At 48.1% G+C, this 64,217-nt stretch overlaps 1 non-coding gene and 1 pseudogene across 1 annotated transcript; one reads left to right on the forward strand and one right to left on the reverse strand.

Moving 5' to 3' along the window:
* The first annotated feature begins 48,456 nt into the window (after positions 1-48,456).
* On the forward strand, positions 48,457-48,529 carry TRNAF-GAA (transfer RNA phenylalanine (anticodon GAA)). Its single transcript has one exon. It is a non-coding gene; the product is annotated as a tRNA-Phe (tRNA).
* A 2,071-nt stretch (positions 48,530-50,600) lies between these two features.
* Positions 50,601-54,311, reverse strand: LOC147959184 (uncharacterized; annotated as a pseudogene).
* Positions 54,312-64,217: the final 9,906 nt, after the last annotated feature.

Here is a 64,217-nt window from a genome sequence, read left to right on the forward strand (position 1 = left end):
AAAAAAAAGATGGAGTGGTCTGACTTGTGGGTCTGTTTATTTGACGCGTATGCAAGATTTTTTTAGTTATTATATACGTCAACAAACGATAGCAGACGTAACCGTTGGATGTCAATCCAATGGCCGTCGTGTTTCTTCAATCTCTGATCTTCTTGCTCCAGCCGCCAAAGTAGCGCCGGCAGGACCGCCTACTCCTGCCTCCCGTGGCCGGCTGTGCTGCCGCGCAGGCCTCAGCGCCCCCTACTACTCCCACCGCTGGCCAGGGCATCCCTCTACTCACCCACACCCCCTGTTATTCTGCGGCGACGGCAGCCTCACACCGCAACCGAACCAGTGAACCCTCGTACTCCTCTCTGTGCGGGCTTCCACTGTCGTGTCTTCCCCGGCTCTGCGTCGTCCCCTTCCTAGGCCTCGCCGTCGTCAACCGCCGTGGTGCTCTCGGCGTGGTGTGGTCAATGTGGTCAACGACCGACTTCCTTCGGAAGAGTACTGTACGTGGAAAGGCTGACAGCTGGGTCCACGGCAGCCGCAAGGAAGTGCCTCCTTATTACACGGAAAATAATTATTCCTCCACTTGACAGCAGGGACCCACCGGGCGGGCCACCAGTATTTCGCGAAAAAAAACATTTCCCCCTGACTGCTGGGACCCACAGGACGGGCCACCGTATTTCGCAAAAAAAACGTTCCCCCCGCTGTCAGCTCGGACCCACCGGAAGTGCCTCCTTATTACACACAAAAAGAATGAATACCCCCTGCTAGCTGGGCCCCACCTTGGTGGGAGGCTGACTTGTGGGCCTACTAAGTTGACTGGGATAGAGGCCTTTGTCAACTTTAGTCAATATATGAACGATTCTAGCTCCAGTGACCGTACGATGTCCATCCAACGGCCGTAGTGCTTCTTCAACCTCTGGTCTTCTTGCTCCAGCCACCCAAAGCAGCGCCGGTCGTGCCGCCTGCTCCTGCCGCCCATGGCCGGCTGTGATGCCGCGGAGGCCTCACCGCCCCCTACTACTCCCACCGCTGGCCAGGCCATCCCTCTACGCACCCACACCCCCTGTTATTCTGCGGTGACGGCAGCCTCACACCATAGTCGAACGAGTGAACCCTCATACTCCTCTACACATGGGCATCCACTGCTGCGTCTTCCACGGCACCGCGTCGTCCCCTTCCTAGGCCTCGCCGTCATCCACCGCCCTGGTGCTCTCGGCGCGGCGTGGTCAACGTGGTCAAGGAAGGGCTTCCATCGGACGTGGACTGTACGTGGAGAGGCTGACAGCTGGGTCCACGGCCGCAGCAAGGAAGTGCCTCCTTATTATGCGCAGAATAATTATTCCTCCACCTGACAGCGGGGACCCACCGGACGGGCCACCATATTTCGCGAAAAAAATGTTTCCCCCTGACTGCTGGGACCCACCAGCTACATCTTCGCATGCAAGGAAGTGCGTGCGAAAAAAACGATTCGCCCCCTGACTACTGGGATCCACCAACTACATCTTCGCACGCAAGGAAGTGCGTCCAAAAAAATGATTCGCCCCCCTGACTGCTGGGACCCACCAGCTACATCTTCACACGCAATGAAGTGCGTCCGGGCAAAAAAAATACAAAACGATTTCCCCCAGACTGCTAGGACCCAGCAGGTACACCTTCGCACGCAAGGAAGTGCGTCCGGCAAAAAAATAAAACAAAAACAAAACGATTCGCCCCCCCTAACTGCTGGGACCCACCAGCTACATCTTCTCAGGCAAGGAAGTGCCTGACAGTCGGGACCCACCTGGTCGAAGCGTACGTAGCGTTGTCATTCTGGTCGCGAACGTGTACGTACATATATACTGGTCAATGTAGAGACGCGCACGTGTCGTAGTAGAGGCGCATATGTGTCGTAGTAGAGGCGCGCACGTAGGATGTACACGTACGTACAGCGGCCAGGGTGCAAGAAAGAAAACACGGCCACGTACGTACATACGGGCAGGGTCTCGAACGCCTACTCGCACATACGTACGGCCAGGGCTCGTGTACATGGCTGGGTCGGAACAGAGAAATAGTATCGTCATCGTGTTCATGGGGAGGCAACGGAATGCGTCGTGTTCATGGGGAGGCAACGAAATGCTCGTGTTCATCGGGAGGCAACGGAACGCATGGGAGCCAACCTGCTGGGTCGGAACGAAATGTGTGGTCGTGTTCATCGGGAGGGCTTGGACGGAATAGGCGATGGAAACGAGGCCTGGCATACCGCAAAACGGAGGAAACGACCTTGTGTTCGACCGGCCACATTCGAAACGGGATCATGTTCAACGGGAGGGGTCTGGCGTACCGCAAAACGGAGGAAACAGACCTCTTACGGTCGAAACGGGGGTCCAGTTGATCGGGAGGGGTGTGGTGTACCACAAAACAGGACTCCACGGGATACTGTTCATCTCCACCGTCGACCTCCTCCAGCCTCCACGGGCTCCTGTTCATCCAGCCTCCACCGCGTGCTACTCCACCGGCTACTGTTCAACCACCCCTCCACGGGCACCCCTCCATCGTCTACTGTTCATCCAGTCCTCCACACCACGGGGTCATGTTCAACCACCCCTCCACGGGCACCCCTCCACCGTATACTGTTCATCCAGCCCTCCACACCACGGGGTCATGTTCATCCAGAGGCAACGCCACCGCTCACTATTAATCCAACGCCCCCCCTCCCCCGCGCGCAACGCTCACTGTTCATCCAATCGATCGGCTTCAGTTAGCAGCAGTAGCGAAGGAATCGCTCGATCGGGTTCAGTTAACAGCCATCGATCGATCGCTCGGGTTCAGTAACGTGTAGCCTGCAGTGCAATCACTCGGGTTCAGTTAGATCCCAACGCCTCGCTCGGGTTCAGTTAGAGCCAACGCCTCGCACACACGTGCGTACGTGTACGAGAGAAACGTGCATCGCTCGGCCCCCGACCTCCCACCGTAACCGGGAACTCCCCGAAATTTTCCTCCCCCTCACTTCTACCATGGTTTTTTCCGTCATGGATGGCCCAAAGAATGTCATGTAGCTGCGTCTCCGGCCCGCCCAAGACGAAAGGCCCATTTTCTGTCATGATTTTTTGTCATAGAAGTAGGAGCCCACCACATCTATGATGATATCGGGTTTTGTCACAATTATCGTCATAGAAGTGTCATATGTATGACAGAAAAAAATTCGTTTGGCCCAAAATGTCACGGATGTGTCTTTTTTTTTGTAGTGCCCTATAAGGCCACTTACGAGAGTGAGATCTGATAGCTATGATAAGATAATATTTTGGTATTTTTATGATAAAGATGCAAAGTAAAATAAAGGCAAAGTAAATAGCAAAGGAAATAACTAAGTAGTAGGAGATTGATATGATGAAGATAGACCCGGGGGCCATAGGTTTCACTAGTGGCTTCTCTCGAGAGCATAAGTATTCTACGGTGGGTGAACAAATTACTGTTGAGCAATTGACAGAATTGAGCATAGTTATGAGAATATCTAGGTATGATCATGTATACAGCCATCACGTCTGAGACAAGTAGACCGACTCCTGCCTGCATCTACTACTATTACTCCACTCATTGACCGCTATCCAGCATGCATCTAGAGTATTAAGTTAAAAACAGAGTAACGCCTTAAGCAAGATGACATGATGTAGAGGGATAGACTCATGCAATAAGAAGAAAACCCCATCTTGTTATCCTCGATGGCGACAATACAATACGTGCCTTGCTGCCGCTACTGTCACTGGGAAAGGACACTGCAAGATTGAACCCAAAGCTAAGCACTTCTCCCATTACAAGAAAGATCAATCTAGTAGGCTAAACCAAACTAATAATTCGAAGAGACTTGCAAAGATAACCAATCATACATAAAAGGATTCAGAGAAGATTCAAATATTATTCATAGATAGACTTCATCATAAACCCACAATTCACCAGTCTCAACAAACACACCGCAAAAAGAAGATTACATCGAATAGTTCTCCACAAGAGAGGGGGAGAACATTGTATTGAGATCCAAAACGAGAGAAGAAGCCATCTAGCTACTAACTATGGACCCGTAGGTTTGAGGTAAACTACTCACACTTCATCGGAGGGGCTATGGTGTTGATGTAGAAGCCCTCCGTGACCGATGCCCCCTCCGGCGGAGCTCCGGAACAGGTCCCAAGATGGGTTCTCGTGGATATAGAAAGTTGTGGCGGTGGAATTAGGTTTTTGGCTCCGTATCTGATCATATGGGGGTACGTAGGTATATATATAGGAGGAAGGAGTACGTCGGTGGAGCAACAGGGGGCCCACGAAGGTGGAGGGCGCGCCTGGGGGGGGGGGGTGTAACACCGCGGATATGATTTACCCAATATGTAATCCAACTCTGGCCGTTTCCGGCGTTAAGTTATTTTATTTTCTCGGGTTCGGGTTTTTGTCTCCGTGTGTTGTTGTCATTTTCATGCATCTCATATCATGTCATCATGTGCATTGCATTTGCAAACGTGTTCATCTCATGCATTCGAGCATTTTCCCCGTTGTCCGTTTTGCATTCCGGCGCTTCGTTCTCCTCCGGTGGTCATTTCTACCTTTCTTTCGTGTGTGGGGATTAAACATTTCCGGATTGGACCGAGACTTGCCAAGCGGCCTTGGTTTACTACCGGTAGACTGCCTGTCAAGTTTCGTACCATTTGGACTTCGTTTGATACTCCAACGGTTAACCGAGGGCCAAAAAGGCCTCGTGTGTGTTGCAGCCCAACACCCCTCCATTTTGGCCCAAAACCCACCTAAACCCTCTCCATCATCTAGAGCGTTCGATCACAATCGCGTGGCCGCAAACCGCACCTCATTTGGACACTCCTAGCTCCCTCTACCTCTATATAAAGGTCACCCCCTCGAAATTTCGGATCTCCCTCGTCCAAACCCTAAAAAAATCACCCCTGCCGTCGCCGGACGCGTCCGCCACCCGCCGCCGCCAATCCTACGCCGCCATGTCAGCTCCCACGCGCCCCACATCACCGCCGCCATCCGCCGGCCCGCGAGACCCATACGGGGCACCCGAGGCCCGCGCGCCCCGCCGCCTCCCGGCTCGCCTCGCCGCCGCCATCCGCCGCCTCTTCCCGAGCTGCGCCGCCGCGCCGGCCACTGCCACCATCGTCGGTGAGCTCCGCCGGAGCTTCCCAACGCCGGCGCGCCGCCCCGTCCCTCGAACGTCGCGGTCACCGCCTCCACCGTGGTCTCCGGCCTCCCTCGTCGTCTCCGGCCACCGCCCCAACTGTCTCCGGCGATCCCCGTCGACATTTCCGGCCAACCTCGATCCGCGTGCCACCGGATCCAGATCTGGAAATTGGATCAGTTGACTTTTTGCCTAAAACCCTAAATATTTTGCCCCTGTTCATCGCATCGTAACTTTGCATCCGTAGCTCCGTTTTGGGCATATAGCATATCAAAATGTTCGTCTCAGAGAGCACATCATTTAATCTCATTGTATTATTTTCATTTGAGTTCATCTTGATGCCCGAAATGCTGTTAGAAGAATGCTATTTGAGATAATTGTCAGATCTGCTGCTCCAATTAGATATTTGTCATTTTTGCCATGATTATTGTGTGCATGATATGCCCCTGAGCTCTACATGAGTTTTGTTATATGTTTTGCCATCTATCCAAAGGTGCAACCCATGTATTTTTGTGATGTGTGTGGTGATTAGCACAAGCTTGCCAAGTGGTGCATTCGTTAATGCTTATTTCAGGGACTTAGCATTTCCACTAAGTCCTTGATCTGCTTATCTCAATATGCCATATGTTCATGTTGTTTCCTAGTGATCTGTGCCTCTTTTGAGGATGATCAGTAAGGATGTTTTGTTAATCTTGTAGTGCTCTATCCATCCATGTCTTTGTTTGCAATTATGGAGCACCCTAGCTTGAGTCAATCGAGCTCTACTTTTGTCATTTCGTGAATCTGGGCAGATTGTCTACTTGTTAGTGATTTTGCCGAGGATGTTGTAGTTGATCCATGCACGCTATGTTATAGTTCTTGCCATGTATAGCTTGTATGATGTGTATTCTTGATGGGTGTATGCTTAGATTGTCATGACTTGCTCTGTAGTGAGTGCATCGAGCTCGTAAACATGCCTACTTGATATCTGATTTTGCATGCTCCAGTTTTCACTAAGTCTGAGAACTGATTATGTTTCTTGCCATGTTCACATGCTTGCAAATGTATGTTCTGATCCCTTTTGGCTCAAGGTCACTAAGGGACTTTTGTTAAGCTCTTTGAGTAGCTCCATGCCATGCTTTACTTTGCCATGTTCAGGTCCTGTAGCATATAGTTTTCATGCTCCAAAATGTGCTACCTGATCTGAAATTCCAGACAAGTGTTAATTTCACTAAGTCTGAAATCTGTTTACCAAATACATTTTTGCCATGCTTGTTCGAACCTGTTAATGAATGAATTGGCCGTAGCTCAGTGCTAGTTTTTTGTTAACACTCATGAATGGATCCCTGTCATGTATTTTGTTGTCATGTTTGAGTGCTGTAGCATGTTCATTTTATTGCATTTAGATGGCTACTTGATGTATATCGCAGACCGGTGCCATATTTGAATTGCTTGCCATTTCCAAACCGTAACTCCGATTCCGGCGTTCTTTATATCGTTTTCAAGCGATTTCATCTCACCTTTCCAGTGGCACACTTGGATTTCCAAGTTGAGGCCAGGTTCATTCATTCCTTGTCAAATCTTGCATATGCATCACATATCGCATCCCGCATAGCATACCATGTTTGCATCATGTTGTTTGAGTTTGCACGTGGTTGATTGTGTCCTTGTTGCTTGTTTGTCTTGTTTGGGTAGAGACGGGAGACGAGTTCGCTAACGAGGAGCCCGTTGAGTTTGCTTTCAAGGATCCAGTCAACTCTGACAACTTTGCAGGCAAGATGATCATACCCTCGAAATCACTACTATCTTTGCTTTGCTAGATGCTCGCTCTTTTGCTATGCCTATGCTATGATGCCTACCACTTGCTTATCATGCCTCCCAAATTGCCATGTCAAACCTCTAACCCACCATGTCCTAGCAAACCGTTGATTGGCTATGTTACCGCTTTGCTCAGCCCCTCTTATAGCGTTGCTAGCTGCAGGTGAAGATTCGAGACCGTTCCTTGTTGCAACATTATTTTACTTGTTGGGATATCATTATATTGCCTTGTTATCTTAATGCATCTATATACTTGGTAAAGGGTGGAAGGCTTTGCCTCTCGCCTAGTGTTTTGTTCCACTCTTGCCGCCCTAGATTCCGTCATATCGGTGTTATGTTCCCGGATTTTGCGTTCCTTACGCGGTTGGGTGATAATGGGAACCCCTTGATAGTTCGCCTTGATTAAAGCTTTTCCAGCAATGCCCAACCTTGGTTTTACCATTTGCCACCTAGCCTCTTTTCCCTTGGGTTTCCGGAGCCCGAGGGTCATCTTATTTACACCCCCCCGGGCCAGTGCTCCTCTGAGTGTTGGTCCACCTCGTCAGCCGCCGGTGGCCACCAGGGGCAACTCTGGGCTGGCCTACCGGAAGTTTGGACAATCTGAGTGTGCCCTAAGAATGAGATATGTGCAGCTCCAATCGAGATTTGTCGGCACATTCGGGCGGTGTTGCTGGATTTGTTTTAACTTGTTGAAGTGTCTTGTAGAACCGAGATACCGAGTCTGATCGGAATGTCTCGGGGGGAGGTATATTCCTTCGTTGACCGTGAGAGCTTGTCATGGGCTAAGTTGGGACTCCCCTGCAGGGATTTGAACTTTCTAAAGCCGTGCCCGCGGTTATGGGCAGATGGGAATTTATTAATGTCCGGTTGTAGATAACTTGAACCTTAACTTAATTAAAATGAATCAACTATGTGAGTTACCGTGATGGTCTCTTCTCGGCGGAGTCCGGGAAGTGAACACGGTGTTGGAGTAATGCTTGCCGCAGGATGCCCTCTAGTTGCTCGATCGCGCTTTGCTATCTCTCCTCGCTCTCTTTTGCGAATAGGTTAGCCACCATATATGCTAGTTGCTTGCTGCAGCTCCACATATTTACCCTGCCTTACCTATAAGCTTAAATAGTCTTGATCGCGAGGGTGCGAGATTGCCGAGTCCCTGTGGCTCACAGATTACTTCCAAACCAGGTGCAGGGCCTGATGACTCCGTTCCAGATGACGCGCTTGAGCTCAAGTGGGAGTTCGACGAGGACTCACGCCGACACTACGTGTCTTTCCCTGATGATCAGTAGTGGTGCCCAGTTGGGGTGATCGGGACCGTGTCACATGTTGGGTTATCTTTTATTATGGCGCCGTAGTCGGGCCTTGAGTGTTTGAATGTTGTAATGCTATTTATGTACTTTGATTGATGTGGCGAGTGTAAGCCAACTATGTAACTCCCCTTTTATTATCTATTACATGGGATGTTGTGAAGATTGCCTAACTTGCGACATTGCTTTCAATGCGGTTATGCCTCTAAGTCATGCCTCGACACGTGGAAGCTATAGCCGCATCGAGGGCGTTACAAGTTGGTATCAGAGCCTTCCCCGACCTTAGGAGCCCCCATTGCTTGATCGTTTTTAGCGGCCGAGTTGAGTCTAGAAAAATGTTTTGAGTCATTTAGGAATTATATATTGGAGAGTTTAGGAATTCTTTTACTTCCCAGTCTCCTCATCGCTCTGGTAAGGCATCCTGACGTAGAGTTTTGACTATTCTCTTCTAAAATTTCACTAAAAAAATTTAGGATCACACGGGTATCTTGGAATCGTTCCGATGGTTTTGTGACGAGAACATTGTTCTTGGTGCCTCCTGTCTTTAGGGGTTGTGGCAGTGTCCCGGGGAGTCGAGCTCCGAGGTGTTGTCGTCACAATTTTATCGTTGCAGTTCTGGAATACCTGAGTTTAGTACGCCGACATCGAAAATCTCTTTTATGCAGTTCGTTGGTGAGATAACCTCGACACCACCCAGTACTGGGGCGGGAGTTCGGGAGTATCGCCATAACTTGTATAATGGATGCTTTTCGAAGGTTGAGGTAGATGGTTTCCGAAGTTTTTCTCGGTTATGTGTTGAAGGATGGATACAGCTGGATGTAGGATTTGCTAGATTTGGGTGGGATATTATGCTTCCCCTGTATCCCCAACACCTGATTGCATAACCGGAAAGGTTCGGGAGTTTCATAGGTGGGAATTCTTGTAGCTCTAGTTCTTCTTCCACGGATATTTGGTTTGAGATTGGGATTTCTTACCGAGTATTCGTTCTTGATCCGTACCTTGTTGATTTATTCCTCTACCTAAATTCTAAGTGGCTTCTCAATTTATGGATATGTGACCATTTCAAGTGGAATACATTCGTTCATTTTGTTCGGATGTGAAGACTATATGTTGCAATTTCAACCCATTTGATTCAGCTTCATTTTATCTGTCAATGTGCTAACGGTTGTCACCCTCTTCAGGATGGCTCCCGCTAAGAGCACCAACCAGAATCAGAATCAGGATCCGCCACCACCTCCTCCTCCTCCGGAGGCATGGCAAGCTGTGATGGCCGCAACCAATGCAAACACACAGTTGATCATGCAAATTCTTCAAGAGCGCAATCAAGCAAACCAAGGCAACCAAGGCAACAATCAAAATCACTTTGCTACACTCAACCAGTTCCTTGCTAACGGGCCAAAGACTTTCAGCAATTGTGTTGAGGCAACTAATGCTGACGATTGGCTCGTGGATCTGTGCAAGCATTTCGAGTGCAGTAACATCAGGCCTGAGGACTTCGTCAAGTTCGCTTCCTTCCAACTCAAAGACCAAGCTGCAGAATGGTTCCAGCAGTACAAGGATTCCAGAAGAGGCCCTGTGATTACCTGGGATGAATTCCATCAAGACTTCAAAGCTCATCATATCCCTCAAAGCGTGGTTGAGAGCAAGCGTGAGGAATTCCGCAACCTAAAGCAAGGCTCTTTGTCTGTCTATGACTACAACAAGTTGTTTTAGAAGCTCGCCCGCTTTGCTAAGCAGGACGTCCCCGATGAGAAGAGCTTGATATACCAGTTTAGGGGTGGTCTCAGAGAAGAAATCCAGCTAGCTCTTGTTCTCTTTGAGCCCTTGAGGTACGATGAGTTCTACAACATGGCATTGAAGCAAGAGGCCGCTCAACTGAGGTGTGATGCTTCCAAGAAGCGAGTCAGAGACACTACTCCTTCTTCCTCTACTCAAGTGGCCAACCAGCAGAAGTATTGGCTTCCTCCTCCTCCGTTCCGTCAGCCGTATCAGCAGAAGAGCAAAGGTGGCAGTGATCTTCCCACCCACCCAACCTTGGCTTTCAGAACAAGACTTCGTCTCAAGCTCCAAGATCAAGTGCTCCGTATCACCGTCCGCTTTCAGAGGTCACATGCAACAAGTGCCAACAGAAGGGTCACTATGCCAACAAGTGCTTCAATCAGAGGCGTCTCCCTCCTCCTCCTCCTATGAGATCGGCAAGTACAGCTGTGGTCAAGCATAACCCCAAGCACGCCAAGGTCAACTTGATGAACGCAGATCAGGCAGAGGACTCGTCAGATGTCATCATGGGTAACCTTCCTGTTAACGATGTTCCTGCAAAAGTTCTTTTTAACACTGGTGCATCGCATTGTTTCATCTCGAAACCTTTTGCATCTAAGCATGAGTTGATTTCCCAAGTTATGCATACACCGTTAGCAGTTGTCTCTCCGGGTAGATGTTTGCTCGCTAACCACGAGATCCCGGATATTTCTATCATGTTGGGTGATTTCAAGTTTCTGGCTTCTCCAATGGTTCTTGGTAACTCAGATATTGATCTTATTCTCGGGATGGATTGGCTTTCTAAGCACAAGGCTCAGCTTGATTGTGCAGCCAGGCAGATTCAATTGACTCATTCGTCTGAGGATGTAATTGTCTTTGCCGCTCGGGATAATACTATCCGTCTGTTTTCTCTCAATGACAAGGGTGAACTGGAAGCCATCTTGCAAATTCCAGTTGTTTGCGAATATCAACACGTCTTTCCAGAAGAGCTTCCACGAATGCCTCCGCACCGGTCAGTCGAATTCGTCATTGATCTTGAGCCTGGCACGGAACCAGTGTGCAAGCATCCTTACAAGCTCGGACCTGAAGAGTTGAAGGAGCTGAAGAAACAACTCGATGTTCAAGAGAGAATGGGTCTCATCCGGCCTAGTTCTTCTCCGTGGGGTTGTGGTGTTCTTTTTGTGACGAAGAAGGATGGAACGGACCAACTTTGTGTTGATTACCGTCCATTGAACAAGAAGACTATCAAGAACAAATACCCACTTCCCAACATCAACGAGATGTTCGAACAAATCAAAGGTGCCCAAGTATTCTCCAAGCTTGATCTCCGCATGGGTTATCATCAGATTCGTATCCGTGAGCAAGATATTCCCAAGACGGCTTTCAGGACAAGCTATGGTTCATATGAATACATTGTCATGTCTTTTGGCCTCGTCAACGCTCCTCCGACTTTCTCTCGCATGATGAACTTCATCTTCAACGCCTACACCAATGACTTTGTTTTGGTCTATCTCGACGACATTCTGGTCTTTTCGAAGAACAAGGAAGATCACGCCAAGCACTTGCGTTTGGTGCTCGATAAGCTCAGGGAACATCCATTCTACGCCAAGTTCTCAAAGTGCGAGTTTTGGCTCGATGAGGTTCTTTATCTTGGGCATATCATCTCTGCCAAGGGCATTGCGGTGAATCCTGAGAAGGTGTCTGCAATTGTGAATTGGGAACCACCTCAGAACGTGAAGCAACTCCGTAGCTTCCTCGGTCTCGCAAGCTACCGTCGAAGGTTCGTTGAGAACTTTTCAAAGATCGCGAAGCCTCTCTCAAATCTTCTCCAGAAGCACGTCAAGTACGTTTGGTCTCCGGAATGTGACATCGCTTTCAACACTTTGAAAGAGAAATTGGTCACTACTCCCGTTCTAACTCCTCCTGATGAATCCAAACCGTTCGAGGTCTTCTGCGATGCCTCTCTCCAAGGTCTCGGTGCAGTGTTGATGCAAGAGCAGAAAGTTGTGGCTTATACCTCTCGCCAGTTGAAGCCCAACGAGAAGAACTACCCCACTCATGACCTCGAGTTGGCGGTAGTTGTGCATGCTCTTTTGACTTGGAGACATCTCTTATTGGGAAGAAAAGTGGACATCTTCACTGACCACAAGAGTCTCAAGTACATCTTCACTCAGCCTAATCTCAACCTTAGGCAGACTCGATGGGTCGAAATGATTCAAGAGTATAATCCAAGTATCAAGTATACTCTAGGCAAGGCCAATGTGATTGCTGACGCATTGAGCAGGAAGGCTTATTGCAACAGTCTGATTCTCAAGCCTTATCAACCCGAGCTTTGTGAAGCTTTCCGCAAACTTAATCTACAAGTTGTTCCTCAAGGTTTCCTCGCCAACCTTCAAGTCTCTCCTACCTTGGAAGACCAGATTCGCCAAGCCCGACTTCTTGATGCTATGGTGAAAAAGGTGAAGATTGGGATTGCCAAGAGTCAACCCAAGTACAAGTGCTACCGCCTTGATGACAAGGATACTCTCTTCTTCGAGGATCGTATTGTTGTGCCCAAAGGTGACCTTCGTAAAGTGATCATGAACGAGGCTCACAATTCTCTCCTTTCCATCCACCCTGGGAGCACGAAGATGTATCAGGACCTCAAGCAGGCTTATTGGTGGACTCGAATGAAGCGCATATGATGTCTGTAGAAGAGTGAAGGCAGAACACCAAAGGCCAGCTGGCCTCCTCCAACCTCTTGCCATTCCAGAATGGAAGTTTGACCGCATTGAGATGGACTTCGTGACTGGGTTTCCAAAGTCCAAGCGTGGCAATGATGCTATATTCGTTGTCATCGACAAACTCACTAAAGTGGCTCACTTTCTGCCTATCAAAGAGTCTATCACTGCAGCTCAATTGGAGGAGCTCTATACCTCTCGAATTGTCTCTCTGCACGGTATTCCACAAGTGATGTCTTCGGACCGTGGCAGCATCTTTACATCCAAGTTTTGGGATTCTTTTCAGAAGGCCATGGGCACCAACATCCGCTTCAGCACAGCTTTCCATCCTCAAACTAGCGGTCAAGTCGAGCGTGTCAACCAGATTCTTGAAGATATGCTCAGGGCTTGTGTGATCTCCTTCAGCATGAAGTGGGAGGATTGTCTTCCATATGCTGAATTCTCCGACAACAACAATTTTTAAGCAAGTTCCGGCAAGGCCCCATTTGAAATTCTGTATGGCAGGAAGTGCTCTACCCCTCTCAACTAGTCCGAAACCGGTGAACGTCAACTTCTGGGAAATGACTTAATCACAGAGGCAGAGGAAATGTGCAAACTCATTCGAGATAACCTCAAAGCAGCCCAATCCCGCCAGAAGAGCTACTATGATAGTAAGCACCGTGATTTGGCTTTCGAGATCGGAGATCATGTTTACCTCCGCGTCTCTCCAATGAAAGGTACTCATCGCTTCAGTATCAAAGGGAAGCTTGCCCCTAGATATGTGGGACCTTTCAAGATTGTCAGCAAGAGAGGCGATCTCGCCTATCAACTAGAGCTTCCTTCAAACTTTGCAAATGTGCATGACGTGTTCCATGTCTCTCAGCTCCGCAAGTGCTTCAAGACTCCTGACCGCACCATCAACTTCGAGGACATTCAGCTCCAAGAAGATCTCTCTTATCGTGAGCACCCCGTGGCTATTCTTGAAGAGACTAAACGCAAGACTCGCAACAAGTCAATCAAATTCCTCAAAGTCAAGTGGTCACACCATTCCGACCGTGAAGCTACCTGGGAACACGAGGATCACCTCCGTTCTGAATACCCAGCGTTCTTTCAGTCCTAGATCTCGGGACGAGATCCTTTCGTAGTGGTGGAGTGTTGTAACACCCCGGATATGATTTACCCAATATGTAATCCAACTCTTGTCATTTCCGGCGTTAAGTTATTTTATTTTCTCGGGTTTGGGTTTTTGTCTCCGTGTGTTGTTGTCGTTGTCATGCATCTCATATCATGTCATCATGTGCATTGCATTTGCATACGTGTTCATCTCATGCATTCGAGCATTTTCCCCGTTGTCCGTTTTGCATTCCGGTGCTTCGTTCTCCTCCGGTGGTCATTTCTACCTTTCTTTCGTGTGTGGGGATTAAACATTTCCGAATTGGACCGAGACTTGCCAAGCGGCCTTGGTTTACTACCGTAGACCGCCTGTCAAGTTTCGTACCATTTGGACTTCGTTTGATACTCCAACGGTTAACCGAGGGACCGAAAAGGCCTCCTCTTTGTTGCAGCCCAACACCCCTCCATTTTGGCCCAGAACCCACCTAAACCCTCTCCATCATCTAGAGCGTTCGATCACAATCGCGTGGCCGCAAACCACACCTCATTTGGACACTCCTAGCTCCCTCGAAATTCCGGATCTCCCTCGTCCAAACCCTAAAAAAATCACCCCCGCCGTCGCCGGACACGTCCGGACGGCGCCGGACGCGTCCGCCACCCGCCGCCGCCAATCCTACGCTGCCACGTCAGCTCCCGCGCGCCCCACATCACCGCCGCCATCCGCCGGCCTGCGAGGCCCGTACGGGGCCCCCGAGGCCCGCGCGCCCCGCCGCCTCCCGGCTCGCCTCGCCGCCGCCATCCGCCGCCTCTCCCCGAGCTGCGCCGCCACGCCGGAGCCGCGCCGGCCACCGCGACCATCGTCGGCGAGCTCCGCCGGAGCTTCCCAATGCCGGCGCGCCGCCCCGTCCCTCGAACGCCGCGGTCGCCGCCTCCACCGTCGTCTCCAGCCTCCCTCGTCGTCTCCGGCCACCGCCCCAACTCTCTCCGGCGATCCCCGTCAACATTTCCGGCCAACCTCGATCCGCGTGCCACCGGATCCAGATCTGGAAATTGGATCGGTTGACTTTTTGCCCGAAACCCTAAATATTTTGCCCATGTTCATCGCATCGTAACTTTGCATCCGTAGCTCCGTTTTGGGCATATAGCATATCAAAATGTTCGCCTCAGAGAGCACATCATTTCATCTCATTGCATCATTTTCATTTGAGTTCATCTTGATGCCCGAAATGCTGTTAGAAGAATGCTATTTGAGATAATTGTCAGATCTGCTGCTCCAATTAGATATTTGTCATTTTTGCCATGATTACTGTGTGCATGATATGCCCCTGAGCTCTACATGAGTTTTGTTATATGTTTTGCCATCTATCCAGAGGTGCAACCCATGTATTTTTGTGATGTGTGTGGTGACTAGCACAAGCTTGCCAAGTGGTGCATTCGTTAATGCTGATTTCAGTGATCCGTGCCTCTTTTGAGGATGATCAGTAAGGATGTTTTGTTAATCTTGTAGTGCTCTATTCATCCATGTCTTTGTTTGAAATTATGGACCACCCAAGCTTGAGTCAATCGAGCTCTAATTTTGTCATTTCGTGAATCTGGGCAGATTGTCTACTTGTTAGCGATTTTGCCGAGGATGTTGTAGTTGATCCATGCATGCTATGTTATTGTTCTTGCCATGTCTAGCTTGTATAATGTGTATTCTTGATGGGTGTATGCTTAGATTGTCATGACTTGCTCTGTAGTGAGTGCATCGAGCTCATAAACATGCCTACTTGATATCTGATTTTGCATGCTCCAGTTTTCACTAAGTCTGAGAACTGATTATGTTTCTTGCCATGTTCACATGCTTGCAAATGTATGTTCTGATCCCTTTTGGCTCAAGGTCACTAAGGGACTTTTGTTAAGCTCTTTGAGTAGCTCCATGGCATGCTTTACTTTGCCATGTTCAGGTCCTGTAGCATATAGTTTTCATGCTCCAAAATGTGCTACCTGATCTGAAATTCCAGACAAGTGTTAATTTCACTAAGTCTGAAATCTGTTTACCAAATGCATTTTTGCCATGCTTGTTTGAACCTGTTAATGAATGAATTGGCCGTATCTCAGTGCTAGTTTTTTGTTAACACTCATGAATGGATCCCTGTCATGTATTTTGTTGTCATGTTTGAGTGTTGTAGCATGTTCATTTTATTGCATTTAGATGGCTACTTGATGTATATCGCAGACCGGTGCCATATTTGAATTGCTTGCCATTTCCAAACCGTAACTCCGATTCCGGCGTTCTTTATATCGTTTTCAAGTGATTTCATCTCACCTTTCCAGTGGCACACTTGGATTTCCAAGTTGAGGCCAGGTTCATTCATTCCTTGTCAAATCTTGCATATGCATCACATATCGCATCCCGCATAGCATACCATGTTTGCATCATGTTGTTTGAGTTTGCACGTGGTTGATTGTGTCCTTGTTGCTTGTTTGTCTTGTTTGGGTAGAGCCGGGAGACGAGTTCGCTAACGAGGAGCCCGTTGAGCTTGCTTTCGAGGATCCAGTCAACTCTGACAACTTTGCAGGCAAGATGATCATACCCTCGAAATCACTACTATCTTTGCTTTGCTAGATGCTCGCTCTTGTGCTATGCCTATGCTACGATGCCTACCACTTGCTTATCATGCCTCCCAAATTGCCATGTCAAACCTCTAACCCACCATGTCCTAGCAAACCGTTGATTGGCTATGTTACCGCTTTGCTCAGCCCCTCTTATAGCGTTGCTAGCTGCAGGTGAAGATTGGAGACCGTTCCTTGTTGCAACATTATTTTACTTGTTGGGATATCATTATATTGCCTTGTTATCTTAATGCATCTATATACTTGGTAAAGGGTGGAAGGCTCGGCCTCTCGCCTAGTGTTTTGTTCCACTCTTGCCGCCCTAGATTCCGTCATATCGGTGTTATGTTCCCGATTTTGCGTTCCTTACGCGGTTGGGTGATAATGGGAACCCCTTGATAGTTCGCGTTGATTAAAGCTTTTCCAGCAATGCCCAAGCTTGGTTTTACCATTTGCCACCTAGCCTCTTTTCCCTTGGGTTTCCGGAGCCCGAGGGTCATCTTATTTATACCCCCCCCCCCGGGCCAGTGCTCCTCTAAGTGTTGGTCCACCTCGTCAGCCGCCGGTGGCCACCAGGGGCAACTCTGGGCTGGCCTACTGGAAGTTTGGACAATCTGAGTGTGCCCTGAGAACGAGATATGTGCATCTCCTATCGGGATTTGTCGGTGCATTCGGGCGGTGTTGCTGGATTTGTTTTAACTTGTCGAAGTGTCTTGTAGAACCAAGATACCGAGTCTGATCAGAATGTCTCGGGAGGAGGTCTATTCCTTCGTTGACCGTGAGAGCTTGTCATGGGCTAAGTTGGGACTCCCTTGCAGGGATTTGAACTTTCGAAAGTCGTGCCTGCGGTTATGGGCAGATGGGAATTTGTTAATGTCCGGTTGTAGATAACGTGAACCTTAACTTAATTAAAATGAATCAACTATGTGAGTTACCGTGATGGTCTCTTCTCGGCGGAGTCCGGGAAGTGAACACAGTGTTGGAGTAATGCTTGCCGCAGTATGCCCTCTAGTTGCTCGATCGCGCTTTGCTATCTATCCTCGCTCTCTTTTGCGAATAGGTTAGCCACCATATATGCTAGTCGCTTGCTGCAGCTCCACATATTTACCCTGCCTTACCTATAAGCTTAAATAGTCTTGATCGCGAGGGTGTGAGATTGCTGAGTCCCTGTGGCTCACAGATTACTTCCAAACCAGGTGCAAGGCCTGATGACTCCATTCCAGATGATGCGCTTGAGCTCAAGTGGGAGTTCGACGAGGACTCACGCCGATACTACGTGTCTTTCCCTGATGATCAATAGTGGTGCCCAGTTGGGGTGATCGGGACCGTGTCGCATGTTGGGTTATCTTTTATTTTGGCGTCGTAGTCGGGCCTTGGGTGTTTGAATGTTGTAATGCTATTTATGTACTTTGATTGATGTGGCGAGTGTAATCCAACTATGTATCTCCCCTTTTATTATCTATATTACATGGGATGTTGTGAAGATTGCCTAACTTGCGACATTGCTTTCAATGCGGTTATGCCTCTAAGTCGTGCCTCGACACGTGGGAGCTATAGCCGCATCGGGGGCGTTACAGGGGGGTAGGCGCGCCCCCTACCTCGTGGCCTCCTCTTTTCTTTCTTGACGTAGGGTGCAAGTCTCCTGGGTCATAATCTTCCTAAAAATCACATTCCCGAAGGTTTCATTCCGTTTGATATTCCTTTTCTTCGAAACCCTAAAATAGGCAAAAAAAACAGCAATTCTGGGCTGGGCCTCTGGTTAATAGGTTAGTACCAAAAATAATATAAAAGTGGATAATAAAGCCCAATAATGTCCAAAACAGTAGATAATATAGCATGGAGCAATCAAAAATTATAGATACGTTGGAGACGTATCAGTGGACAGGGTGTGGGCCCCCTGGTCTTGATTCTTTCACCGGTATTTTTTATATATTCCCAAAATATTCTCCGTTGATTTTCAGGTCATTTCGAGAACTTTTATTTCTGCACAAAAATAACACCATGGCAATTCTGCTGAAAACAGCGTCAGTCCAGGTTAGTACCATTCAAATCATGCAAGTTAGAGTCCAAAACAAGGGCAAAAGTGTTTGGAAAAGTAGATACGATGGAGACGTATCAACTCCCCCAAGCTTAAACCTTTGCTTGTCCTCAAGCAATTCAGTTAATAAACTGAAAGTGATAAAGAAAAACTTTTACAAACTCGGTTTGCTCTTGTTGTTGTAAATATGTAAAGCCATCATTCAAGTTTTCAACAAAGATTATAAACTAACCATATTCACAATAACATTTAGGTCTCATGTTTACTCATATCAATGACATAATCAACTAGCGAGCAATAATAATAAATCTCGGATGACAACACTTTCTCAAAACAATCATAATATGATATAACAAGATGGTATCTCGCTAGCCCTTTCTGAGACCGCAAAACATAAATGCAGAGCACCTCTGAAGATCAAGGGCTGACTGGAAATTGTAATTCTTGGTAAAAGAGATCCAGTCATAGTTATACTCAATATAAACTAATAGTAATGCATGCAAATGACAGCGGTGCTCTCCAACTGGTGCTTTTTAATAAGAGGATGATGACTCAACATAAAAGTAAATGGATAGGCCCTTCGCAGAGGGAAGCAGGGATTTGTAGAGGTGCCAGAGCTCGATTTTGAAATAGAGATGAATAATATTTTGAGTGGTATACTTTCATTGTCAACATAACAACTGAGATATCTCGATATCTTCCATGCTACACACATTATAGGCGGTTCCCAAGCAGAATGGTAAAGTTTATACTCCCCCACCACCAACAAGCATCAATCCATGGCTTGCCCGAAACAACGGGTGCCTCCAACTAACAACAGTCCTGTGGGAGTTTTGTTTGCGATTATTTTGATTTGATTTGAGCATGTGATTGGGCATCCCGGTTACCCGCCATTTTCTCGTGAGTGAGGAGCGGAGTCCACTCCTCTTGAGAATAACCCGCCTAGCATGGAAGATACAGACATCCCTAGTTGATACATGAGCTATTTGAACATACAAAACAGAATTTCATTTGAAGGTTTAGAGATTGGCACATACTAATTTACTTGGAACGGCAGGTAGATACCGCATATAGGAAGGTATGTTGGACTCATATGGAATAACTTTTTGGGGTTTATGGAAGTGGATGCACAAGCAGTATTCCTGCTTAGTACAAGTGAAGGCTTGAAATTGACTGGGAAGCGACCAGCTAGAGAGCGAGAACAGCCATGAACATGCATTAAAATTAATCAACACTGAATGCAAGCATGAGTAGGATATAATTCACCATGAACATAAATATCGTGGAGGCTATGTTGATTTTGTTTCAACTACATGCGTGAACATGTGCCAAGTCAAGCCACTCGAATCGTTTAAAGGAGGATACCACCCTATCATACCACATCACAACCATTTTAATAGCATGTTGGCACGCAAGGTAAACCATTATAAACTCCTAGCAAATTAAGCATGGCATGAGCAACTATAATCTCTAATTGTCATTGCAAACATGTTTCATTCATAATAGGCTGAATCAGGAACGATGAACTAATCATATTTACAAAAACAAGAGAGGTCGAGTTCATACCAGCTTCTCTCATCTCAATTAGTTCATCATATATCGTCATTATTGCTTTTCACTTGCACAACCGAATAGTGTGGATAATAATAATAGTGCACGTGCATTGGACTAAGCTGGAATCTGCAAGCATTCAATACAAGGGACAAGACAAGGTAATATGGGCTCTTGGTTAAATCAAAAATAATGCATATGAGAGCCACTCAAATTTTCATCATGGTCTTCTCCTCTCAACCCCCAAAGAAAAGAAAGGAAATAAAACTATTTACATGGGAAAGCTGCCTACAAGCAAAAGAAGAACGAGAAATCTTTTTGGGTTTTCTTTTAATTATTACTGCTACAGACATAGAAAGTAAACTAGCTAAAAGCTATAACTAATTTTTTTTGGTTTTTCAAACACACAAGAAGAAAGCTTAAAATAGAAAATAAACTAGCATGGATGATACAATGAAAAAGTATGAGCACCGACAACTGGCATGAGTGTGTGAACATGAATGTAATGTGACTGACAGATACGTACTCCCCCAAGCTTAGGCTTTTGGCCTAAGTTGGTCTATGGCCACGGCTAGCCTGGTGGAAATCCAAAGTTGTAGCTGGGGTCGTACTGAGATGCAGCAGCTGCTGCTTGATGAGCTGCAGCTTGGAGGCAAGCTGCCTCCATCCTCCTCTCGTACTCGTTCGCCTCCTCCCTGGTTATAACATATCTCCCTTTTGTCTGAAAGTCAAAGAAAGAAGGAGCGGGCCGGGAGAGCAACATGGACAGTGCGACGCCTATCAAAGATTAGTCGGTAATGGAGGAATTGATCGTTCCTCTCAACAAACTGATGACGAACCATATCATTATAATCTAGATAAGCAGGAGGCAATTCAATATCATTCTCATGTATGGGTATCTCAAGAAAATTAGCTACACGAGTTGCATAAATTCCACCAAACAAGTCTCCAATGATACTGTTATGATGCAACCTACGTGCAACAATGGCCCCCAAGTTATATTGTTTATCACCTAATACAGCACTCTTGAGGACACTAAGATCTAGAATGCACATGTGACATGCCTCATCCTTACCATTAATGCATCTACCTATAAAGAGAGCAAAATAATGTATGGTAGGAAAATGAATGCTCCCTATGGTAGCTTGTGTTATTTCTCTAGATTCTCCCACAGTGATACTAGCAAGAAATTCTTTAAATTCAGACTTGTGAGGTTCACTAACACTACCCACTGCGGGAGTTTACAAGCAGTATTAAAATCTTCTAAGTCCATGGTATAAGATTTATCATAGAGATCAAATAGGACAGTGCGAGAATTGCGTGATGATGTAAATTTAAACCTTCTCACAAAGGAATCAGTTAGGTGATAATATTGGGGGCACTTATCTGACACGAATCCCTCAAGTTCAGCATTACGCACATACGCTTCAAATTCCTCCTTAATTCCTGCTTCGACCATAAAATCTTCTGACGGCCATTCACAAGGCCGCACTTGAGCTTCTCTTGGTAGTTCATATTTCAGCTCACGTATCGCGGGCCTGGGTCCTTGCTTCTTATGAGGAACCACCTTGGTACATTTTCCTAAACATATTTCTTCCTCTGAAAAATTTCTGAAATTTTTAGTAACTCAAAATAAAAGTGAACCAAACTCAAGAAGGTTGATAGCAAATACTCCTACAAGTTCCTAGAGGCCATATCATGGATTAAAACATGAAAAGCATAATCACGCCCGGGCCGAAAGCCACAGACGGACTCCATCCGAACTACGTCGTGACCTGGCCCGATATAGAGGCGCCGCACACCCCCTCTGCTTCACTAATGAAGTAATGGAGCATGAATTCCCAGAAGGGTTCAAACCTATGAATATCAAATCGTATGATGGAACAACAGATTCCGCGGTATGGATTGAGGATTTTCTTCTCCATACTCATATGGCCCGCGGTGATGATCTTCATGCCATCAAATACCTCCTGCTAAAACTCAAGGGACCAGCTCGGCACTGGTTGAACAGCCTGCCCGAAAACTCCATTGGCAGCTGGGAGGACTTGGAAGACGCCTTCTGTGACAACTTCCAAGGCACATACGTCCGACCCCCGGATGCCAACGACTTAAGTCACATAGTTCAACAGCCCGAAGAGTCAGCCAGGAAATTCTAGACAAGGTTCTTAACTAAAAAGAACCAGATTGTCAACTGCCCAGATGCCGAAGCCCTAGCGGCCTTGAAGCACAGCATCCGCAATGAATGGCTCGCCCGACACCTCGGCCAAGAAAAGCTGAAGTCCATGGCGGCCCTCATGGCACTTATGACCCGCTTTTATGCGGACGAAGATAGTTGGCTAGCCCGTAGCAATCATAATGCAAGCAAACCTGGCACCTCCGAAGCCAAGAATAGCAACGTCAAGCCACGACGCAATAGGTATAAGCGTCGAAACAATGGTGACAATATTGATGACACGGCGGTCAACGTCGGATTTAGTGGCTCCAAGTCCGGTCAGCGGAAGAAGCCATATAAAAGTAACAATTCGGGCTCTTCCAGCCTGTACCGCATACTCAATCGTCCATGTCAGGTCCACGACACCTTGATAAACCAGCCAATCATACCCACCGGAGTTGTTGGGTCTTCAAACAGGCCATCAAGTTAAATGCCGAAGACAAGGAGAAGGGGTCGCAAAGTGAGAATGACAACGAGGAGCCCCGTCCGCCGAACACGGGGGGGGGGGGCAGAAGAAGTTTCCCCCCAGGTTAAAACAGTGAACATGATATACGTTACCCATATCCCCAAGAGGGAGAGCAAACGTGCGCTCAGGAACGTCTATGCGACAGAGCCAGTCGCCCCAAAATTCAACCCATGGTCGTCCTGCCCGATCACTTTCGATCGCACGGACCATCCAACCAGTATCCGTCAGGGCGGTTCAGCCGCACTGGTCCTTGACCCAATTATTGATGGATTCCACCTCACGCGAGTCCTCATGGACGGCGGCGGCAGCCTCAACCTGCTCTATCAGGATACAGTCCGCAAAATGGGCATCGATCCATCAAGGATCAAGCCCAAAAAAACTACCTTTAAAGGAGTAATACCAGGTGTAGAGGCCCGCTGCACGGGTTCAATCACATTGGAAGTTGTCTTCGGATCCCCGGACAACTTCCAAAGCGAAGAATTGATCTTCGACATCGTCCTCTTCCGCAGTGGCTATCTGTTGGAAATATGCCCTAGAGGCAATAATAAATTAGTTATTATTATATTTCCTTGTTCATGATAATCGTTTATTATCCATGCTAGAATTGTATTGATAGGAAACTCAAATACATGTGTGGATACATAGACAACACCATGTCCCTAGTAAGCCTCTAGCTGACTAGCTCGTTGATCAATAGATGGTTACGACTTCCTGACCATGGACACTAGATGTCGTTGATGACGGGATCACATCATTAGGAGAATGATGTGATGGACAAGACCCAATCCTAAGCCTAGCACAAGATCGTGTAGTTTGTATGCTAAAGCTTTTCTAATGTCAAGTATCATTTCCTTAGACCATGAGATTGTGCAACTCCCGAATACCGTAGGAATACTTTGGGTGTACCAAACGTCACAATGTAACTGGGTGGCTATAAAGGTGCACTGTGGGTATCTCCGAAAGTGTCTGTTGGGTTGGCACGAATCGAGACTGGGATTTGTCACTCCATGTATAACGGAGAGGTATCTCTGGGCCCACTCGGTAGGACATCATCATAATGTGCACAATGTGACCAAGGAGTTGATCACGGGATGATGTGTTACGGAACGAGTAAAGAGACTTGCCGGTAACAAGATTGAACGAGGTATCAGGATACCGACGATCGAATCTCGGGCAATTATCGTACCGATAGACAAAGGGAATTGTATACGGGATTGATTGAATCCTTGACATCGTGGTTCATCCGATGAGATCATCGTGGAGCATGTGGGAGACAACATGGGTATCCAGATCCCGCTGTTGGTTATTGACTGGATAGTTGTCTCGGCCATGTCTACATTACTCCCGAGCCCATAGGGTCTACACACTTAAGGTTCGATGACGCTAGGGTTATAGGGAAAGTATGTGCGCGGTTACCGAATGTTGTTCGGAGTCCCAGATGATATCTCGGACATCACGAGGAGTTCCGGAATGGTCTGGAGGTAAAGATTTATATATGGGAAGTCCCGTTTTGGTCACCGGAAAAGTTTCGGGTGCTATCGGTAACGTGCCGGGACCACCAGGAGGGTCCCGGGGGTCCACCAGGTGGGGCCACCAGCCCCAGAAGGCTGCGTGGGCCAAGTGTGGGAGGGGACCAGCCCCAGGTGGGCCGGTGCGCCCCCCCACCAAGGCCCAAGGCGCGTGGAGAGTGGGAAGGGGGCAAACCCTAGGTCCAGATGGGCCTTAAGGCCCACCCTAGGGTGCCCCCCTCTCTTTCCCCCTTGGCCGCACCCTAGATGGGTTTTGGGGGCTGCCGCCACCACTAGGGATGGAACCCTAGATGGGGGCGCAGCCCCTCCCCTCCCCCTATATATACTTGAGGTATTGGGGCTGCCCAACACATGATTTGATCTTCCTCTTGGCGCAGCCCTACCTCTGTCCCTCCTCGTCTCTCGTAGTCCTTGGCGAAGCCCTGCTGGAGTCCCGTGCTCCTCCACCATCACCACGCCATCGTGCTGCTGGACGGAGTCTTCCCCAACCTCTCCCTCTCTCCTTGCTGGATCAAGGCGCGGGAGACGTCACCAGGGATGTACGTGTGTTGAACGCAGAGGCGCCGTTGTTCGGCGCTTAGATCGGAATCGACCGCGATCTGAATCGCTGCGTGTACGACTCCACCAACCACGTTCTTGCAACGCTTCCGCTTAGCGATCTACAAGGGTATGTAGATGCACTCCCCTTCCCCTCGTTGCTAGATTACTCCATAGATTGATCTTGGTGATGCGTAGAAAATTTTAAATTTCTGCTACGATCCCCAACAGTGGCATCATGAGCTAGGTCTATGTGTAGTTTCTATGCACGAGTAGAACACAAAGTAGTTGTGGGCGATGATTTTTCAATTTGCTTGCCGTTACTAGTATTATCTTGATTCGGCGGCATTGTGGGATGAAGCGGCCCGGACCGACCTTACACGTACGCTTACGTGAGACTGGTTCCACCGACTGACATGCACTTGATGCATAAGGTGGCTGGCGGGTGTCTGTCTCTCCCACTTTAGTCGGATCGGATTCGATGAAAGGGTCCTTATGAAGGGTAAATAGCAATTGGCATATCACCATTGTGGTTTTGCATAGGTAAGAAACGTTCTTGCTAGAAACCCATAGCAGCCACGTAAAACATGCAACAACAATTAGAGGACGTCTAACTTGTTTTTGCAGGGTATGCTATGTGATGTGATATGGCCAAAAGGATGTGATGAATGATATATGTGATGTATGAGATTGATCGTGTTCTTGTAATAGGAATCACGACTTGCATGTCGATGAGTATGACAACCGGCAGGAGCCATAGGAGTTGTCTTAATTTATTTATGACCTACGTGTCAGTGAAAACACCATGTAATTACTTTACTTTATTGCTAACCGTTAGCCATAGTAGTAGAAGTAATAGTTGGCGAGGCAACTTCATGAAGACACGATGATGGAGATCATGGTGTCATGCCGGTGACGATGGTGTTCATGCCGCACCTCGAAGATGGAGATCAAAGGCGGAAGATGATATTGGCCATATCATGTCACTTTATGATTTGCATGTGATGTTTGTCATGTTTACATCTTATTTGCTTAGAACAACGGTAGCATAAATAAGATGATCCCTCGCAATAATTTCAAGAAAGTGTTCCCCCTAACTGTGCACCGTTGCTAAGGTCCGTTGTTCCGAAGCACCACGTGATGATCGGGTGTGATAGGTTCTAATGTTCGCATACAACGGGTGTAAGCCAGATTTACACACGCAATACACTTAGGTTAACTTGACGAGCCTAGCATGTACAGACATGGCCTCGGAACACGGAAGACCGAAAGGTCGAACATGAGTTGTATAGTGGATACGATCAACATGAAGATGTTCACCAATGATGACTAGTCTGTCTCACGTGATGATCGGACACGGCCTAGTTGACTCGGATCATGTATCACTTAGATGAAGAGAGGGATGTCTATCTAAGTGGGAGTTCATTGAATAATTTGATTAGATGAACTTAATTATCGTGAACATAGTCAAAAGGTCTTTGCAAATTATGTCCTAGCTCACACTTTGGTTCTACTGTTTTAGATATGTTCCTAGAGAAAATTTAGTTGAGAGTTGACAGTAGCAATTATGCGGACTGAGTCCGTGAACTGAGGATTGTCCTCATTGCTGCACAGAATGGCTATGTCCTTAATGCACCGCTCAGTGTGTTGAACCTCGAGCGTCGTCTGTAGATGTTGGGAAACATCTGACATACACGTTTTGATGACTACGTGATAGTTCAGTACGTAATACTAACGGTTTAGAATTGTGGCACCAGCGACATTTTGAAACGTCGCAGAACATATGAGATGTTCCAAAGACTGAAATTGGAATTTCAGACTAGTACCCACGTCAAGAGGTATGAGACCTCTGACAAGTTTCTTAAGCCTGCAAACTAAGGGAGAAAAACTCAATCGTTGAGCATGTGCTCAGATTGTCTAAGTACTGCAATCGCTTGAATCGAGTGGGAGTTAATCTTCTAGATGAGATAGTGATAGTTCTCCATAGTCACTGCCACCAAGCTATTAGAGCTTAGTGATGAACTATAACATATCAGGGATAGACATGATGATCCTTGAGCAACTCGCGATGTTTGACACCGCGAAAGTAGAAATCAAGTAGGAGCATCAATTGTTGATGGTTAAACCACTAGTTTCAAGAAGGGCAAGGGAAAGAAGGAATACTTCATGAGACGGTAAATCAGTTACTGCTCTAGTGAAGAAACCCAAGGTTGAACCAAACCCGAGACTAAGTGCTTCTATAATGAGGGGAACGGTCACTGAAGCAGAACTACCCTAGATACTTGGTAGATGAGAAGGCTGGCAAGGTCGACAGAAGTATTTTGGATATACGTCATATTATTGTGTACTTTACTAGTACTCCTAGTAGCACCAGGGTAATAAATACCGGTTCGGTTACTAAGAGTTAGTAACTCGAAATAAAAGGCTACGGAGACTAGCTAAAGGTGAGATGAAGATATGTGTTGGAAGTGTTACCAAGGTTGATGTGATCAAACATTGCACGCTCCCTCTACCATCGGGATTGGTGTTAAACCAAAATAATTGTTATTTGGTGTTTGCGTTGAGCATAGACATGATTGTATTATGTTTATCGCCACACGGTTATTCATTTAAGGAGAATAATGGTTACTCTGTTTATTTGAATAATACCTTCAATGGTCTTGCACCTAAAATGAATGGTTTATTGAATCTCGATCGTAGTGATATACATGTTCATGCCAAAAGATATAAGATAGTAATGATAGTACCACGTACTTGTGGCACTGCCATTTGAGTCATGTTGGTATAAAACGCATGAAGAAGCTCCATGTTGATGGATCTTTGGACTCACTCGTTTTGAAAAGATTGAGACATGTGAACCATGTCTATTGGTAGATATGCATGAAGAAACTCCATGCAGATGGATCGTTTGGACTCACTTGATTTTGAATCACTTGAGACATGCAAATCATACCACATGGGCAAGATGACTGAAATGCCTCGTTTTCAGTAAGATGGAACAAGAAAGCAACTTGTTGGAAGTAATACATTTTGATGTGTGCAGTCCAATGAGTGCTGAGGAACGCAGTGGATATCGTTATGTTCTTACTTCACAGATGATTTGAGTAGATGCTGAGTATATTTACTTGATGAAACACAGGTCTGAATTATTGAAAGTTCAAGTAATTTCAGAGTGAACTTGAAGATCGTTGTGACAAGATGATAAAATGTCTATGATATGATCATAGAGATGAATATCTGAGTTACGAGTTTGGCACACAATTAAGACATTGTGGAAATTGTTTCACACTAATACCGCCTGGACCACCATAGTGTGATGGTGTGTCCGAACATCACAACTGCACCCTATTGGATATGGTGCGTACCATGGTGTCTCTTATCGAATTACCACTATCATTTATGGGTTAGGCATTAGAGACAACCGCACTCACTTTAAATAGGGCACCACACAATTCCGTTGAGACGACATCGTATGAACTATGGTTTAGAGAAACCTAAGCTGTCGTTTCTTAAAAGTTTGGGGTTGTGATGCTTATGTGAAAAGGCTTCAGGCTGATAAGCTCGAACCCAAAGCGGATAAATGCATCTTCATAGAATACCCAAAAATAGTTGGGTATACCTCCTATTTCAGATCTGGAAGCAAAAGTGATTGTTTCTAGAAACAGGTCCTTTCTCGAGGAAAAGTTTCTCTCAAAAGAATTGAGTGGGAGGATGGTGGAGACTTGATGAGGTTATTGAACCGTCACTTCAACTAGTGTGTAGCAGGGCACAGGAAGTTGTTCCTGTGGCAGCTACACCAATTGAAGTGGAAGCTTATGATCATGATCATGAAACTTCGGATCAAGTCACTACCAAACCTCATAGGTCGACAAGGATGTGTACTACTTCAGAGTGGTACGTAATCTTGTCTTGGAAATCATGTTGCTAGACGACAATGAACCTACGAGCTATGGAGAAGCGATGGTGGGCCCGAATTCTGACGAATGGCTCGAGGCCATAAAATCCGAGAGAGGATCCATGTATAAAACAAAGTATAGACTTTGAAAGAACTACTTGATGGTCGTAAGGATGTTGGGTGCAGATGGATTTTAAAAGGAAGACGGACAATGATGGTAAGTGTCACCATTAAGAAAGCTCGACTTGTCGTTAAGATGTTTCCTGACAAGTTCAAGGAGTTGACTACGATGAGACTTTCTCACTCGTAGCGATGCTAAGAGTCTGTTGGAATTATGTTAGCAGTTACTGCATTATTTATGAAATCTTGCAGATAGGATGTCAAAACATTGTTTCCTCGACGTTTTTCTTGAGGAAAGGTTGTATGTGATACAACCAGAAGGTTTTGTCAATCCTGAAAGATGCTAACAAGTATGCAAAGCTCCAACAATCCTTCTAAGGACTGGAGTAAGCATCTCGGAATTGGAATGTACGCTTTGATGAGATGATCAAAGATTTTGGGTTTATACAAAGTTTATGAGAAACTTGTATTTCCAAAGAAGTGAGTGGGAGCACTATAGAATTTTTGATGAGTATATGTTGTTCACATATTGTTGATCAGAAATGATGTAGAATTTCTGGAAAGCATGCAGGGTTATTTGAAAAGTGTTTTTCAATGGAAAACCTGGATTAAGCTACTTGAACATTGAGCATCAAGATCTATAAGGATAGATCAAAATCGCTTAATAGTACTTTCAAACGAACACATACCATGACAAAATTCTGAAGGAGTTCAAAAATAGATCGGCAAAGAAGGAGTTCTTGGTTGTGTTATAAGGTATGAGTATTGAGTAAAACTCAAGACCTAACCACGGCAGAATAGAGAGAAAGGACGAAGGTTGTCCCCTATGCTTTAGATGTAGGCTCTAAAGTATGCAATGTTGTGTACCGCACCTCAAGTGTGCTAAGCCATGAGTCAGTCAAGGGGTACAAGTGTGATCTAGGAATAGATCACAGGACAATGGTCAAGGTTATCCTTAGTAACTAGTGGACTAAGGAATTTTCTCAATTATGGAGGTGGTAAAAGAGTTCGTCGTAAAGGGTTACGTCGATGCAAACTTTGACACTAATCCGGATGACTCTGAGTAGTAAACCGAATTCGTATAGTAGAACAGTTATTTGGAATAGCTCCAAGTAGCGCATGGTAGCTGCATCTACAAGATGACATAGAGATTTGTAAAGCACACATGGATCTAAAAGGTTCAGACTCATTGACTAATAAACCTCTCTCACAAGCAAGATATGAACAAACCCCATGGGTGTTGGATTCATTGCAATCACATAGTGATGTGAACTAGATTATTGACTCTAGTGCAAGTGGGAGACTGTTGGAAATATGCCCTAGAGGCAATAATAAATTAGTTATTATTATATTTCCTTGTTCTTATATTTCCTTGTTCATGATAATCGTTTATTATCCATGCTAGAATTGTATTGATAGGAAACTCAGATACATGTGTGGATACATAGACAACACCATGTCCCTAGTAAGCCTCTAGTTGACTAGCTCGTTGATCAATAGATGGTTACGGTTTCCTGACCATGGACATTGGATGTCGTTAATGACGGGATCACATCATTAGGAGAATGATGTGATGGACAAGACCCAATCCTAAGCCTAGCACAAGATCGTGTAGTTCGTATGCTAAAGCTTTTCTAATGTCAAGTATCATTTCCTTAGACCATGAGATTGTGCAACTCCTGAATACCGTAGGAATGCTTTGGGTGTACCAAACGTCACAACGTAACTGGGTGGCTATAAAGGTGCATTGCGGATATCTCCAAAAGTGTCTGTTGGGTTGGCATGAATCGAGACTGGGATTTGTCACTCCGTGTATAACGGAGAGGTATCTCTGGGCCCACTCGGTAGGACATCATCATAATGTGCACAATGTGACCAAGGAGTTGATCACGGGATGATGTGTTAGGGAACGAGTAAAGAGACTTGCCGGTAATGAGATTGAACGAGGTATCGGGATACCGATGATCGAATCTCGGGCAAGTATCGTACCGATAGACAAAGGGAATTGTATACGGGATTGATTGAATCCTTAACATCGTGGTTCATCCGATGAGATCATCGTGGAGCATGTGGGAGCCAACATGGGTATCCAGATCCCGTTGTTGGTTATTGACCGGATAGTTGTCTCGGCCATGTCTGCATTACTCCCGAGCCCATAGGGTCTACACACTTAAGGTTCGATGACGCTAGGGTTATAGGGAAAGTATGTACGCGGTTACCAAATGTTGTTTGGAGTCCAGGATGAGATCTCGGACATCACGAGGAGTTCCAGAATGGTCCGGAGGTAAAGATTTATATATGGGAAGTCCCATTTTGGTCACCGGAAAAGTTTCGGGTGCTATCGGTAACGTACCGGGACCACGGGAGGGTCCCGGGGGTCCATCGGGTGGGGCCACCAGCCCCAGAAGGCTGCGTGGGCCAAGTGTTGGAGGGGACCAGCCCCACGTGGGCTGGTGCGCCCCCCCACCAAGGCCCAAGGCGCGTGGAGAGTGGGAAGGGGGCAAACCCTAGGTCCAAATGGGCCTTAAGGCCTACCCTAGGGCGCCCCCCCTCTCTCTTTCCCCCCTTGGCCGCACCCTAGATGGGTTTTGGGGGCTGCCGCCACCCCTAGGGATGGAACCCTAGACGGGGGCGCAGCCCCTCCCCTCCCCCTATATATACTTGAGGTATTGGGGGCTACCCAACACATGATTTGATCTTCCTCTTGGCGCAGCCCTACCTCTCTCTCTCCTCGTCTCTCGTAGTGCTTGGCGAAGCCCTGCTAGAGTCCCGCGCTCCTCCACCATCACCACGCCGTCGTGCTGCTGCTGGACGGAGTCTTCCCCAACCAATCTCTCTCTCCTTGCTGGATCAAGGCGCGGGATACGTCACCGGGCTGTACGTGTGTTGAACGCGGAGGCGCCGTTGTTCGGCGCTTAGATCGGAATCGACCGCGATCTGAATCGCTGCGTGTACGACTCCACCAACCGCGTTCTTGCAACGCTTCCGCTTAGTGATCTACAAGGGTATGTAGATGCACTCCCCTTCCCCTCGTTGCTAGATTACTCCATAGATTGATCTTGGTGATGCGTAGAAAATTTTAAATTTCTGCTACGATCCCCAACACTATCACCCACTGCTTGGACAAACTGCATTTGCTCGATTCAATGCGGTGCCACACTATGCTTGCCTCAAACTTAAGATGCCCGGACCACGCGATGTCATAACAGTCAATGGAAACACGGAGCGCTCCCTCCGTACTGAGGAGCACACCACGGCCCTAGCAGCAGAAGTATAGAGCGGCCTTATCAAGCAGAACCTTAACTCAGCGGCCATGCTCCCGGACACTGTCAAACGATTCTGGACTACTCTGCAGCATGACAGTCCAGCCCGTCAGGACCTTATCTAGCAATTCGGCCTCCGTCTCAGTCCTGACCAAATGGCGGCGTACGTACCGCTCATACATAACTACACACTCAAAATACCATGGGCATAGACGGAGGCGTAACTTGATTGTGGTCCATCATACGGCTCCCACACATACTTTTCCTTTTATTTTTATACCATTTTTGGTCTCTTCTCTATAGGCCCCTCTCGACGGCCTGATCACCGGTCCTTTCAAAGGACGGATATACCAAGGTGGAAAACATCACATACGTGTGGGGAATCTCTAGATGTTCTTCTTAACGATCATTCTACCTATTTTCAGGACCTGCATGCAGCTCGCCCTTTATCTTGGCATGTTAAATAGCCCTGTTGCTTATCGCACTATTTGTAAAAATATGCTTTGACGTATTACTCAAATTATAATGGAAACAGTTTGCAGCCCAACCTACGTGGCACTAGCTTACTACTTCATTTTATTTCGCTATTCTTATCGATTGCACCCGTACACTTTGGTACGCTTTAGTTCGCCAGGGGCTTCATTGTGCCCCATACTACGGCAGCAAAGTCCAAACACTTTTTACAGTATAGTTCGGCACCTCGAATTTTAGCATTATATGCATCGGCTTCGACTCATGTCTTTGGTCAATAGTTGGGTTGCCCTGCTCCTGTGCTTGCTACCTGATGTTCCGTCCTATCGGCTAGGGTACTAAAGGGAGAACTACTGCGATTGTGTTTCTGGTTTATCCGAGCAAACACCTTAGTAGAGAAAGCCAAAAACTGACTGTCGTGATACGACTAGAGTTGGTCAGCTATTCAGAGGTTAAAAATCTTTTGCGATTTTTTCCGCATTATGCAACGAATCGGCCTTTACCCGATTAGGTGTCTGTAACACCCTAGTCTGGATTAAATGCTAACTAGGGGCTGCGCCTACTTTTCTATTGTCAAACTCCTATGTCTAAGTGAGAGTGATAAAGCCACATAGTCCGATTGCCTGGTTCGTTGCGCTAAACACCTCCTTCAAAGTACCAAACTTTTGGATCAAGAGTGTTTAGATTCCATACCGAACACCCTCGTACTACCTACGTGGGGGCTGAAGCCGGCGACTGGCCATCTCTCAGTTTTAAAAAAACGGCCGCACAGGAGGTAAAATTTTCAAACAACAAACATTATATTACATAACGGCTTTGTTTCACAATACAGGAAGGGATAACATGAATGACTTCATTCAAAGATAATGTCTTTTGAACACTGGCCCTCTACAATGCGGGATCCCTTCAGGACATCATAAAAATACCGCTCGGGCGTGCGGTGCTCCTTGCCCACGGGCAGTCCCTCGGTGGCGAGCTTGACGGCGTCCATCTTCGCCCACTGCACCTTGACACGGGCGAAGGCCATCCGCGCACCTTCAATGCAGACCGACCGCTTGATGGCATCAAGCTGAGGGCAAGCATTGACCAGCTGCTTCACGAGCCCGAAGTAGCTGCTGGGTATGGCGTCGGCAGGCCATAGACGGATTATCAAATCCTTCATGGCCAGTTCGGCCACCTTATGCATTTCGGTCAGCTGTTTCAGCTGATCGCTAAAGGGCACCAGATGCTCTGGCGCAAGGTATTGCGACCAGAACAGCTTCTCCGTTGAGCTCCCCTCTTCGGCTCGGAAGAATTCTGCAGCATCGGCAACACTACGCGGCAGATCCGCAAACGCCCCTGGAGAACTGCAAATCCGGGTTAGTAAGAGGAACCTTTTCTTCACATACTTGCTCTGCATAATAAAGGCCTTACCCACCACGATTTTTCTGGCCTCCTGGATTTCCTGGAGGGCACCCTAGGCTTCAACCCGGGCATCGTGTGCGCTTTGGTGGGCCTTGGCAAGTTCGGACTCTTGATCCGTAATATTGCACGCCAAGGACTCGCATTTCTTCACGGCATCCTGGAGCTCCTGCTGGACCTCACCAAGCCTCGTGTTTCTCGCAAGCGGCTTGTTCCTTTGCCGCTCTCTCCTGGGCTTCGGCCAGCGCCTTCTTGAGGGTCTCCACCTCGGTCGCCGCTCCTACAAAATATTATGGCACTATGGTCAACACAAATCATACATCCTTTCTGAATCTACACAAGGTCATTGCATACCTTGATGGTCTTCCAGCTGTTTTTTCACGCAACCGAGCTCTTCCTGGTCCGCTCCAGACTCTGCTTCAGTCCGGAGACCTCAGCATCATGAGAGGTTGCAGCCAGCAAAGACGCCTGCTTTATCACATAGACACGTCTTGTTAGTCTCCTGTGAAAATTAAGTTGATCCTCTGTACGGCTTTTCTTTTCGAACACCGGACAGTGTCTCAGGGGCTACTGTCTATACTATGGCATTCCTTTTGCATAAATTGCACTTTCATACCTCAAAGCCTATTAGAAGGCTTGTGCAGGCTTCGGTTAGTCCGCTCTTCGCGGACTGAATCCTCTCAACCACCGTACCCATGAGGGTACGGTGTTCCTCAACAATGGAAGCACTTCGCAGCACCTCTAGTACAGTATCCGGTGCCTTTGGATGGACATAGGTCACCGGTGGAATCGGTGCACCTCCTTCTTTCGAAGGAGGCTGCTTGCCGGATTCCGGAGCCGTATAGGTCTCCGGAATTGTGTTCGGCTGGGGGCAGATTGGATATGGCCCCCATCGCCAGTCTCCATGGGGATTTGCTCCCCCATGTGTCCGGTAGCCGGGGGTTCACCCTTTGGCGCCACCTTGACGGCCCCCTGCGTCTCTCCCTAGCCCAGGGAGGTCCTTCGGGACATCACCTCGGTGTTATCCGTGGCCTTGGGAGAAGAGGCCGCCGGAAGGGACCCGCTGTCCATCACCTTTGAATCCAGCAAATTCCCCGAAGATGAGGATCGCCGAAGGTCGGAACGAGCCGGACTGCAGCGCATGATTCAACATGTTAAAACCATGAAGAAAAGGAGCTAGATATGTGTGTGCGTCTTTGAGTACTTACGATTCGGCCAGGGGCTTGTCCCTGGGGCGCCACTTAGAGTTGTTGTCGATATCCCACGCGGAGTTGTCCGCGAGGGAAACCGTCCCCTTCTTGGACGCCTCTGCCTCCAGATACGTGGAGGCCGCCCTTTTCTTCCTTCCCCCTCCAAGCGAGAGTTGCTTTCCTCCTCCTCCTCATCGTCCTCGGTGTGGGAGGAGTGGGTCTCGGCGTCTTCGGACGTCACATCCGAAGTGCCCTTACGGCGGAGACCACTCTTGGTCTCCTTGGCCTTCTTCTGGGCCTTCTTCTCCGATGCTTGGTAGGGCGCCGGAACCAGCATCTTCGTCAGAAGAGGGATTGCTGGGTTTTCGAGCAGCGGAGCCGGACACTAGATCCGCTCGGCCTTCTTTGTCCAGCCCTGAAAAAATAAATGGGGAAGCTTAGGCGTCTTCCTTGAGTATGCAAGTAAAGGATACACCTCGAAACACAAAAATCTTACCGAACTAGTGGGATGGGCCAGGTCGTGCCCACGGTCCTCAGTCGTCGCCGGCCACGTCTCATTGGCCTTAAAGAGCACCTTCCAGATGTCTTCGTGCGTAGTGCCGAAGAACTGTTGCAAGGTCTGGTGCTTGGTGCTACCTCTTGAGCATGCGTTGGTTTTCCCTTGAAGAGGAAAGGGTGATGCAGCAAATTAGCGTAAGTATTTCCCTCAGTTTTTGGGAACCAAGGTAACAATCCAGTAGGAGACTACACGCAAGTCCCTAGTACCTGCACAAACAAACAAGAACCTCGCAACCAACGCAATAAAGGGGTTGTCAGTCCCTTCACGGTCACTTACGAAAGTGAGATCTGATAGAGATAACAAGATAAATATTTTTGGTATTTTTCTTGTATAGATTGGAAAATAAAGATTGCCAAAATAGAAATAGCAAGTTGATATGAAAATAATATGATGGAAGATAGACCCGGGGGCCATAGGTTTCACTAGTGGCTTCTCTCAAGATAGCAAATTCTACGGTGGGTGAACAAATTACTCTCGAGCAATTGATAGAAAAGCGCATAGTTATGAGAATTCTAGGCATGATCATGTATATAAGCATCATGTCCACGACAAGTAGACCGAAATGATTCTACATCTACTACTATTACTCCACACATCGACCGCTATCCAACATGCATCTAGAGTATTAAGTTCATAAGAACAGAGTAATGCATTAGGCAAGATGACATGATGTAGAGGGATAACTCAAGCAATATGATATAAATGCCATCTTTTTATCCTCGATGGCAACAACACAATACGTGCCTTGCTGCCCCTGCTATCACTTTGAAAGGACACCACAAGATTGAACCCAAAGCTAAGCACTTCTCCCATTGCAAGAAAGATCAATCTAGTAGGGCAAACCAAACTGATAATTCGAAGAGACTTGCAAAGATATTAAATCATGCATAAAAGAATTCAGAGAAGAATCAAATATTGTTCATAGATAATCTTGATCATAAACCCACAATTCATCGGATCTCGACAAACACACCGCAAAAAGAATTACATCGAATAGATCTCCAAGAGAATCGAGGAGAACTTTGTATTGAGATCCAAAGAGAGAGAAGAAGCCATCTAGCTAATAACTATGGACCCGAAGGTCTGTGGTAAACTACTCACATATCATCGGAGAGGCTATGGTGTTGATGTAGAAGCCCTCCGTGATCGATCCACCCTCCGGTGGAGCGCCGGAAAAGGCCCCAAGATGAGATCTCATGGATACAGAAGGTTGCGGTGGTGGAAATAGGGTTTCGTGGTGCTCCTGGATGTTTTCAGAGTATATGGGTATATATAGGAGGAAGAAGTACGTCGGTGGAGCTGCGAGGGGCCCACGAGGGTGGGGGCGCGCCCACCCCCTGGGCGCGCCCTCCTGCCTCATGGCCTCCTCGCTTCTTTCTTGATGTCCACTCCAAGTCTCATGGATCACGTTTGTTCAAAAAAAATAACTCTCCCGAAGGTTTCATTCTGTTTGGTTTCCGTTTGATATTCCTTTTCTGCGAAACACTGAAATAGGCAAAAAAAAACCAGCAATTTGCACTGGGCCTTTGGTTAATAGGTTAGTCCCAAAAATAATATAAAAAGGTATATTGAAGCCCATTAAACATCCAAAATAGATAATATAATAGCATGGAACAATCAAAATTATAGATACGTTGGAGACGTATCAAGCATCCCCAAGATTAATTGCTGCTTGTCCTCGAGTAGGTAAATGATAAAACGGAATTTTTGATGTGGAATGCTACCTAGCATAATTCTCTATGTAATTTTCTTTATTGTGGCATGAATGTTCAGATCCGAAAGATTCAAGACAAAAGTTTAACATTGACATAAAAATAATAATACTTCAAGCATACTAACAAAGCAATCGTGTCTTCTCAAAATAACATGGCCAAAGAAAGTTATCCCTACAAAATCATATAGTCTGGCTATGCTCTATCTTCACCACACAAAGTATTTAAATCATGCACAACCCCGATGACAAGCCAAACAATTGTTTCATACTTTTGATGTTCTCAAACTTTTTCAATCTTCACGCAATATATGAGCGTGAGCCATGGACATAGCACTATAAGTGAAATAGAATGGTGGTTGTGGAGAAGACAAAAAGGAGAAGATAGTCTCACATCAACTAGGCGTATCAACGGGCTATGGAGATGCCCATCAATAGATATCAATCTGAGTGAGTAGGGATTGCCATGCAATGGATGCACTAGAGCTAAAAGTGTATGAAAGCTCAACAAAAGAACTAAGTGGGTGTGCATCCAACTCGCTTGCTCACGAAGACCTAGGGCATTTTGGGGAAGCCCATCATTGGAATATACAGGCCAAGTTCTATAATGTAAAATTCCCACTAGTATATGAAAGTGACAACATAGGAGACTCTCTATCATGAAGATCATGGTGCTACTTTGAAGAACATGTGTGGTAAAAGGATAATAACATTGCTCCTTCTCTCTTTTATCTCTCATTTTTTCCTCTATTTTTTTCATTCGTCCAGAGCTGCATCCCGACTTGTGGGGGAATCATACTCTCCATCATCCTTTCCTCACTTGGGACAATGCTCTAATAATGATGATCAATCACACTTTTATTTACTTACAACTCAAAAAATTACAACTCGATACTAGAACAAAATATGACTCTATGTGAATGCCTCCAGCGGTGTACCGACATGTGCAATGAATCAAGAGTGACATGTATGAAAGAATTATAAAGGTGGCTTTGCCACAAATACGATGTCAACAACATGATCATGCAAAGCAATATGACAATGATGTAACGTGTCATAAAAAACGGAACGGTGGTAAGTTGCATGGCAATATATCTCGGAATGGCTATGGAAATGTCATAATAGGTAGGTATGGTGGCTGTTTTGAGGAAGGTATAAGGTGGGTGTATGATTTGGCGAAAGTTGCGCGGTATTAGAGAGGCTAGCAATGGTGGAAGGGTGAGAGTGCGTATAATCCATGGACTGAACATTAGTCATAAAGAACTCACATACTTATTGCAAAAATCTATTAGTTATCGAAAGAAAGTACTACGTGCATGCTCCTAGGGTGATAGATTGGTAGGAAAAGACCATCGCTTGTCCCCGAACGCCACTCATAAGGAAGACAATCAATAAATAAATCATGCTCCGACTTCATCACATAACGGTTCACCATACGTGCATGCTACGGGAATCACAAACTTTAGAACAAGTATTTATCAAATTCACAACTACTCAACTAGCATGACTCTAATATCACTATCTTCATATCTCAAAACAATTGTCAAGTATCAAAATTCTCATAGTATTCAATGCACTTTTATGATAGTTTTTATTATACCCATATTGGATGCCTATCATATTAGGACTAATTTTATAGCCAAAGCAAATTACCATGCTATTCAAAAAGACTCTCAAAATAATATAAGTGAAGCATGAGAGATCAATAATTTCTATAAAATAAAACCACCACCGTGCTCTTAAAGATATAAGTGAAGCACTAGAGAAAAACATTTATAGCTCAAAAGATATAAGTGAAGCACATAGAGTATTCTAATAAATTCTGATTCATGTGTGTCTCTCCAAAAGCTGTGTACAGCAAGGATGATTGTGGTAAACTAAAAAGCAAAGACTCAAATCATACAAGACGCTCCAAGCAAAACACATATAGCATCAAGTAAAGTTACCGATGGAAGAAGACGAAAGAGGGTATGCCTTGCGGGGCATCCCCAATCTTAGGCTCTTTCCACTCCTTATTCCAAAATCCATCAAATCTTTACCCAAAACTTGAAAACTTCACAACACAAAACTCAACAGAAAATCTCATGAGCTCCATTAGTATAAGAAAACAAACCACCACTCCAAGTTACTGTAATGAACTCATTCTTTATTTATATTGGTGTTAAAACTACTGTATTCCAACTTCTCTATGGTTCATACCCCCAATACCAACCATAGATTCATCAAAATAAGCAGACAACACACGAAAAAGAGAATCTGTCAAAAACAGAACAGTCTGTAGTAATCTGTAGGTTTCAAATACTTATGTAAACCCAAAAATTCTGAAATTAATTGGTGGACGTTAGGAATTTTTCTATTAATCATCTGCAAAAAGAATCAACCTAATCGCACTCTCCAGTAAAAAATGTCAGCAAATCTCGTGATTGCTAAAGTTTCTGTTTTTTACAGCAAGATCGCAAAGACTTCCCCCAAGTCTTCCCAAAGGTTCTACTTGGCACAAACACTAAATAAAAGCATAAAAACAAATCTAAAGAGAAGCTAGATGAATTATTTATTACTAAACAGGAACAAAAAACAAGAAACAAAAATAAAATTGGGTTGCCTCCCAACAAGTGCTATCGTTTAACACCCCTAGCTAGGCATAAAAACAAGAATAGATCTAGGTATTGTCATTTTTGGTATGCAATCCATAAGTGGCTCTCATAATAGATTCATAAGGTAATTTAATTTTCTTTCTAGGAAAGTGTTCCATGCCTTTCCTTAACAGAAATTGGAATCTAATATTTCCTTTTCATGTCAATAATTGCACCAATCGTTCTAAGGAAAGGTCTACCAAGAATAATAGGACATGTAGGATTGCAATCTATATCAAGAACAATGAAATCTACGGGCACATAATTCCTATTTGCAACAATAAGAACATCATTAATCCTTCCCATAGGTTTCTTAATAGTGGAATCCGCAAGATGCAAATTTAAAGAACAATCATCAAATTCATAAAAACCTAACACATCACACGAAGTTTTTAGAATCGTGGAAACACTAGCACCCAAATCACATAAAGCATAGCATTCATGATTTTTAATTTTATTTTTAATAGTAGGTTCCCACTCATCATAAAGTTTTCTAGGGATATAAACTTCTAATTCAAGCTTTTCTTCATAAGATTGCATTAAAGCATCAACGATGTGTTTGGTAAAAGCTTTATTTTGACTATAAACATGAGGAGAATTTAGCACGGATTGCAACAAGGAAATACAATCTATCAAAGAGCAATTATCATAATTAAATTCCTTTAAATCCAAAATAGTGGGTTCATTGCTATGTAAAGTTTTGACCTCTTCAATCCCACTTTTACCAATTTTTGCACCAAGAACTAAAAACTCTGAATTATTGGGACGCCTTTTAACTAAAGTTGACACATCAAGAGAAAACAAAAATTTCAAAGATTCATATCATTATCAAGATTCATATTGCAAAACAAAAATTTAATAGGAGACACATCAATCACTTTTAGATCTTCATCCTTATTATCGTGAAAACTAGAAGAACACGCTTTTATAAAGCAATCTTTTTTAGCACACATCCTAGCGGTTCTTTCTTTGCACTCATCAATGGAAAATATCATGGCTTTGAGAGACTCATTGATATCATGCTTAGGTGGAATAGATCTAAGTTTCAAAGAATCAACATCAAGAGAAATTCTATCCATGTTCCTATCCAACTCATCAATCTTAGGCAATTTTTCTTCAAGCAAAGCATTGAAATTCTTTTGCGAAACCATAAATTCTTTAACACTAGTCTCAAAATCAGAGGGCATATTATTAAAATTTCCATAAGAGTTGTTGTAGGAATTACCATAATTATTATAGGAATTACTAGGAAACGGCCTAGGATTAAAGTTTCATCTATACGCGTTGTTACCAAAATTGTTCCTACCAACAAAATTCACATCCATAGATTCATTATTATTCTCAATCAAAGTAGAAAAAGGCATATCATTAGGATCAGAAGAAACACTCTTATTAGCAAACAATTTCATAAGTTCATCCATCTTTCCACTCAAAACATTAACCTCTTCTATCGCATGAACCTTTTTACTAGTAGATCTTTCAGTGTGCCATTGAGAATAATTAACCATAATATTATCTAGGAGTTTAGTAGCTTCTCCTAAAGTGATTTCCATAAAAGTGCCTCCCGCGGCCGAACCTAAAAGATTTCTAAAAGCAAAATTTAATCCAGCATAAAAATTTCGTATGATCATCCATAAGTTTAATCCATGTGTAGGGCAATTACGTATCATTAATTTCATCCTCTCCCAAGATTGTGCAACATGCTCATGATCAAGTTGCTTAAAATTCATAATATCGTTTGTAAGAGAGATGATCTTAGAGGGAGAAAAAATACTTAGAGATAAAAGCATCTTTGCACTTATTCCATGAATCAATACTATTTTTAGGCAAAGACGAAAACCGAGTTTTAGCATGATCTCTAAGCGAAAGCAGAAATAGCTTCAATTTAACAATATCATTATCCACATCTTTATTATTTTGCATATCACACAAATCAACAAAGTTGTTTAGATGGGTAGCGGCATCTTCACTAGGAAGGCCAGAAAACGGATCTTTTGTGACAAGATTCAGCAAAGCAGTATTAATTTCACAAGATTCAGCATCGGTAAGAGGAGCAATCAGAGTGCTAATAAAATCATTATTGTTGGTATTCAAAAAGTCACACAATTTAGTATTGTCTTGAGCCATCGTGACAAACAATCCAACACACAAGCAAACAAGAAGCAAGCAAAAAGAAGGCGAACATAAAAAGGGGGAACGGAAAAGAGGGCGAATAAAACGGCAAGGGTGAAGTGGGGGAGAGGAAAATGAGAGGCAAATGGCAAATAATGTAATGAGAGGGATAAGAGTTTGTGATGGGTACTTGGTATGTCTTGACTTGTGCGTAGATCTCCCCGGCAACGGCACCAGAAATCCTTCTTGCTACCTCTTGAGCATGCATTGGTTTTCCCTTTAAGAGGAAAGGGCGATGCAGCAAAGTAGCGTAAGTATTTCCCTCAGTTTTTGAGAACCAAGGTATCAATCCAGTAGGAGACTACACGCAAGTCCCTCGTACCTGCATAAAAAAACAAGAACCTCGCAACCAACGCGATAAAGGGGTTGTCAATCCCTTCATGGTCACTTACGAAAGTGAGATCTGACAGAGATAATAAGATAAATATTTTTGGTATTTTTGTTTTATAGATTGGAAAATAAATATTGCAAAAATAGAAATGCCAAGTTGATATGAAAATAATATGATTAAAGATAGACCTGGGGCCATAGGTTTCACTAGTGGCTTCTCTCAAGATAGCAAATTCTACGGTGGGTGAACAAATTAATGTTGAGCAATTGATAGAAAAGCGCATAGTTATGATAATATATAGGCATGATCATGTATATAGGCATCACGTCCGCGACAAGTAGACCGAAATGATTATGCATCTACTACTATTACTCCACACATCGACCGCTATCCAGCATGCATCTAGAGTATTAAGTTCATAAGAACAGAGTAACGCATTACGCAAGATGACATGATGTAGAGGGATAAACTCAAGCAATATGATATAAACCCAATCGTTTTATTCTCAATGGCAACAATACAATACATGCCTTGCTGCCCCTGCTGTCACTGGGAAAGGACACCGCAAGATTGAACCCAAAACTAAGCACTTCTCCCATTGCAAGAAAGATCAATCTAGTAGGGCAAACCAAACTGATAATTCAAAGAGACTTGCAAAGATATTAAATCATGCATAAAAGAATTGAGAGAAGAATCAAATATTGTTCATAGATAATCTTGATCATAAACCCACAATTCATCGGATCTCGACAAACACACCGCAAAAAGAATTACATCGAATAGTTCTCCAAGAGAATCGAGGAGAACTTTGTATTGAGATCCAAAGAGAGAGAAGAAGCCATCTAGCTATTAACTATGGACCCGAAGGTCTGTGGTAAAATACTCACACATCATTAGAGAGGCTATGGTGTTGATGTAGAAGCCCTCCATGATCGATTCCCCCTCCGGCGGAGCGCCAGAAAAGGCCCCAAGATGGGATCTCACGGGTACAGAAGGTTGCGGCGGTGGAAATAGGGTTTCGTGGTGCTCCTGGATGTTTTCAGGGTATATGGGTATATATAGGAGGAAGAAGTACGTCGGTGGAGCTGCGAGGGCCCCACGAGGGTGGGGTCGCGCCCACCCCCCGTGGGGCGCACCCTCCTGCCTCGTGGCCGCCTCGCTTCTTTCTTGACGTCCACTCCAAGTCTCCTAGATCACGTTTGTTCCAAAAATAACTCTCCCGAAGGTTTCATTCCGTTTGGATTCCGTTTGATATACCTTTTCTGCGAAACACTAAAATAGTCAAAAAACAGCAATTTGCATGGGCCTTTGGTTAATAGGTTAGTCCCAAAAATAATATTAAAATGTATATTAAAGCCCATTAAACATCCAAAATAGATAATATATGGCATGGAACAATCAAAAATTATAGATACGTTGGAGACGTACCACTTGGCCGGATCGAACTCCCACAAATGGCAAGTCCGGCTTTCGCACGGAAGGATCCGGCGAGCAAGCATCACCTGGATCACATTGACAAGCTTGACATTCTTGTCCACCATGCTCCTGATGCGTGTCTGAAGCGTTGTTAGCTCGTCCGAGGATGACCAGTCCAGACCCTTCTCTAGCCAGGAGGTGAGCCGCATCGGGGCGCCGGACTGGAATTCGGGAGCCGCGGCCCAGGTGGCGTTGTGAGGCTCTGTGACATAGAACCACTGCTGTTTCCACCCTTTGACGGTCTCCATGAAGGTACCTTTGGGCCATGAGACGTTGGGCATCTTGCTCACCATGGCGCCTCCGCACTCTGCGTGTTGGCCACCCACCACCTTCGGCTTCACATTGAAGATCTTTAACCACAATCCGAAGTGGGGTGGGATGCGGAGGAAGGCCTCGCACACGACAATGAATTGTGAGATGTTGAGGAAGGAGTTGGGGGCCAGATCGTGGAAATCTAGCCCGTAGTAGAACATGATTCCGCAGACGAATGGGTGGAGAGGGAATCCCAATCGGCGGATGAAGTGGGGGATGAATGCCACCCTCTCATGGGGCTCCGGGGTGGGGATGATTTGCCCCTTTGCTGGAAGCCGGTGGGCGATTTCCTTGGCTAAGTACTCGGCCCCCCAGAGCTTGGTGATGTCCTTCTCCTTGACAGAGGAAACCATCTACTTTCCCTGCGCCCCAGATCCGGACATGGCTGGAGTGCTTTTTTGAGATGGAAAGGATGGAAGCTTGGGCGCTGGAGCTCGAGAATGGATGGGCAGAGAGAAAGAAGGCGTGGGTGAAAAGGTGAAATCCTTATCCCTTTATAGAGGCTGCGAATATCAAGCGCCTCCCCACTCGCCTTAAAACTCGCCTATTCCCCAAGGGTCGTGCAGACGGCGCGGTTGGATCACCCACGCCCGTATTGATGAGAATCCCGCAATAAGGGGACACGATCTCTGCTTTGACAAGATGTGCCAATAAAACCGCATTTTGAAACATGGAGCGAGAGGCTAAAAAATGGTTTGAAATAAGGACCGGGCAGTGACGTGATGTCACGCTACAAAAGTTGTCAGCCGATTGGACTCGTAAAAGATTATACTCTCTCTCTCTCTGTGTGTGTGTGTGTGTGTGTGTGTGTGGTCGTTTTGCAGAGCCGGACACGTTTTCTGTGTTCAAAGGTTGTTTTGGAGTATTCGGAGGAGGAACTCGCCTTGCAATGTCGAAGACAATCTACACGCCGGACACATCGTCATTGAAGCCTGGTTCAGGAGCTACTGAGGGAGTCCTTGATTAAGGGGTCCTCGGGCGGCTGGACTATGTAACATGGGCCAGACTAATGGGGTACGAAGATACAAGACAAAAAACTTCTTCCCATGTCCGGATGGGACTCTCCTTTGCATGGATGGCAAGCTTGGCGTTCGGATATGTAGATTCCTTCCTTTGTAAACCGAATATGTACAACCCTAGGCCCCTCCGGTGTCTATATAAACCGGAGGGTTTAGTCCGTAGAGGCAATCATAATCACAATCATACAGGCTAGACTTCTAGGGTTTAGCCATTACGATCTCGTGGTAGATCAACTCTTGTAATCCTCATACTCATCAATATCACTCAAGCAGGACGTAGGGTATTACCTCCATCAAGAGGGCCTGAACCTGGATAAAACATCATGTCCCCTGTCTCCTCTTACCATCGCCCCTAGACGCACAGTTCGGGACCCCTACCCGAGATCCGCCGGTTTTGAGCGACACCAATGCCTACGAATTTATCCTTATTGATCTTGCTGCGTTACTATTGCTATCATCACGGTTACACTTGCTACAAACTACTGCTATCACTGTTATTGTTATTGTTGCTGTTGTCACTACTATCAAAACTACCAAACTACTTTGCTACTGATCACTTTGCTGCAGATAATTAATCTCCAGGTGTGCTTGAATTGACTACTCAGCTGCTAATACCTTCAAATATTCTTTGGCTCCGCTTGTGTCGAATCTATAAATTTGGGTTGAATACTCTACCCTCAAAAACTGTTGCGATCCCCTATACTTGTGGGTTATCATGCTACATGACGCGAGTTGGAGTATGAATATATGGCTAGAGAGCGAGATACAATGTGTGTGCAAAAGAGATCGACATATAGATGCATGTAGAGAGAAAGAGAGATAGTGTGCATGCTAGGAAGCGAGACAGCGTCCGATAAAGAAGGTTGGTAGAGAAAGAGAGAGAGTTCCAACTATAGAGGAAGACCGTGGATAGAGGATATGTGTGCAGAGATGGTCGAGAGATACTGGCGGAGTCTTTGGCCCTGTTTCAGGCGGCGGCAAGAGCCACGGTGGGAAACTGTAAGAACACACTCTTCTAGGAGGATCGGTGGATCAATGGCTTTAGGATATGTGAGCTGGCTCCGGAAGTCTATGGGCGGGTCCCAAAGCTTATAAGGATTACAAGATCAGTCTCAGACGCATTTGGTCGCGAGTCACGACGACACAGTTAACTAAGGATGTGGAGGATTCAATAGGTTGGCTTTGGAAAAGAATGGCCAGTTCTCAGCATGGTCCGTGTACATGGCTAAGTTCATGGGACTGGAAGTGTCATCAACGGCGACCTTCACGTGATAGTCCAGAACCCCCTTGTAGTGCCGCTTCTTCGCTTGGTTAGCCGTCAAGGACCGGTGTTGGACGTCACACAGATTGGCTCAGCGTGGGCCATCGCATCAGAATGCGTGCCTGTTCTCTGAGCAACACGAGGAAACAATTCGGCACCTACTAATCAGTTGTGCCTGCGCGAGACAAGTCTGGCATTGGTTCAGTACGGCAACCGACAGATTCGGGTTCGAGCCACTACATAACGAGACCTTGGGCGAGTGGTCATCATGCAAGATCAGAACAGGGAGCATCGGAGGTCTACATGCGCCAAGTGCCTCCTTGATATGTGGATGCTATGGAAGCATCAGAACGACATCGTCTTCAATGGAGCGGCTCTGTCACTAGCACGGATTACTCAATAAATCAAGGAGGAAGACTGTGGGTAAAGGCAGGACTAATCTAGGGTGATGTGCACGGGTTTGAGGCGATGACGCAAGGTGGGGTAGATCATGAGTAGTCCATTTACGTATCTAGGGTGGTGTCGGATGAAATCCGCATGTAAATAACTTGTAAAGTGTGTAATTCGGGTGAGTCTTCCCCCTCCTGCTTTAATGATACGCCCACTCGTGCATATACGAGAGAGAAAAAGCCACAATGCATGATGTGGCGCCGAACTAGTCGCCGCCAAAGTCCACGTATAACCCTAAAATGGTTTTTTCGCATGGTAATATGTGTCTCTTTTATAAATCATAAGGATAATAGTATGAGCCACATACATGCCGACCTGGGAAAACTAAAAAAATAGCAGAACGTTAGTCTTTGCACAAAGAAACACAAGCCACGCAGTAAAATTGCAAACAAGACCGAAGAATCCTCTGAGCTTGACACCAACGCCCGTCACTTGCTTTTGGAACCACCAAACCAGCAACAAAAAGAAGAAAACAATGAGGGGTCACTTCCATACTCGAGCTTGATGCGGTTTCATCGCTGATATGCAGCTTTACGAACCTTCAAGTTGACTCGCCAAAGGCGTAACGATTACCGTTGAACAAATCAGACAACGGCAACATCCCGGAAACATCATCGAACTCCAGATCTGACAGCCCCACATGACTAAGACGTCGGAGGAGAAAACCGTACCTACCGTCCACGAACCACGAACTCAGCACACAATCCACCATCTTCCAAATGCCGTCGATGCAGACCACAATCCGCATCCGCTTTTGGACTGTCTCCCAAGCTCTGTGCGGGCGTTGGAGCAAACACCGCCGTAACAGCGGAGCCCGAGGGCATAGGTCCACCACGAGGATGTCGCCACCGCCACACCATCCTTACTTGAATAAACTGATTTCCAAATTCATCCCCAAACGTAGAACCGATCGCATCGGTGTAATAGGATCTGAAGAAACTTTATTCAGTGCAATCATCGTCGCCGCTGAAGCAAAGACAATGAGCAAACTAAAAATCTAAACTACGAGAGCCTAAAAAATGATCCACACGCGTGGATGTGGCGACCCCCCATCACCGTCGACCGAAACCGTCGGCGGAGGGGAGCCAGCGGCGGAGGTTAGATTGCCTTTTCTTTCTTGGTATATATCCGGATTAACTCTTTAACTTTTCAAAAAAAAAATTGAACAACCTCTTTAACTTTACATACACGGTTAGTAGCGGCATGCACGTACATACGTGATTTGCGGTACGCACGTACGTACACGTGATCCGTCTTTGTTGCTCGACGATACGAATACAGCTAGTATCAGAAGCAAAACAGCATTTGTTTTGTTCGTTTGCTAATTGATGGAAGTCCACGATCGTTGGCAAAACAGGTCACGAACATGGTCTCCACGGTAGGCGGCACGAACTGGTGCCTCGACTTTTATTTGTCTTATACGGAGAAGCACGAAATTTAACATCAAGCGGGGATAGCTCAGTTGGGAGAGCGTCAGACTGAAGATCTGAAGGTCGCGTGTTCGATCCACGCTCACCGCATTTTATTTTATAATATTGAAATGATGATCGCCGACTGAAACATACCTATAATACTTTTTAGATAATATGTATAAATCTGTTTCTATGATGCTTAAATTTTCAATGCATATTTAGGTAGATTCATAGTCTAAGTTCTAAAAAAGTTCCAAGACCGTGCAAATGACGGCGGGACTCAACTAAGATATGCGCTGCACTTCTTTTTTTTTGAGAGTACGCAATCTTGTATCTTAGCTTTATAGAAGGCAGAAAGTATTTACAAGAGAGTTAATACAGCCAGGCTTTGGTTACACCTCCTGGAACCAACCAGCCTAGCAAGCTCCACTCCTAAAACCCTACTCTACTACTCACAGAATGTATTGACTCCATTCGCTCCCGCACTCACCCAAGCTCTAAGTTCATCGAAAACCTTGCAAGTGAATGCATCCCCCGTCAAGCTAGTCCTAGATGGTCCGAATACCAAACCGTTGCGATGCTTCCACAGGTGCCAGTAAATGAGCATAACCATCGAGTCGAAACCTCTCCTGTTTACCTTCGGGATGCGCGCACGGGCTACTAGCCACCAATCTTCAATCTTGTCGTCCAACGTCGGCACCAGTGTGTCACTAATTCTCGCTTTCCGGAAGCAGCTATGCCAGACTTGTCTCGCGAAGACGCAATGTAGAAGTAAGTGGTCAACGGAGTCCTCTTCTTGGGCGCAGATGTAACAACCAGAGGTGTGATCTTGCAGTCCGTGTCAGAGCCGTCTGTCTGCTGTCCAGAGCCGATATTGCATCGCGAGCCACATAAAGATCTTACAGGATAGGGGCGCCCAGCATTTCCAGATTGCAGCTGCCGACGCACATCGAACACTGCCGTGCCAAAGCATGTCATATGTCGACTTCGAGGTATATGTGCCTGCATTATTCCATCTCCAAAGGGGTGTATCATCGTGCACCGGATCCAGCACCAAATTGATCATTATGTCCCAGAGGTTGATGACCTGTAACAGCCCATCTGAACACAAATCTCCCGAGATGTCATTCGCCCAACGATGGAGGTGCATCGCTTCACTGACTGTCCGTTTGTTAACCACTTGCGTGCGGACTTTCGCGAGTACCAATGGCGCCAGTTCAGCAATGGACGAGCCCTCAATCCATCTATCTTTCTAGAATAGAATTCGGTCTCCATTTCCAGCTTTCCAGTGCACCAAACTGTTGAACGCATATTGCACTTGGGCGTCCATCACCAGTGGTAGCCCCTGCCACGGTCTAGCATCATCCGTGCGCCGTAGCCATTCCCATCTGAGCCTTAAAGCAAGACCGTGCTTCTGAAGGTCCAACACGCCCAATCCACCTAGCTTCTTAGGGCGGCAGACTTTTTGCCAAGCAACCAGGCATTTGCCACCATGAATATGCTCAGTTCCAGCCCAAAAGAAAGCTCGACAACTCTTGTCCACGCGCTCCAGTGCCCATTTCGGAGCATCAGCGACAAGCAAGTGGTGAGTGGGTCTGGCACGGATCACAGTGTTCACCAGAGTCAGCCTGCCCGGTCTCGTGACCATGCCCCTCTGCCAGCCCGGCAAGAAATTGAGCACGTCATCCACCACAGGTTGCCATTCCGAGTGGGTAAGCTGCTTGATGGAGAGCTGCAAGCCAAGATACTTGCACGGGAAAGAATCCATTCGCCACGGCAGAGCATGAGAGACCCTCTCTGTGTCTGTCTCGTCGGCACGGATCATGATCGCAGACGACTTGGCAAAGTTAACATGTAAGCCTGACGCCGCACCAAACTTTTGCAAGGCCGCTGTAGTAAAGCTCAAGTCTGCTGTTGTGGGTTTGATGAACAGAATTACGTCGTCCGCGTAAATCGACAGTCGTTGGAAGGGTGAGCAGGCTGGCATCGCACTGATCGCGCCCCATTCTTGTGCCTTGACCATAAGAGCAGTGAGAGTGTCCATCGCAATGACAAATAACAGAGGGGAGACCGGGTCTCCATGTCGTAGGCCTTTAGCGTGCCTGAACTTCTTCCCCGGACAACCATTAACCAGCACACGTGAGCTGGCTGTGGACAGCAGGATTGCCAGTCTAGAGCACTAGTGCTCCGAGAACCCCTTGGCCCGAAGCACCTCCATCAAAAACGCCCAGGAAAGCGAGTCGAAGGCACAAGAGATATCAAGTTTGATCATAACTCCTTTAGCTTTCTTCCTATGCAGATTTCTAGCAACCTGACAAACCAACATGAAGTTATCGTGCAAGTTCCTGCCCCGTATGTAAGCGGATTGACTGATGCTGACCAGCTCTCCCATTCGCGGACAAAGTCTCGAGGCCATCAATTTAGCTTTGATCTTAGGGATGCTGTGGAGTAAGCTGATCGGTCTAAAATCTCCAATACGGGAGGCCTCCGGTCTCTTAGGAATGAGGGTGATGATCGCCTGATTTAGTCTTCTGAATCCTCTTCCATTACCCAGCTGGAGTTTATGAATTGCAGCCATAATATCTCCCTTGATAATGTTCCAATCTCTGTGGAAGAAAAGACCGATGAACCCGTCCCGCCCCGGCGCCCGCTCAGCCGGCATGCTCTTAATGACCGAGAACACCTCCTCCTCCGTATATATGTCATCCAGCTCATGAAGGTCTAGCTGAGCTATGCCCAGGAAATCTAGGTCAATGGTGTGCTCTCTGGCCCGACATGTGCCCAGCAGATCCTTATATGCAGTATAGAAAGCCTCCTCTTTTCCTTCTTGTTCCGTGATAACCACGTCATCCTGGGTCAGCGTGGGGATAAAGTTTCTAAGCTTCCTACCATTGGCCACTAGATGGAAAAGTTTCGTGTTGGCATCTCCCTCCGCCAGCCATCTTAGGCGAGATCTTTGCCGTGCGATCGTGCGCTCCAGTGACGCCAAACCAAGGGAAGTCAGCTTGAGAGTGCTACGCAACCAGCGCTCCTCCGTAGAAAGCAAACGATGCTCCATTGCTCGATCCAGCTGCAAGATGATCCAATTTGCCACCGCAATTTGCAGCTTCACGTTCCCCACCTTCCGTTGACCCCATGCCATAAGATCATGTGCTGTTTTGCGCAGCAGAATGTCTAGTCTGAGAAAGGGGTCTGTAATGCATGGATCGCACGTCCATGCCTCCTGCACAGCCTCCTCAAAACCCTCAAGCTTGGTCCAAAACACCTCGAAACAGAAGCGCTTGTGCGGCTGCAAGTGTTCATCCAGCGCCAGGTGTAGAGGGCAGTGGTCCGATATGTTTGTGGATAGGGCCTGGAGAATGCACGGATCGCACGATGCCCAAGGCTTTGAGCAGCACCGTCTCAGTCGCCGATGCCTTGGAGTTCCTGGAGTTGGAGCTGATCGATCTTGTGTTGCGTCTCGGCGTGAAGGGGTCTTGACCCGGACGCACTCCATTCACCACTTCAATCTCTTTAAGCAAGGGGGGCGCTAATTTCTTAAGCAGACCCGCACAAAAAGACTTGATGTTGTCGAGCGCCACTTGTTCCTTAGACGACGGGCGCATCTCCGTAGAACGTACGTCAACCGCTGGCCGCGCCGATGCCTCCATCTCATGCAACGTGGTCATATTACCAAGCCGTCCATCTGCATGCACCACCAGCGCATGCGACGTAGTCACATCACCCACCGGTCCCACTACATGCTCCATCAACGCGGAATCCAAGGCCACAGCGGCATCCATCCGCTCGCAATCATTGGGCGCCAACAACTCTTCCACTGGGGCCCATCCCTCTGCGAGGCACTTTTCCTGGCGAGGTCCCACCACAATCGGGATGAGCGGCTGGGCGGCCTGATCCACGCGCACTTCCTCCCATGCTGGCTCAACTGGGTCCGTCCTCAAGGGGTCCACCTCCACCTGGGCAGTCTAATCCTTGTCCAATCCTGTCTGCGGAGAAGCTGTCCCCTGCTGTTCGATTTGCAGGACCCGCTCCGCGACAGGAGAAGACGGGGCCCGCCCATCCTCATTGGCCACATTCTCCACAGCCCTCGAATTTTCCATTGGCTGAGTTTGTTCCAGTATAGGACGGGGGAGACCTGCCTGCTGTCGATTGGCCGAAACTGAACCACTCCGGAAGGGGGAGTGGTCAGCCTGCTTTCTGGCGCCACTTTATCAGGAATCATTCTATCCTTAGTGCCCCTGTCTCTCTGTACCAATGTGACCAGCTCGCTAGCTGTCACCATCTCAGCCTCCCGTGGTTTCTCCACCACCCGTTGGTTTGAACGCACACCAGCCAGGGAAGACTGCCCGCGGGCCAGCCCTGTGGCCCCTAACACCTCTGTCACCGTCACACCTGGCCCCATGGGCGGGAGTCTCCAGTCAAAAGGGCCCACCCGACCTTCCAGCACCTGCCGGTACGAGCGAGTCCTTCCAGCACCTCCGGCGAAGTCCGGCGAGCATCGGCCCGCCCCACGGGCATCGCAAACCCCACGAGTCCAGGGGAGCACCGACCACTCACCCTGAACGCTGCCATTGGAACTGTCAGGCAGGCCACTCTGTCCGCTACCGCCATCCGAGCTAGGCGAACGTCGCCAGCAATCCGGTGGTGTATGGTTGTGCACCCGTCCGATGTGAATGATCGTGGGATACTCCAGTAGCTGACGGAAGGAGGGACGACGCGCCACCGGGTTCGCCATGAGCTCGGGCGGCTCAGGAACCCACAGTCGGCGGCAAGCAGGGACCTCATCTGGGTCGACGCACCAAGCGCACAACTTGAAGAGGGACAGATCCTCTCTGTTAGTAGTCTCTGGTGCCAAGCTGTCAATCAAACACGAACTGCCCAGCAGCTCTGTCGCCGTTTCTCTTGACCAAGCATGAGATGAAACACCTTCAATCATCAGATCTACCTGAACTCGCATGAGCCTAGATGTGGCTTGCGCTTGTCCCAGCCATGGCTTGATGAACAACTTGAAGCCATGGTGTTCAACGAACGGCACACCCAGCGCTCTGTTGCGTACCTCGTGCGATGCGAAGACTACCAAAAAATCTTCTGGGTGGAATTTGTGCACCGAAAAACGGTGCCTTGGAATGTCAAGCTGCTCAGAAATGGCGATCGCCGCATCCACACATGAGACCCGCGGCCTGGCACCGCCGACATACATCACTACCGCGAGCTGCAGGCGGCGCTCCAGATCCTCCATCCCCGCTGAGCGTGGCAGAATGCAGACCTCTGCCCGCGCTTGCTGGGGTCGGTCGAAAGGCATGGTGGGAGGGAGACCGGGCGCAACTGGCGAGGGCGAAGCCCGAGGCCCGTCCTGCCTAGGCTCCATCAGTCTCCTCCCCACCTCTGGGGCAAGCTCCGGCGCCGGATCAGTCCGACGTGCCTTCGAAACCCTGTCAATGACCGCCCGGCGCAACTCCTCAGCCGAGATTGGCCAGCGCGGCACCGTGCATTGAGAGGACACATGGCCCGAGAAACCACAACGGATGCAGAGTGGCTCGTTGGTGCAGTCCTGCCGCCAGTGACCCTCCTGGAAGCACCGAAAGCAGAGCCCATACAGATCTGGCGGAATCAGGCGCCTTTCTGAGGAAGACGAGGACGCCCAGCTTAGATGGCCGCCAGCCTCCTGCTGGCGCCGCAGTGCCCGACGATGCCTCCAGAGCGCCTTGCGGGACGGACCTGGTCTGCGCCACGCCTCCGGCGCCGGCACCGCCACCCCGGGCTGGGCCACGCCGGCGGAAGAGGAGTGCGCCGACCCCAGCGAGCCAGAGAGGCCAAGCCCCGACACCACCGGTCTCTCGCGGTGAAAAGCAGAGGAGACGGAGGGCGGACTGCGAGATCCCGACGCCATGGCGACGAGAGAGGGGGAGGGGGGTGGACGCCCATGCGCTGCACTTCTATTCCCGAGCAAAGATATATTCTGGCTGCATGTAACAGCGGGCCAACATCAATGCATGTTCCCTTCATTTTTATTTACTACGCACATTAGTTCTGTTTAAAAACTTTGATCAAATTTTAAAGAACTTTTTTAAACATCACTATTGCCATTTCTGGTTGTAAGCTGCGGTCGTTGTTCCTGCTTTTACCTGCACATATATCTACTGTAATTTTTTACACCGATTGTCATTAGAAATGTCATTGGCATGGTCTCTCTCCTGGTGTTGCTGGCTAAATCCAGATTTGGATGCACCACATCCTGCTTGGATTAGTTATTCATGGTGGTGGATATCTCGTGCGAGGAGTTTTATAATGATGTATGAAATTGCTACCGACATTTTATTTCTGAGAATAGATGCCTATGAAAACCTCCTAGCCTCCTCTTATATAATCGTGGAGGCTAGAGTTTACACGTGAGCTGGTGTGATCTTAGGTGCCACCGTCCTTGTCTTGGGAGGCAAGAAGGTCCGCGACAGCCTCCTCATGGTTTCCTTTGATCCAGGGCCTCATGGACCCGTGGACAAGCATGAGGACGGGCTCCCTTGGGCGAGCCACCCCCGGTGCATGAAACCGTCAGAGGAGCTGGAGAGTCGTCGCTCTGGCCACACAGCGCTCAAATCCATCCGGATTTGTCGGCGCACCACCGGAACTGAAGGTTGGCGATAACGGTGACGTTTGCTTGCTTTTGGGGTGGTGGGGACCTACCGAAAAGTTGCGGCAACAAGGTTAGGCACTGCGACGTGCGACAGAGTAGGAAAGGAAGAGGGAGGCAGTGAGCGGTGGTTGCCTCGGGTTGTAGCGTAGAGCTCATAGCGGACAGCGGCGACGCGCGGAGCACCTCGCTCCGACACGAGGAGGCACCGAGGCGAGCGCCCAGGCATGGAGCTCAGCGGTTGCGCGTGAGATCGGCCAGGAGGGCCGAATATGGGCCACGACAGGCCGCTTTATTGGAGGTGGAGGTAGAAGGCCTAGGAGGTTGTTCGATCTGGATATAATGATTCCAATCTAGCGGCTTCAGGAGGAGGGAGCTAGGTGTCAGTGTCAAAACCGAAAGATCTCGGGTAGGTGGTCCCAAACTGTGCGTCTGAGGATTGATGGTAACAAGGGACGAGCGGGACACAACGTTTACCCAGGTTCGGGCCCTCTTAATGGAGGTAAAACCCCATGTCCTGCTTGATTGTATTTGATGAGTATTGGGGTTAGAAGAGTTGATCTAGCTCGAGATCGTAATGGCTAAACCCTAGTTGTCTAGCCTATGAGAATTCTGATAGCCTCTATGGACTAAACCCTCCGGTTTATATACACACCGGAGGGACCTAGGGTTGTACAGAGTCGGTTCATGGGGGAAGGAAATAACATATCCGGACACCAACCTTGTTGTCCACGCATACAGGAGTCCTACCCGGACACGGGGGAAAAGTCTTCTGCTTGTATCTTCACGGCCCATCAGTCCGGCACATAACAAATAGCCTGGACACCCGACGACCCCCTAGTCCAGGACTCCCTCAGTAGCCCCCGAACTTGCCTTCAATGACGATGTAGTATCCAGCTCTATGTCTTCAGCTTTGCAAGGCAGGTTCTTCATCGTACTTTGGATGGATGACAGTCCGGCTTTGGCCTTCATATTTTGCCTTTATGACTCCTTCCCTGTCATCACCTCGATTTCCACGCACCGGGCGAATGCGAATGGTCCACAATAAATTTTTACAAATACACCCTTGACCATACAATGGCAACGCCTATATAAAGAGGCTAGATCCCCTAAATGCAATCCACATCGCGTTAGAACTAGCCACAAAAACTCCAAAACATGGACAGCACCCCTGGCTCTTCTTCGCGCCCTCATGGCCCTCAAGAGGGTGATTGGCAGAGCTGCACAATATCTCATCTTCAGCTGAGCCGTCTCCAGACGCAGGGATATCCCCCCTCGCAAATCTAGTCTCTGTGCGAGCGGGGTTGGCTTCGATTGGTAACGACGCATTAGCAGAGAATTTTCCCAACCCCAATAAGGAGAGAGTGTGCTTCATTCTGTTTCTCTTGCGGGGCTTAGGATTTCCGATCCATCCTTTTCTTAGGGTTTGCTGGAGTTTTACAGGATCCAACTACATAACCTCACCCCGGGTTCGATTCTACACATCTCAGGCTTCATCGCGCTCTGCGAACTGTTTCTAGGATGTCAGGCCCATTTTGAGCTATGGAGAAAGTTCTTTTGCCTCGTCCCTCGCCATTGAGGGGGCTCCATATTCGAAGTGGGCGGCGCCGAAGTATGGCATATAGCCGGATCAGGCTACCCAATCGGAACTCCTAAAGAAGTTTCTGAATGGTCTTCGGAGTGGTTTTACATTGATGACGTCCCATTTTCGGACCCAGTTCGGCACGGCCTCCCCGAATTTTCTAGTGCTCCTTTGAAGAAACGCCTCAACTGGCGTCCCCGGAGTCCCGAGGAAGACAATGCATAAATAAAAAGGTTGGTCGGCAAGGTCAGATTACTAACTCACACCGAGCTCTCGATAATCGAGGTCATGGCCATTGCAATAAAACGATGTGTTCAGCCCCCTTCAATCTAGAGTAACTCCTTTATGGTGTTACAACGGAGAAGACAATGCATCTTGTTATCGACTCAAGGGTCTGGATACCCCAGCCAAACTGGCCATGATCCTGGCCGATCTATATAAGGGGGAAAAGGAAGACTTCCTCCGCTTAAACTGCCGAGAAGGCTATTCCATGTACAACCCCATTCAATGGGTAAGATTTTGATTATTAGTGCTGCTTTACTGCTATTGTGTCACACTAATGAAATTGTTCTCTGTTATCTTAAAACAGTCATGGAGGAAGATGATCGAGGACGTTCACTGTCCTGCCCCACCACCAGAGGATCACAATCGCAATGAAGACCCTGGCTTATGTGAAGATCCATATATATACATAGAGTTCGATGATGGAGTATTTTATCAGGTGAGCCTTGACGGCTCGGAAGTGGCTATCACGGCCGACTACCCGCGCCCTTATTCCTTCTCCATCGTAAGTATTCAAAAAGCTTCTTCAAAAAGAACCCCATACTCGCACCTTATCTTTTGTACTAAACTGTACTTCATAGGACCGGCGCTCTACAAGCCGCACTACCTCAAGGGCGGCCTCTACACAGGGTAATCATTCAAAACGAAAGGAGACTGGGAGTGCTGTAGAGCCCCCTCCGTCCTCAAAGAGGTATGTCCGTTGATATGTGCCTAAGCATGAGTTCAGATTGTTAAATTTCTCTTCTACCTTTGTTTCAGGAGGAGCACGTGGCAGACAGTGGGAAAACACCCTTCTAGCCGAATGTCAGCCAGTCGTGCCCAAGACTAGGGTTGATGCAGCGCCAGATCCACCCCCTCATGAGGATTCAGATGATGTACCAGTCATGAATTCCGAGGTGGAGAGCGTGATGAATCACCGTCGACTGAAAGAGGCCATGTGCACTCCAGCTTTTTTGAGCAAGAATTTACCGCACTCAGCTCCGTGGATGCATATATCCGAGCTGCTCAAGATGGACTTGCCGGAGTTACTCAAAGGTTCTCCAAGGATATGCAGGTAAGGATTTATGCAAATTCAATAGATATATGCTAGTAGCCCCCGAGACTTGAAGCGGTTCGGCCAACCGATTTAAGGATCGATATGACCTGTAGGTTCTCAAGGAAAAGAACAGCACACTGTCCTAGGAGCTAAAAACAAACCAGACACAGTTGAATGCCATCGCCGCAAAACTTGCAGAGATAAAAAAAGGCCGCAATGAGCACTGGTCAAAAGAACAAACACGAGGAGAAAAAAGACAAACAATCCGAAGAGATAAAGAACTTAAAGGCTCAGTTATCGGCCGCACGAAAAGAGAATGAGAAGTTGAAAGGCGGCATATTCGGTATGACCTTTAGAACTATCAGAGAGACTCATATTATTCCATAATTCGGATCATCATAACTCTGTTGCTACAGGTCTTTTAACTGGTCGGCCTGAGGAAGAAGTATCCATATTTCGGGGTGACGTGCTGAAGGAGCTGTCTGTGGTGCATGAGCAGGCCCGAAAAGCCATGAGAAGTATGGCCAAGGCTTTATGGCCATCTGATACCCCTCCAGAAAGTATGGAGGTCATGGCAAGCCTGTTCAAAGGTGCTCGATGCCGCTTTGAGCTATGGAAGGCGTCCGCCTGTCGTGAAGGTGCACGAGAAGCCTGGGCGATGGTGAAAACACGTTTTACCAAGCTAGATCTGAATCATATGGCCTGAGTGGGACCGCAGGGACCAGACGGGAAAGAAATTTCGGTGAACTTGGTGTATGACCAAGTAATGATAGTTGCGAAATATTCACAAGAAGATTGTAGTTTAGATAGTCTTATAGATGATAGGCGTTTGATTCGATGTATCAATGAACTTTATGATCAACCTTATCTCCAGCCGAACATGTCAAAAATTGTCATCGCAGGCCTTCGGCTTTAACCTCCGAACCAGGAAGGTGGATGTCAGCGTTCTGGGAACGGGGGTCCCCAGACTTGCCTGCGTGCGGCCCACGGCGTGGATGAGCTAGCAGTTCGTACGGCCCATCTTCATCAGCAAGGCATTCAAGACCCTCGCGAGGGGCCAAGCCTCGCGAGGCGGATGACGCAAGACCTCCTCAGGAGCGGCCTCGCCAGGCAGGCTTACGAGGGGCGGAGAGATCAAGGCAAGGCAAACCTCGCGAGGTCCTCGTGACGTGAGCCATGACAATCGAGACCAGGCGGGCACCAGGCGGGCGCCAGCGCGCAGTGTCCTTGCTTCCTCTTTGGTGCCAAGGGGGCAAGCATAGGCGCGGAGTACCGAGGCATCAAGCAAAGGTTTCCATATTGGTGCAACGAGACCAAGGCCAGAAGGATGGCAAGACGGAGGTCACCATGGAGCCCAAGACGGCGTCATCACCAGAGCCTTTTGCAGGCGAAGACCACCTTTTGTCAGGATAAGTTGTACTAGATGTCCCCTTCGAATTGGCCGTTGTTGGCTCCCTTCCCGCTCAATATTTGGGGAGAGGACCAGGGTGTATATAAGTAGAGCAAACCAACTGATAGGGGAGAGAGGAAGGATCATCAAGATCATCCCCAACCACACAAGTGCACCAAGCACAAGAACACCTCAACCTCGGGAGGCTGTTCTTCCCCTTGTACTGTTCATCATCAGCCCAAGAGGCAATCCACCACCACCACACTGGAGTAGGGTATTACACCACAACGGTGCCCCGAACCAGTATAAATCTTGTGTCTTGGTGTTGCAAGTTTGTCGAGTTCATCCGCGAGATCTTAGAGAGCTAGGGCGTGGATCGATAGGGAGAAAACCTTCGCGCGCACCCTAGTGTTCGAACCTTGAGGGTTTGCCGGAACCTGTGATCCGACATTTGGCATGCCAGGTAGGGGTGCGCCGTAGCTTCTCTTCCGTCGATCTGCGCTCCGTCGCCACCGCGCTTCGCCCACATGCAGGCGCCCTGCCGCCAACTTCGACGGCCAGCGTTGACGACGGGGCTAGGGGGATCCAAGCCCTGGCCCCCGCCCTACGGAGGGTGCAGTGGCTGCCCAAGTTCAAGCCGGAGATGCCGCCGCGCTACGACGGCGCGGCGGACCCGTCAGCTTTCCTGCTGGCGTACGAGGAGGCCGTCCTCGAAGCCGAGGGTGATGACAAGGTCATGGCCAACTGGCTTCCCATGGCCCTCGCCGGCGAGCCGCGCGCCTGGCTGCTCAACCTTCCCGGATCCACGGTGGCGTCTTGGGAGGAGCTCCGCGACCTCTTCACTGCGTGCTACGCGGCACCGGCGCACCATGCGGTCGCGGCCCTGCTAGGCGGCTCACAGGCGCCGCCTTCAGAGCGCCACATCAAGCCATTCCTCCGCCAGATTGGTGCCGCTTCCATGCACTCGGGGATCCGCCAGGCTGGGCCGCGCCTGAGGCCGACCTCACCTTTAGCTCAGAAGACCACCCCGTCACCACCACCGGCTTGGGCATGCTTCCGATGCTCTGCACGCCCACCAAGACCCTCATCGACGGCGGCGCTAGCCTCAACTTGCTCTCCATGGAGGCCTTCAGCCTTCTTCACATGCCGCTCGAGCGACTCAGCCTCAGCAAGCCTTTCTCAGGAGTTGGTGGTGGCGCTGCCCGCTCCCTGGGGCAGATCCGCCTTCCCATCACCTTCGGCACGCACGACAACTACATCAGCGAGCTGGTCGACTTCGACATCGCCCGCATCGGCCTCCCTACAACGCCATCCTCGGGTACCTAGCTCTGGCCCAGTTCATGTTGGCGACTCATCCAGCCTACAACCTCATGAAAATGCCTGGAAGCAAAGGTGTCCTCACCATCAAGGGGGACACCAAGGAGGCCGTGACGGCGCTCAAACTTGCCTTCAGGGCCGCTGCAGTGACGCGGCCCGTCGGCACCGGTGCCCCCGAGGCCAAGGAGGCCGCGCCAACCAAGAAGAAGAAGTTGTTCACCCAAGACAAGGCAGAGACCAAGCAGGTGCCGGTCGATGAGGACGGCTCCTCAGGAGCCACCTTCACCATATGTGTCGGCCTCAACCCCAGCCAAGAGGAAGCATTGGTGAAGTTCTTGTGCGCGAACAAGGACATATTCTCATGGGAGCCTAATCAACTGGTGGGGGTCCCGAGAGAGGTGATTCAGCACCACTTAAGGGTCTGCCCCAATGTGCGCCCTGTGAAGCAGCGAGCAAGGCGGCAGTCCATGGAGAAGCAGGCCTTCATCGTCCAAGAGACCCGCAAGTTGGAGGCGGCAGGTGCCGTTCGTGAGGGTAGGTACCCCTAATGGGTGGCGAACCCATTCGTGGTGCCGAAGAAAGGCAGGAAGGAGAGAATGTGTGTTGACTTCACCAACCTCAACAAGGCGTGCCCTCAAGATCCGTTCCCTCTCCCGCGCATCGACCAGATCGTCGACTCCACCGCCGAGTGCGACCTACTGTGCTTCCTGGATGCGTTCTCAGGGTATCACCAAATCAAGATGGCAGTGGAAGATGTAGAGAAGATAGCCTTCCTGACCCCGTGTGGGGTGTACTGCTACACCTGTATGCCCTTCGGACTGCGCAACGCGGGTGCGACCTTTCAGCGGTTGATGCACATCGCTTTAGTGCGGCAGCTCGGGAGGAATACGGAGGCCTACGTCGATGACATTGTGGTGAAGTCTCGGGAGGCGAGAACCTTGATCCAAGACCTGGAGAAGACCTTCGAAAGCCTGCGTCATGTGAACTTGCGGCTTAACCCGGAAAAGTGCGTGTTCGGTGTCCCTTCCAGCAAGCTGTTGGGATTCCTCGTGTCGCACAGAGGGATCGAGCGAATCCGAAGAAGATCAAGGCCATTGAGGGCATGAGCCCGCCGCAGACCCTCAATGAAATGCAGAAGCTGGCTGGTCGGGTGACTGCATTGGGGCGCTTCATCTCCAAGCTGGGAGAGCGCGCCTTACCCTTTTTCAAGCCGATGAAGAAGAAGGGCCCGTTCGAGTGGACTCCGGAGGCCGATCGAGCCTTCCAAGACCTCAAGAGATACCTGACCAGCCCACCGGTGTTGGTGGCGCCATGGCCTCTCAAGCCTCTAGTACTTTATCTTGCCTCCACCCCATACTCCGCCAGCGCTGCGCTAGTGGTGGTTCGGGAGGAGCACCAGGCCAAGAGTGTGCCGCGCCAAGCTACGTTGCCAGCCGAGATGACGCAAGATCAGGAAGGCGCAGCAAGAGCCATAGCGGCAGCAACAGAAGACCAAGCTCGGCAGGATGACACCATAGAGATTCCCGCAAACGACCAGGCGACAGGGGTCCCACCACCTCAGGAGGCACCCCAGCTTGCACAAAACGCGAGCCTCACCAACACGCCGGTCCTCGTCGAGCACCCGGTGTACTTTGTCAGCATGGTGTTGCGGGACACGAGGGCACGCTATCCCATGCCCCAGAAGCTCCTGCTCGCGCTCCTGGTGGCCTCGCGCAAGTTGCGTAACTACTTCCAGGGCCACCCCATCAAAGTCGTCTCGACCAACCCGTTGGAGAGGGTGCTCAGGAGCCCCAACTTTGCCGGAAGGGTCGCCGAGTGGAACATCGAGCTGCAGGCATTCTAGTTGGAGTTCAGCACCACCAGGGTCATCAAGGGAGCCGCACTCGCTGACTTCATGGTGGAATGGACGGATGCCCCGGCACTGGAAGTAGGCGAGGACCGGTCCACCTCGCCAGTAAGTGAGGCGCCCGACGGATGGGTCATGTATTTCGATGGTGCCTTCGTGCACCAGGGCGCGGGGGCTGGAGCAGTACTCATCTCGCCCACGCAGGACAAGCTCTACTACGCTGTGCAGCTTTGCTTTCAGCAGGGCGAGAAGGTCTCGAACAACATCGCAGAATACGAAGGCCTCATGGCTGGCCTGAAGGCCGCGGCAGCTCTAGGGGTGAAGCGCCTTACCGTTAGGGGCGACTCACAGCTCCTCATCAACTTCTCCAACAAAGTGTACGAGCCAAAGGAAGAGCACATGGAGGCATACCTCGCAGAAGTACGTAATATGGAAAAGCAGTTCCTAGGCTTGGAGGTGCAGCATGTGCCCCGTGGCACCAACAAGGAAGCCGACGACATCGCCAGGAGGGCATCCAAGCGGCAGCCCCAAGAGCCTAGCGTCTTCGAAGAGCGGCTCTTCAAGCTGTCAGCGATGCCATCACTTTCAAGCACGGCACGGCCTCGGGAGGAGCTCCCACAACTGCCTGCCACGGGAGCCCCAGCTTGTGGCCCAACCTCAGGAGCTCGCTTGCTCTTGGCGCTCGAGCCTCAAGAGGGATGTTGGACCAAGGAATTCAAGGAATATCTTATGCAAGGGGCGCTACCGGAGAAGGAAGAGGACGCAGAGCGCGTGGCCCAGCAAGCCACGACATACTGCATCCAGGACGGTGAGTTGTACAGGAAGCGACCAAATGATGTTTCGTTGCATTGCATTTCTAGGGACCAGGGGAAGGAGTTGCTGATTGACATACACGGCGGGGAATGCAGACACCACTCGTCGTCACGAACTCTCATAGGCAAGGTGTTCCGTAGTGGATTCTACTATCCCACGGCGCTCAACAACGCAGCTGAGCTGGTGAAGTCCTGCGAAGCTTGCCAGTTCCACGCCAAGCAGATCCATCAGCCAGCTCAGTGCCTCCAGACTATACCGCTCGCATGGCCATTCGCGGTCTGGGGGCTGGATATCTTGGGCCCATTTCCTCGAGCGCTAGGGAGCTACCGCTACCTCTACGTCGCCATCGACAAGTTCACCAAGTGGGCGGAAGTGGAAGCCGTCCGCACCATCCCAGCTGGTTCCACGGTTAAGTTCATCAAGGGCCTCGTGAGCCGTTTCGGGGTCCCCAACCGCATTATCACCGACAACGGCTCGCAGTTCACCAGTAACCTCTTCAAAACATACTGTGCTAACCTTGGAACGCAGATCTGCTACGCTTCCGTGGTGCATCCCAGGAGCAATGGCCAGGCTGAACGCGGCAACGCGGAGGTCCTGAGAGGCCTCTAGACTAGGACCTTCAAGAAGAAGCTCGAGGCCTGCGGCAGGGGCTGGCACAACGAGCTCCAGTCTGTGTTGTGGTCCATCCGCACCACCGCCACCAAGCCGACAAGCGAGACCCCATTCTTCCTTGTCTACGGAGCCGAAGCGATCCTCCCTCACGAGGTCAAGCATCACTCCGCATGGGTCCTGGCGTTTGATGAAACGCAGCAGGATGCCACGCGGGGGATGGACCTCGTATTGGGGGAGGAACGATGCTGCGAAGCTGAACTGAGGGCGGCAAGGTGCCAACAGGCGCTGAG

The sequence above is a fragment of the Triticum urartu genome, chromosome 7A (assembly GCF_056163025.1).
Source record: "Triticum urartu cultivar PI428250 chromosome 7A, HENAU_Tu73, whole genome shotgun sequence".
NCBI lineage: Eukaryota > Viridiplantae > Streptophyta > Magnoliopsida > Poales > Poaceae > Triticum > Triticum urartu.